This window comes from Spermophilus citellus, assembly GCF_964194105.1.
Source record: "Spermophilus citellus genome assembly, chromosome: 12".
Taxonomy (NCBI): domain Eukaryota; kingdom Metazoa; phylum Chordata; class Mammalia; order Rodentia; family Sciuridae; genus Spermophilus; species Spermophilus citellus.
The window spans coordinates 114,748,829-114,809,776 of NC_138198.1; the positions used below are offsets into that span (position 1 = coordinate 114,748,829).

At 44.5% G+C, this 60,948-nt stretch overlaps 2 protein-coding genes across 3 annotated transcripts; both read right to left on the reverse strand.

Annotated features, from left to right (window-relative positions):
• Window positions 1–15,737: 15,737 nt before the first annotated feature.
• Window positions 15,738–19,915, reverse strand: RAX (retina and anterior neural fold homeobox; the record flags this gene model as incomplete). The annotated part of the gene is made up of 3 exons (XM_081263231.1): window positions 15,738–16,350; window positions 19,091–19,344; window positions 19,627–19,915. 3 exons carry the CDS (start codon window positions 19,913–19,915, stop codon window positions 15,856–15,858), a joined length of 1,038 nt encoding a protein of 345 aa, XP_081119357.1. The 3' UTR covers window positions 15,738–15,855.
• A 17,730-nt stretch (window positions 19,916–37,645) lies between these two features.
• Window positions 37,646–57,684, reverse strand: CPLX4 (complexin 4). Of its 2 annotated transcripts, XM_081263218.1 has the most exons (3): window positions 57,455–57,684; window positions 52,409–52,496; window positions 37,646–37,985 (listed from the first exon to the last, which is right to left on the reverse strand). In XM_081263218.1, exons 1-3 carry the CDS (start codon window positions 57,619–57,621, stop codon window positions 37,758–37,760), a joined length of 483 nt encoding a protein of 160 aa, XP_081119344.1. In that variant the 5' UTR covers window positions 57,622–57,684; the 3' UTR covers window positions 37,646–37,757. The 2 variants fall into 2 exon arrangements, 1 of the variants encoding a protein (XP_081119344.1); XR_014018328.1 differs by lacking the exons at window positions 52,409–52,496; window positions 57,455–57,684 and adding an exon at window positions 47,973–48,275 and having other exon boundaries at window positions 37,856–37,985.
• Window positions 57,685–60,948: the final 3,264 nt, after the last annotated feature.

Consider the following 60,948-nt stretch of genomic DNA (forward strand, 5'->3'; position numbering starts at 1 on the left):
GGAAGAAAGGGACATCTCTTTTTAGGCTTCACACCATAGTGACCAAATCAGTTACATATTTTCCCTAAACCTATCACTAAAATGGGACCAGACCACTATGATTAGCCTCACCCAATGAGGATTTTTCCTGAGCAGTCCTATGGGAAGAGGGCAAGCATCTACAAAACTAAGGCTCTCAGTAAGGAAGGAGGGTGGCATAGATCTGGGTCGGACCCTTGACAGCATCAGCCGTTTGCATGAACTTCATTTCTGATGACCTCACACAACCCTGTTTCTATCACTAACAGCAACTTAAAAAATCAGTCACTGCAATTCAGTGCAAATAGTCTAGGTTTTATTTCACTCTCAGAGGCTCCCAGGAAATCCTTCTGGATGGTGTTTAAGACCTCAGGACTTTCAGAGCCAGCAGCAGCCGGTTCCCTGGCCCCAGGTGCTGACAGTGCACCCAGGGTGGACAGGCTCGGCTCTCTGCCTGGCTGTCTCTGCCCTGCTCCTCTTTTTCCCTGCAGGCACCGCAGACATCTACAGAGATGAAAAGGAAACACAGCTTCCAATTGGGCTTGCCTCCACCTGGCAGGGTCCCCAGATGCCTCCGTACCGACAGCCCGAGTGGACAGGCTGGGGTTGAACTCAAATTAAAAACAAAACCAAAAAGCAAGCCAGATTGCAGAAGGAACGGCTTTCTTCTCACTAACGCCTGGGGACGGAGGGGAGGGGAGGGTGGATAATGTGACACTGATTTCACTCAGGAGTCAGAAACTGGCAGCCTCCTGCTCGGATCTGCTCCTAGATATGCTGGTGGCCTGGACAGTGTCTTAAAAATTAGGATTAGCCACAGACAGTTTGAAATCAAGAGACGTCATATAAAAATCCACCTTTTGCCAAAGAAGACCTGCCATTGGGTCTTCTTTTCTAGGAGACCCCGTGCCTTAAATACATCTTCAGCACCCACAGGGAGGGTGCTCACTTTGCCACAGACCCCACCCACCCATCATGCCCCTGCTGATGTTCACATTGCCCACCTGCCCACTCTGGACCCTTGAATTTGTGATCCAAATTGAACCCCTGTATGTGGGGCAATGAGATGGCCCCGTGGTTTGTCCAAAAACCTGGTTTAAACTGTCCTTCCTGCTGCCCTCCTCCAGTGGTGTGCACCGTGTCTTAAGGAAGTTTGCTCCCCTTGCTGGTTTGGAAGATCCACTCCTTCCTTGGCAGGTCAGTCTCACCACAGAAAGAGGTGTGATTGCAGGACAATGCGACCCATCCCAGAATGCTGCTGGTGAGCAGCTCCCAGCCAGCAAGTGGACAGGGCCCTGACAGAGCCAGGGAGGGTTAGGGGTGGACCCTCTGCTTCTGGGGGTTCCTTTGCCAAGAGCACTCACTGGATCTCAAAAGGAACCAGGAAGCGGGACTTAGGTAGAAGCTTGCGCGTCTGAGGGTCTGCGTGGCCCAAGCCCCACTTGGCCCCTCTGCTTGGCTCCACCTGATCTTGTGGCACTACATGTGCTTGCGACGGGCTGATGGTGCTTTTCTCACGGAATAACCATCATTATTTAGAGATTTTTTAACTTTCCAAGTAGAAAATGTCACTGTTCTCTGGATATAGAGATGGAGAGAGAGAGAGATTGAATTTGATTTGGGTTTGACTTCAAGAGATTCCATGATTTTTCTTTTTTGTTCGGTGGGTGCTGGGATTGATCCCAGGGATGCTTGACCATGGAGCCACATCCCCAGCCCTTTTATTTATTTATTATTTATTCATTTTTAGACAGGGTCTAAGTTGTTTAGGACCTTGCTAAGTTGCCGAGGTTGGCCTCCAACTTTCAGTCCTCCTGCATCAGCCTCCTAAACCACTGGGATTACAGGTACGAGCCACACCCAGCTCTCCATGATTTTGATGGGTGATACATTTTAAGAAAAAGTGACATGAAGTGAGAAGCTCTCTGCCAAGTTTTGAAGGTGTCAATAAATGTCTGACTAACCCTGGCCCCCATGGGGCTAGGGCCTTTCCAGTAAGTATCTCTAACTCCTGTCTCCTAGCTGAGGGGACGGATCCAGCTTCCTGTGCACTAGAGGACTCACTTTCTTCATCTGGGGTTGGCCCAGAGCAAAAGATGTGACCCCAACCAGCTGCCACCTGAACCAGCAGCCAATGAGGGCTTCAAACTGAAACGACATTGTTACAGGCTTTCTAGCATCAGGAGATGTCCGCTGTACCCGGGGGGCTGTTAGGGTCACCCTGATTGATGCCCCCTCACTGTGGAACTGGTGGATAAGCACTGGTTCCAGAGGACCAAGGGAAGGAAACCCAAGGTGGCTACCTGGTTAGTGGGGTGATGTGGTTTTAGTGTCCGGTAGTTCCAACCAGGATTTCCCAGTTGGTTGATAGTTGCTGCTGAACCAGAAGGTGACATTCAGAACGAGCCCTTAGTTTGTGGGTAAGTCCAAGACTAAGATCTGAGATTTTTCTTTGATTGTTTCATAGAAACTATGTGAAAATACTGGTCATTTTTAAGTGCTTAATAGAATTCTTCTGGAAAACCACCTGGATCTGGGGCTTCCTTGGGGGAGGTGGAGGGTTAAACCTTGAATTCAGGTTCATGCACAGTCATGAGGCTATTTCAACTTGATGGAGGTGGGTAGTCTGTGGATTTCAAGAATTAGTTCCTCTCTTACAAGTTGTCAAATCAGCAGCACAAAGTTGTTTGTATTATTCCCTTATTACTTTAATATCTGCAGCATCCACAGCGATACCCATTTCATTCCTGATGCGGGTGACATGCATCTCCCCATCTTGTGCTTCTCGCTGGTTTTACTAGAGGTTTTGGAACTTCATTGAGGTGGTTGCTGTTGTTTTAAGGAAACAGCATCTGTCAGTCCATCCAGGCTCTAAAGCAAAATGCCTTAGCCTGGGGGATTATAAAGAAAGTTACAGCTCACAGTTCTGGAGGCTGGGAAGTCCAAGATCACGGTGCTGACAAATATGGTACCAGGAGCAGGTCCGCCTCTCCCAGAAGGCCCCTCTCTGCTGCCTCCTCACTAGCAAAAGGACAGCCACACTCCCGTCAGCCTGGTTGACAGGGACACTGGCTCTGGGGAGGGTGGAGCCCTCCAAAGCCCCCTCCTCTTACCATGACCACTGGGCAATAAGTTCTAACTTGGGACATTTGGGGGGTCACAACCAGACCACAGCAACCAGCATCTGGTTTCACTGATTTTCTGGATGGTTCCTTTGTTCTCAAGCCATTGATTTCTGCTCTTGTCTTTATCACTTCCTTCCTTCTCTCTGTATTTTGCACTTTATAGAAAGCCCGTGGCCTTCAGAGGCGCTTTCTGAGATGTGCTGCTATTATGGGTTTCTTTGTGGAACTTTCTCCCAGGTGGTTCCTGGGCACCTTTGCCCCACAGAGGTGATATACTTCCTGTTAAGAGGTGGGTTTTCACGGCACATTCTGAGGTCTACCTCCGTGGGCGTCTCTCTAGCTCCTTTCTCCCATGAAGCTTCCATGACAATCCTTTTTATTGTTGGCAGCTGTTTTAGTCAATTTATTTATTTATTTATTTTTGCTGCTGTGACCAAAAGACCTAACAAGAATAATAAGAGGAGGAAAAGTTTACCTGATGCTCACAGTTTCACAGGTCTCAGTCCATAAATGGCCAACTCCATTCCTTCAAGCTGGGGTGAGGCAGCCCATCATGGTGGAATGTGGCAGGGGAAAGCGCTCAGGACCTCACACAAGGAAGCAGGGCATGGATTCACTGATTAGCTGAAGGGTCTCAACCCAATTGCTTCACCTCTACACCTTTTTGCATTGCCTTGCACATGAACTTTTGGGGACACCTAATATCCAAACCATAACAGCAGCAATTGTCCATTTTCTCTTAATTTTTGAGTCACAGGTATCTTCTAGTTGCACCGACATTGGTGATCAAAGGTTTTGTTTCCTTTGAACGGCAGCTAAGGAAAGAAAAGAGGAGAGGGAAGATGCAGTCTCATAGAACTATGTTTTTACAGGAAGTCCACCTTCTGCGACTCTTTAAGAAAGAGCTTGTGAAGGATGTGTCTGTGGCTTCCCCAGGAGGAAGAGACCTTATTTTAGCCTGAACTGAAGTTGCACTTGGACCCTCCAAATTGATGATGCAGTTGAGGATTTCAGAACAACCCTGAAGGTAGATGACAGTATGCAAATTACAAGATTAGTAATCTGAGGTACTAATTTAAGAACCAGCATCAGGGCACCTTGGTTATGAGTTGGAAAACAGGAATAAAATCAATTTGTTTAACTCCAAGGCAAGTTCCAGTTTACTATACCAAGCAATCCTGCACTAATAGCCCAGAGTCAAAAACCATCTTGGGATGGTCCTAGAAGCTGTCTGTTATAGAAAGCAGGTAAATAGCGCCAGTTCCCACCTAGGATCCTCAAGAATCAACAATATCTCAGTCACACATATGCTGTGTGAGGGTGATTATAGAAGTTACTGAACAATGGAATGTTACTCAGCATTAAGAGAATAAAATCATGGCATTTGCAGGAAAATGGATGGAGTTGGAGAATATTATGCTAAGTGAAGTTAGTTAATCAAAAAAAATGCTGAATGTTTTCTCTGATAAATGGATACTGCTCTATAATGGGATGGTGGGGGGGAGCATGGGGAAGGGAGAGGGGAGGGAGGTAGGAAAGATGGTGGAATGAGATGGACATCATTACCTTAGGTACACGTGTGAAGACATGAATAGTGTGGCTCTACTTTGTACAACCAGAGACATGAAAAATTGTGCTCTATATGTATACTGTGAATTGAAATGCATTCTGCTGTCATATATAACAATTTTGCATAAGTAAATAAATGATAGAGAGTAAATTGACTTAAAATGTAGATATTTCTAGATGGGTGGTGTATTGGAATACTTAAGCCATAAATACCTCAATATTATCAAATATTAGAGACTAAACTGAGTAGAAATCCTGTAGTCTATATCAGCTGATATTGGAACTAAACTTACTACTTAATAAGTAGTAACCTTTGAAGGTTTCACAAAGGGCTACCATATATCAGGTATATATTTTTTACTTCTCAGGCATCTAAAATTCTACATTTTTGTAGAATTTTTTGAGTATATTATTGTCCTACTCCAGGGTACATTTTATTTTATACACATTTTTTAATGGTACATTATAGTTGGGCTTATCTTATTTTAAAAAAATGCAAACATTCTCTCACAAGATATTTAAGAGGCTAAGTCAATTACATTCTCAATAAATCAACTTAGAACCAATTCCTTCCTAGCCAGAATTGTGGAGCAGCATGAAAACACAAGAGCGTAGGTTTCCCTGCACTCCTGATTTCCCTTGGAGTGACCTTAAGAATTCCTGTGGTTGTGTTGACTGCCTGGGTGAGAATCCGAATGGAAAGTGAAGGAATCCACCCGAAGGGAGGCCTGAAGTCCAAGAATTGCAGGTGGGCTCCTAAAGGAAGGTCAGTATTTGGCTGAGGAAAGGCTGTTCCTGGTGCTGGTGACCCTGGGAAGTGGGCCTTTTATGAGAAAAGTCTAATGCACAGGAGGCAGGTGAAGTTCTCCAACTGGCCATCAGGTGGCACCCTTGGCCAGATGACTGAAGTGAGCTAGTCCCCAGATCCGAGTTTGAGGCTGGAGTTTGTTTCTGGTACAGGCTGGCAGCCCCAGGCAGGGTCTGCAGCCATCATGGAGCCACCTTGCCTAAAGCCACTTTATCAAGTCAGTAGGACTGGGCTCCTGCCACTGCCCAAGAAATAATAATGATAATCTCTAAATCATTTGAAGGGAATGTTCCCTCACCCAAATAAAAACATAGAGAAGGCAAAACAGGCTGTAATTTGAGTGCCCTGACAGCCACTGGAAATTGAGCACAAAGTGTCACCGGCTGAAACTTGAGCCTCCAGCAGAGTTCTGGTTAACTGTCAGGAGGTCACATTTACTGAGGGCCTGTCTGCTTTAAAAGAGAATGAGTGGGGGGCGAAGGGTGAGGCAGGGGAAAATCAGAGAGGCCCTAGGGGCGATGAGCTTTGAACCAAGAAGAGGAAAATTCAAGGCAAGAGAAAAGGCACCCCTCCAGCAGGACTGGTTCTGCAGTGGGAAGGAAGCTGAGCTTCCCTGGGCCTCGGGCCTCACACAGGGCCTCCACTCCACCACACCTCACTCAACTATCAGGGCTGAAGAGTCTGACATCATGGAGTGAATCTAAGTGCTGGTTCTTTTCCCCAGGAGACCTGGCATTCTGGGCTTGTCTCTTCCATTGGATAAAAAGGCACTGTCCACATTGAGTGACAGTACCAGGGAGGACCTGGGGAGGCCAAGCAGCTGGGCAGATCAGTGGTTTCCGAGCAGAGGGTCTCTAAGAAGATGACGGGGCCTGAGGTGGGTGAGTCCTGCAGATGAGCCTTGAAGCTGAGAGGGCAGTGGAATCGTGTCTGTATCATCACTGCAGCTAGGACAGTGGGCCCTCCATATGTGAGGTGAATTGATACATTTTTTGACTCTAGTAGACCCAGTGGGCACAGGAGCTACAAGATGAAGATGGTAATTATTCCAACCTGAGAGCCCAAAGTGTGTGGAAGCAGGGAGAGCCTTGGGGGAGGCCTAGTTTTGTCTTGAGCAGCTTTACTGAGGTCTAAATCACATACCATACATGTCACCCAGGTACAGCACCACCTGAGAGCTTTTAGATTCACAGGTACGTGCACCCAGTGGCACAATTGGGAATGTTTTGATTGCTTCAAGAAAGTGCATCTTTTACCTGTCATCCCTCCCTGTGTCCCCGTATGCTGGTATCCCAGCACTGAGCAAGCATAGATACTTTGTCCCCATTGATTCCCCTATTATGGACTTTCATTTCAATCTTCACTCATATAACATGTGGTCTTTTATGACTGGCCCCTTTCATTCGGCAAACTGTTGCCAAGGCCCGCCACCCTTGCTGGAGCATGTATCAGTACTCAGTCTTTTTATGGTAGAATAATGTTCCGTGATATGGATACGTGTTCTGCTTATAAATCATCTGCTGACGAACATTTGGACTGTTTCTGCCTTTTGGCTACCATGAATAATGCTATCATAAACATTCAAGAACAAACCTCTATGTGATCATGTGGGTTTAATTCCTCTTGGGTTTATAGTACCTGGGTCACATGGTAACTGTTTAATCATTTGGAGAACTGCCAGGACATTTTCTGAAGCAGCTGGTTCATTTCCCATTCCCACCAACAGCGTCTGGGGATCCTAATTTCTCCCTATTCCCATCAACACTTCCTACAACCTTTGTTAATTTTAATTATCCTAAGATGTGTGACACAGTATCTCATTGGGGGTTTTGTGTTTTCCTGATTTTTTTTTCATGTGCTCATTTGCCATTTGTATGTCTCCTTTGAGAAATGTCTATTCAGATCCTTTGCCCACTGTAAAATCGGATTGTCTTTTTACTATCAAGTTGCAAGTGTTACGGTCTAGATGCAGGTACCTGCTCAGATGTGATTTGCAAGTATTTTCTTTCATTCTGTTGTCTTTTTACCTTATCGATGGTGTCCTTTGAAACACACAGTGTGACACTTTGATGAACTCTAATTCATCATTTTGCTGTTGTTCATTCTTTTGGTATCATATCTCAGACTCTTTCATCGCATCCACCATCATGAAGGATTTCTTTGTTTTCTAAGAGTTTTGTGCTTTTTGCTGTTGCATTAATGTAGTTGATCCATTTTGAGTTAATTTTTGTGTATGGTCTGCTATGCTTTGGATTTCAAGTGTCTTCCAAAGACCATGTGTGAAAAGCTTAGTCTTCAGGGTAACACTACTGGGTGGTGGCAGAAACTTAAGAAGTAGTGTACAGTGGGAAGTCCTCATGTCCTTGGTATGTACTCTTGAAGGGGATAGTGGGACCTCAGCCCTCTCCTCAGTCTCTCTCTCCCTGGCCACAGGGAAGTGGTTTTTTGCTCTGTCACGTGCTTCTGCCACAGTGTACTCACTGCCTTGCCACAGGACCAAATACAACAAGGCCATCAGACTATGGGTGGATACCTCCAAAGCTGAGAGCCACAATAAATATTTTCTAAGTCACTGCCTCAAGTCTTTGTCACAATAATGGAAATCTGATTAACACGTGGTATAAGGATCCAACTTCCCCCCTCTGCATGTGAATATCCAGTTGTCCAAGCACCACTGTTGAAAAGACCATTCTTTCCCCCATTGAATGGGGGGAAAGAACCAGATGTCTAAGACTTCCCCTCCTTTCTCATCACCACCATAGGCACCTGCAATGCAGTTCCTCCTCCTAGAAGCAGTTTTCCTCTGCTTTGTTCTTGATAGAAAGTAGGTACTTTTATGTTGGTGGGTTCTGAGTGAATGACATACAAAGGTGTGCCCTATCCAAAGCTGTGAAAGGCTTTCCAGGTCTAATGGTGGCCTGTTAATATTTTTTGGCATCTTTGTCAAAAACCAGGTGAACACAGATGTACAGGTTTATTTCTGGACTCTGTTCTATTCACTTGATCTATATTTCTATCTTTAACCAATACCCCACTATTTAGATTATCGTTGCTTTGTGATAGCTTTCAAATCAGTTGGTGTGTATCTTTATTCTTTTATTCGGGATTGTTTTTGGTTATTCCTATTCTGGGTTTCTTTAAATTTCATATGGATTTTGGAATCAGCTCCTTAATCTGTACTAAAAAGTTAGTTGGGATTCTGATAGGGATGGTGTTGAATCTGCAGACCAGTTTAGAACTATTTCCCTCTCAACAATGATGCTAACATTGGATCCATGCATGTGGGATGTTTTTCTATATATTTAGATTTTCTTTCAACAATGTTTTATATGGTTTAGAGTATAAGTTTTGCATTTTGGGTTAAATTTATTCCTAAGTATTTTATTTATTTATTTGGTGCTATGGTGAATTAAATTGTTTCCTTAATTTCATTTTTTTTAATTGTTCATTGCAAATATTTTGAAATCCAACTAATTTTTTGTATATTGACCTTGTATCTTACACCCTTGCCAAACTCACTTATTAGTTCTGAAGTTCAAAGTCACAAAGTGAAAAGGCACAGGATGGATCAGTGAAGTGCAGAGTGCCTTGGTGTCACCTGAACAGAGAGCCAGGAGAGAGAGAGGGCTGCGGGGGTCAAGCCTGAAGGACAGGTGGGCTCGGATTCAGTCTCAGGAGACTGCTGCATGGAGTTGTTTTTAAGCACAGGAATTGTTGGAGATGTTTGATTCTGGAGATTGCATGAAAGGTAAATTGAAAGGACCGAGAACAAGGACACCAATATGGAGGCCGTATCTGCACGGCTCCAGGGATCAGGGGGAGAAAAAGGACCCAGTGAATGTTTCTAAATGAATCAATGATGGAATGACTACTGTATGAAATGGGACCAAATAGTAAGTGACATAACAAGCACTGCATGTCACAGATGAGTGATGATAAAGTCTTGAATTAGCAAACAGGCAGGGAGGGGGGAAATAGGGGTAGGTAGAGCAAAGTCAATGTTTGGTTTTGGTTTTTGTTTCTTACTAAGTCAAGTCATTTAAGCTGAAGTAAACAACTGTACATAGGGGTTGAAGGAAAGGAATGATGAATTAGGTTTAGGTTTGGCTGATAATGACCAAAAAAAATTAGATTTAAAACAGAGTCCAGGGGCCAGGTGTGGTGGCACACACTTTTATAATCCTAGTAGCGTAGGAGGCCGAGGCAGGAGGATCACAGGTTCAAAGCCAGCCTCAGCATTAGTGAGGTGCTAAGCAACTCACTGAGACTCCGTCTCTAAATAAAATACAAAATTGGGCTGAGATGTGGCTCAGTGGTCAAGTGCCCCTGAGTTCAATTCCCAGTACCACCCCCCCCCAAAAAAAAAAAAAAATAAATCCAGGCAGCAACCCAGAGCTAGTACAATACAGAGTCAGGACTGGGGTTCTTTTTATCCTGTGGCTGAACATCCTCAACATACTGTCTCATGACACAGACCAACAGAGCTGCTGCAGTACCCACAACACATCTCTATCACAGCAAAGGGATTGCAGGAGGGGGCAAGGGAAGGGCATGTTCTCAGCTGTAAAAGAACTGGTTCCTCCAAGTGTTTTCTTTTATACACTCTCATCATTATTCGAGAACATCTTCTGGGAAAGGGAGGATAGGAGTGTCTTTATTCTGGCAACCAAGCGATCAGCTAAAATGTGGAAGATGTATGGCTGAGAAATAAGGTAGAAAAGAAAATGGAATGTAACTTGACTTCAGGGGTCAGAATGATTCTCATAATATCTTTGGTGAATATGAATGCAGAAAGGGGAAGGACAGTTTTAAGGAGGTTTTATGAGCCATACGAATGATACTTTGATTTGAACACATTTGTTTTGGGTGGCCTATGGGATGTTTGTTGGAGAAAACCAACAGGTATTTGGAAACATGCACAGAGGAATCCTTATTCCTCTCCCTTGGCCATGTGTGGAGACTACCATTACACACCCACCATGCCTTAAAGGTCTCCAGATTGGGCAAAGATAGAAAGTGGAAAAAAAAAACTACCCAGGGACAAATTAAAAAAAAAAATACTAACAGGCCACTGTTAGACCTGGAGAGTCTTTCACAGCTTTGGACAGGGCACACCCTTGTATGACATTCACTCAGGACCCACCAACATAAAGGTACCTACTTTCTATCAAGAACAAATCAGAGGAAAACTGCTTCTAGGAGGAGCTGCATTGCAGGCGCCTATGGTGGTGATGAGGAAGGAGGGGAAGTCTTAGACATCTGGGAGAAGTATGTACCTTGTTTAAAGTCACAGGACCAGGCATGTCAAAGTCATGACCTGACCCCAGATCAGGGTTGCCAGGCTGAGGGGGGTCGCCACTGCACCTGCCAGTAAGAAGCTGACCTGCTCAAGGTGGCAGGGAATAGCAGTCTCTCCGAGCCTTCCAGAGGCATAGCCAAGGATGTAGATGATTTAATCCATTGTTATGAAAGGGGTTTTACAGTGAGCAATTAAGATGCGGTTAAAGCATTAATCACTAATGAATCATTAACTCTGCCCACTATTGCACAGTTAACAAGCTGAGACCAAATTATTAGAGCCAATCCCCAATTAAGAGGAAGACACTGGCTACAAAACACACCGCGAGCCTCTGGCAGGGTGGGGCGCGTCCCTAGGCGCTGCGGGGCCTGGCCTTTCCCAGGCGGGTTAGAACGCACCTAGGGCTGGTGCGGAGCAAACAGGAACCGCGACTTTTGATGAATATCTCACCTGAAAGTCTTTCCCAGTCCACCTCTTGGAGGTCTGGATTCCATTCCAGTAGTAAGAATCTGTTGGTGAAAAGGAGCACTTGGAATGGAGCCAGATAAACGGGCGGGGCCAGGGTGCAGGAGGGGAGGCGCTAGTGTGGGCTGGACCGCGAAAGCTTGACATCAAAAGCTAAGCCCCGGGGACTCTGGGGTTCTACTCTGGACGTCCTTACTGTACACCGCCTGTTGGAGGGACGCGGGCTCTCGGGAGGCTGAGTCAGGAATCGCGTGCTGTCCCGCCTACTTCTAGTGGGCTCCGGCAGTTTCCCCAGAAATTGTCAATTCACCGATTCATTTGAGTAAGCGAGGGAGGGACTGGCATTCCCTCCTTCCGCCAGAGGGGTTGGGGACCGGCGGAGATTCTCTCTCCAGTTTGACATTTCCCATCTCCCTAAACATTAAACACATGTTTAAAATAAAGATAGCCGGGCTGTCCCAGTTCGGTTGCTGATCTCCAACCGACGCCCGCCCCACTGGTTTCTCAGTGCAGGCGCACCGTGCCTCCCACCCAGCCCAGCCGGGATCGCATCGCCCCGCGCCTCCCGGTTCCCAGGTGGCTCAGGTGGGAGCTCAGACATACCGAGCAGAGCCGGGCTGGGAGAGGTGGAAACCGACGAGTGACCAGCAACCCGGACCCGCAGCACAGAACCCTAGGACACCGCGCTAGGGGGCCTCCGTAGTTCGGCGGCTGCTCTCCGGACCCCACGGAGCCAAAAATCAACTACCGTGTGAGACGGTGCCTCGGTCCCCGGCGTTTTGACAGGTGAGAAATGGGAGGGCGAGCTTCTCCAACCGAAATCGACAGCCACTGAACGCTGCGTGGACACATCGCCCTAGAGTGCAGGAAGAGGCTTCTTCAGAAAGGGAAAAACTCCAAAGTTGGAATGCTCCCACCCGCAAGGGTGGCTGAGGGCCGCGGGGGCTTGAGTGGCCCATTCCACGCGGGCTCGGGCTCTGCGAGTCAGCCCAGCAAGCCCCGCAGCTGCGGCACCCCGTCTGACTCCGCCCTCCTCAGGTTGCGGTCTAATCCAATGTGTAGTAGCCCCGCCCCGTGCTCCGAGAGCCCCGCCCTGGGCCCCACCCAACCTTGGTTCCCCGCAGTTCTGTTTCTCCTGATTGCCAGCCAAAGTGGACTTTGGCTGGGCGGCGGCGAGAGTTGGGAAGGGCGTGTCTCCAAGGCTCTTGGAGCAAGATGGTCCAAATTAAGGCCTCTCTCCTGTGCTTGAAACCGCACTGGAGCTTTCCTCCCTGCACCATTTACGACCATTCCCAACTGATTCACGCTTCCCTTTGGTGGATACTAATGGCATAATCTGAGCCAAACCTGCAGTATCTTTATGGAAGATTCAAGAACTAGTAGATGTGAATTTTAGAAAAGTGAATGTAGGCTTGCAGAACAGTGAGGGGTGGGAGAGGTCTTACCCTTGAGATTCCTGAAAGACTTGTATCCGTCCCAAGCCAGAGCTAGCAGTCGGGTTTTGGAAGCCTTGCCACACGTTGGCCAGAACCTCTGCGTATTCAGTGGCCATGATGCTCAGCAGCGGGACCACGGGACCACGAGCTTCAGGGTCACCCAGAGCTTTAATGCCTTTTAGCAAGCGGTTCTCACATCCAGACTAAGTAATGGATTCCAGCCCCACTACTGGCCTGACAGTGAATCTCCCACCTTAGAACTGCTTGGCCAGACAAGGGAAGAAGGTTATCTAAATCTCCCCCAGAAAAGCTCTTACAGCTAGCGCCCACTCTTCAGGATCTCAGTTCCCAATATAGCCTAATAAGTTCTTCTTAGGAATCGAAATAAGGAGAACCCAGGGCCTCACATTGTTTTTCTATTCATCTTTCCATATGCAGTTTTTCTATTACTTCCCTTCCCTCTTCTATAATTTAGTTACATCTGAGAATGGATGCTCTTCTAAATCATCGCTCTAGCCACATTCGGATTGCAGAGCCAAATCCTTGGGAAATAATCATAAAAACACTAATAGCTAATGACCATTGAAGCCTTGCTATGTTCTAGCACTTTTCCAAGAAGTTTACATCTACTCAGATAAGCCCACAACAACCTTATCTGGAAGACACAATTGACCTCAGAGGCACAGAGAGATTGCCTGGGATAACAGGAAGTGCCAGCCAGTTCATGATCATACTGCATGTTCAGAAGACATTGCTGAATAAACTCTTCTTATTTCAGAGGGAGAGCAAAAGGATAGAAAAAGAAGGAGGAGAAGATGGGGGGGGGGAGAAGATGAAGGGAGGAGCAGTGGAGAGGAGACAAAATGGATAATCACATAAATGATCTAAAGAAAGTGATGCTGGGGAGCTGGGGTTGTGGCTCAGTGACAGAGCGCTTGCCTTGAATATGTGAAGCACTGGGTTTGATCCTCAGCACCACATAAAAATAAACAAAATAAAGATATTGTGCCCATGTACAACTAAAATTAAAATCTTTAAAAAAAAAGTGATGTTGATGGGATGGGCAAAGTCACAGTCACAGGTACCCAGAACTGTGGAAAGGAGGAGGACAGAGCAAATATATTTACCTGGGACCAGTGAAGTTGGGAGTTCTCAAAATAAATCATCAGATCACCCCTATTAAAAGCAGGGATTAAAGGATGAAGTAGAAGGTAGGCCAAACTGAAAGAACTTTACATACTCATGCATAGTGTTGTGCTTTTTTTTTCCTTGCTAAGAACTAATATCACTTGGTCGACCCCATCCATTTCCCCCACACAGATCCTTGTAAAGGAAAAGTGCAGGTATTACTTCCTGCCTCTTGAGGGAATTATTGTATTCAAATTCTTACTGACAAGCCTACTATATACAAGGCAATAGATGAAGGTCCAGGTTACCCATCCCTGGCTATGTAATAGCCTCTCATAACCCGCCCGAACAGGGACTGGGTCCTGCTGTGACACTCCCATTATACCGAGCCCCAGGATACTCATCCGTCTCCTAACTCGTTTCAGGAACCGGTGAGCAGTACAGAAATATTGTGAAGCCGTGAGAACCTCTATCACCCCATGTATTATTGCCTTATGTCGGGCACTTGGTTGAAGTCTTCACGGGGGATACTTATTCCATCTTTTTCAACCCCCCCCCCCGCTGAGTTAGTGCCCATATAAAGGGGAAAAAGGGGGGCGCCACAGCCTTTTTGCTGAGGACCTACAGGTAGTAGTTGGTTTGCAGCAAAGGCACTGGCCACATTGTCCTGGGTGCTCAAACCAGGAGGGAGAAGGACTCCTGCAGCAGGAATCCAAGTTAGCGCAGGCAGTGGCCCAGCTTCGGAGGTTAACCGCGGATATAGCGGCAGCTTGGGTCAGAGTCCTGGCCGCTCTTCGCCCTGAACTCCAAGAGATTTCGGGAACTTCTCAAGACCGCGGGGACTCTGAGATTTCTTCCCTGCCCCTGAGTCTGGTGCCAAAGAATTAAGATTACTGCTCCCTACGCTCTCTGAGGTAGAGTCCACCGAGCAGCGGCACAGAGCGCTCCAGGACACTCTCCACTCTCGGAGCGCAGCAATTAATCCCACTCGCGGTTAACAACTCTGGGTTGGGCGGTGTTGGGCAGACAAGAGAGGCGTGGGGCTCAAAAAGAGTCTCTCTACTTCAATCCTCGGAGAATTAATTTCATTAACTCTTGGTGGCAAGGACGGCACCAGCCCTGAGATCAGCACAGTGATCTGAGAACGGCCTTCCCCGCGACGCAGACCGGAAAGGGGGCGGGAAAGGACAGGGACCTCTGGAGCTACAGGACGCTTAGATTTCGCCCCGGAAGGTGTGGTAGGCGCTGCTTATTGGGTTGGAAGTAGCACCCCGCGATCAGCTATTGGACTATGGAGGAACTGGGGACACGTAGCATCAGAGTCTTAGGCCCCTACACCTGCAACCCACCGCACGCACGCACGCGTGCACGCACCGGGGAAGAGCGTCTCTGGTCGAGAGCCGCAGCACACAGGATGGCGAAGATTCTGCGTTGTAGTAAAGTATGCCCAAATTTGCACCGAAAGAACCCCGAGCTCCAGCGCACTCCTCTGCGTTCTCTGACCCACCTAGTCCATCACCGTTCACTCCTCAGGTACCCCCAAATTCACTCCCCCTGTCTCAGCGCGTTCAATCAGAATCAAATCCAAACAAGCAAATCTTTAATTCTCTTTCCAAACACCTTGAAACTACTCATACAGTTTCTCAAACTATATTTTTCTGACTTATTCCTTCCCCTTCCGGAAACCAAGGTTAGGAGCAGTGGACCCTTGAATATCGAGGATCCGGCGCTGGCAGGGAAAAGAGCAGGGTGCCCAGCGGAGCCACCCTCCAGCATCAGAACCTGGGGACGGAGGTTGTTAATGGAAGTGCCCAGAGGGCCACCTCCGGCCTGACGGCTGGTCCTTCCCTATGAGTCGGGAGCAGGCGCGCGACCCTAACCCACGCCCGGCAGGCGGCTTGCAGGAGGGACGGGGAAAGAGTGGCCCAATGAGGGGTCCAGGAGAGAAAGGGTTCGGGACCGTGCACTCGGTTCGCAGTCAACACGCAGCAGGCTCCTCAGTCCCCCTTAGAGGGTCTGCCACGGCTTCCCGATGGCCTGGATGTGCTCCTTGGCTTTCAGACGCAGCGCAGCGATGCTGCTGTTGCGCGGGTCCGCCTCGTCCAGCGGAAACTTGTCCCCGAAGCCGGGCCCGCATGGGTAGGCGGGCGGCGGCGGCCCGAGCGGCTGTAGGCCGGGACCCAGCGGCGGGGAGTTCAGGAAGGGCGGCGGCGGCGGTGGAGTGTAGCTGGCGGGCAAGCTCTGGGCCGGCGGCCCGAAGCCGGGCAAGCTCTGCAGCGCTGTGGCGCCCCCTCCGGGCAGCGGCGGCCCGAGCCACGACTCCAGTGGCAGGGCGCCCCCTGGTGGCCCGCCGCCGCTGCCCGGGCCGGCCCCGAGGGGCGCCAGACCTGCCGAGGGCGGGGAGCGGCTGAAAGAGAGGAGGGGCGAGTCCTGCAGCTTCATGGAGGACACTTCCAGCTTCTCCTGCCGTCGCCACTTGGCCCGTCGGTTCTGGAACCACACCTGCAAGAGAAAGCACAGCGGACGTCGAGGTCGTAGGCTGCAACTCATGCCCGACACCTGCGCCAAAGGCAAACTGGCTAGTTTGACCCCCCAGCTCCAAACAAAATTAGTACTGACTATTTTGCACCTGCGGAGAGGGCCTTGGGCCTTCTTTTCTTTCATCCCCTACGACTCCCTTCATCCCCACCTTTCCTTCCATCCAATGTCTTTATTTTCTTTTTTATTGTTTTTTTTCCTTTTTGTCTCTTCCCTGCGGTGAATCTCTTTGTCCCATCTTAGTCCTCTGAGGCATCCACACCCTTCCCCTGTTGACCGCACCGTAGCTCTGATTGTGACTGCATCTGATTCTAATTCCTGACATGGAGCAGATGCTCAGAAAGAAAAAAAAAAGTGAGTTTCACTTTGCTCTGGACCATAGGCCCTTGAAACCAGATCTCTGTGACCTGCTAGATGGCAGCTCCTCTTGACACTTGAGTTAAGATTTTGCTTTTTCCCAGTATGATATAATTCTCAATTGCTATGTGTTTGACTCATACCTTGTTATATCTGCCTTTTGTCTCTATTATAAACGTGGGTATACATAAATACTGGCAACATCAGAGTTGAATACAGCTATTTCCATGGATTATTAGTTATCATATAGATAGAAGCAAATGGGCTTATTTTACCATATGCACATTTCAATTATTGCTTTAATAAGGTTTTCATTTTATTTCATTGATAGTTGTTTAGTGTTTCTGAAGTTTCTTATGGATTACTTTCACAGGTTACAATGTTCACATTTATTGTATCTACTTTTACTTTATGGTTGACATTATCCTAAGATATTAGCTCAGTAAGTACTCAAGTTTTTTTTCCTTCTTGCTGTTCATATAGTCCTGGCCAAGCTTTCACTGGTTTCTTGCAGTGAATCCTCCACTACTAACAAAAGCACCAGAATGGAATGTAATTAACGTTTCACCACCAAGTTCCACTCTCGAAAACAGAACAGAGAGAATTGGTTTAGTTTAGGGGAGAATACGGAAGAAATTTGGCCAAACAGGTGGCTTCAGTATTGTGCTTATGAAGAGAACGGAGCGAATAGTTGCAATCTAGAAGGGGGAAAGCAGATTTATGTTGGACAGGAAGGTGAGGGCAACCTAGGAGAGCTAAGAAAACAATAGTCCAGCACTGAGTAGGGCATGGCAAATGTGTGCAAGGCTGGAAGTTGGGAGAAAAGAGGAAAGAAGAAAAATGTAAGCATCCCTGTCCCCTTCCCATAAAGATTTATCTGCATACCCAAGGCCCTGAACCACCAGGAAATATTAGATGTTTGGCTACATTAGAGAAATGGGGTGAGGGTTCCCTTCCCACTACCACTTGGACTTCCCTTATTGCCAGAAACTGCAGCTCTAGCTCTCTGATACAGTATCCAAGTTCATATAGCTGAAGCCTGGGAGAGTTGGCTATCCTACTGCTCTCCTAATGCCTCCAATGCCAAATACACCACACGCAGATATTAAGAACCGCTATATGCTGAGCACTGTGCTGGCCCTATAGTCACAGAGAAGTCACGCTGTTTTCAAGATTCTCACAACTCAGAGAAGCCAAAACCCCTGAACAAGTAAAAGTGGGACAACCAGAAAAAAGGTGGGGTCAGGTGCAAAGAGTAGTGTAAAGGTGGGCTTCAAGCTGCCTTACCTGCATGATGTAGGGCACTGAAAGCCTGGGCCTCTCCTCTTTCTTCATCTTTGGCTTGTCCTCCCTACCAAACCCTCCCTCTAATGGAAAGCAGGTGCTAAAATTTCCATCCCTTCAATGAAATGATTGCCGCTTTACTGCCCCAAATTAGGAGAAATTGAACTGTCCTTGCTAGTTAATCCTGAGTCACATTAGTGAACTTTTTAAAAACAACGACTTTTTACTCATTACTTTAAACTCCTAACCTAAGCAAAAAGAGACAAAAGGCAAGAGCTTGTTCCCTTTTACTTTTAAAACACAGCTAAAAAAGCACCAGACACCTGAGTATCCTTACTTCCTGGAAATCTAATTTCATAGACACACACAAGAATCCCATCTCAGTTCCACTGCCTTTCAGATGCACTGAAATTTGTTCCCAGTGTCTCTCTTTCAGGCCTCTCTAAACTCTCCCAATTTGGAACTCCTCCCAGATTTTTCACAGATGACTAGCAAATATTTAAGGCTTTCAAATATTTTAATGATCGGGGATTAAAGATAATTCAGCTTTAATTAAAGCGAAAACCCCTTTACAATAAAAAGAAAAGGCCTCTGCAGCGCTAAATTTCGGTTGGACGTGCACCAGAGAAGGAAAAGTCACTTTCTAAAATCCACTTTCTTAAGTTTCAACTGCGGTCCGGCGCAAGGAGACAGTGTTTTCCTTTTCATCAAGATGTGCGCTGCAAGGGTGGTATTTGGGATCTCAATCCAGTGACCCTATGGTCTCTGCCTACATTCCCTTTCCGCGCAGCATCGTCTCCCCAACCCCATCCCGGCTTTTATCTCAAAAGTCATTCTCAATTCCTCCTTTTAGTTTAGAAGAGGGAGATCCACCCCAAAAGGGGGATCGTCCTATAAACTCGGACATTCTGCCAGAAGACGGGTGCGTGAGGGAACCTCTGGGCCTGCCAAGCCGAAGAAACACGATAATAAATGCGTGGATGCCCGGGAACCCAGAGAAGCACTGGCTGCAGTTTAGGCCTGGGCCCTCTCGGATCCCAATCCCTTAATTCGGGCGTTTTACCTGGACCCGGACCTCGGGTAGGTTGACCTTGCCCGCCAGCTCCTCCCGGCTGTACACGTCAGGGTAGTGGGACTTTTCGAACGCGCGCTCCAGCTCGTGCAGCTGGTACGTGGTGAAAGTCGTGCGGTTCCGCCGGTGCTTCTTTTTGGGCTGCTCCTCCTCCGACAGCTTCGCGTCGCCAGCGGCTGGCCCGACAGGCAACCCTGGACTCGGCCGGGCCTCCCCCGGCTCCTTGGGACAGTAGGGGCGAGAGGCTGGGGCGACGAGGCCCCTGAGGGTCAGAGACACTCCCGGGAGCATCCCTGGGCCTACCAAGCCTCCAGCCCAGCTACCGCAAAGAGTTGGCCTCGAGAGGTCGTGGGTGGGTGGAAACTGCAAGGGGTTCCTAAGCATCCTCTGGACGCAAGTTGGAAGCTCCCGTCGTGGACAGTACCCCCACCCCCGCGCCCAGTCGCCTCAATAAAAGTTAACGAAGGGACGCTCTCCTCTTGCAGAGCGCCTCAAGGGCCCCGCAGCAGCCTGCAGTTGACACTCACCTTCGTACTCTGGGACCGGCGCGGGTGCTGGCGGCGGGGAGGGCTCCGCGCCTCCCCCAGGCGCCTTGGGACAGGCGGGCCGCGCGCCCAGCCTTCGCTCCCGCTCCTTCGCTACCTGGGCGCCCCGTTCCGCCGGAAAGGTACCGAGGATCCCGTCATCCTTGGTAAAGCCCAGGATGGCTTCGATGCTGTGCAACCGCGAGGTGCTCCCGCCTGGACTGCGGAGCAGGTGACCCGCGAGCGAAAAGCTCCCGTTGGCCATGGCGGGCGCGCAGCCCGGCAGGTGCATGGGGAGCGCCTGGAGGAAGGCTGGCCGCTTTGGAGATAGAAGAGGTTCCAAGCGGACTCTTTCCAACTGTACAGGTCAGGGGAGTGCGACTTCTGGAAAGCGCGCAACCGCGCGGGTTCTACCCACGGTCAAGCTCGGCTTGCAACCCCGCCCAGGCCGCCTGCGCTAGAGGTGGGCGAGCGCTCGACCCTCCGCCGCCTGAGTCGCTGCAGAAGTTGGAAGTTCGGCGGCGGAGCAACTGGGGCTCCGGAAGCTAAAGCTGGGAGCGGGCTAGTCCGGGGCTCCTCCTCTCACGCCCGGACCGGGCCCCTTCTCTCAGCCCCTCCCCCCTCAGAGGGGCGGGTCCTTCTCCTGCCCAGCCTCGGGGTCCTAGCCCTGCCACTCCAAGGCCAGCACTAGGAACGTCCCCTCGACTCCCCTCCACCTCTTGATCATCCTTTTTCAAATACCACCAACACTCTCCGGGGTGTAGAGGTGGGATGTTTGACAGGCCTGGGGGCTCCCGTCGGCTAGCCTGATTTCCCCTGCTTCCCTGCCCCAGTCCTGCCTCAAAGGCGCTGACCTCCTTGGGTTCCCCTCTTCCGCTCGCTTGCTTTCACCTCCCCACTGCGGCTCACCTCCCCTGTAGGGCTGCACACCCAGGCTTGGCGACCGGGCGCCGCTAGAAAGAGCCCAGATCCCAGCCGAAGGCTTTGCAGCTCCGAGGGCTAGGGAGGTCAGTGCACACTCCCAGTTTGAATCATCTCTCGTCCTGTTTTGTAACCCCACCCGCACTCCTCTTTCAGCCCAGTGGTCCGAAGTCCCAGACATCGGGTTTCTTTAGTCTTTGTCTGTTTTAACTACCCCCTAAGACGTGCGCGAGGGCAGCCTCTCTCACTCTCTTGCCCGCTAAAGCAGCGGGTGGGGCCATCTGCAGGTCCGGTGACCTCAAGAGCTGGGAGGCCGAGAGAGCCACAAGCTGCTGAGCTGATACCGGGCAGCACACCCGCAAGGAGTTCCTCGCTATCTCTGCCCTGGGGGAAGGACAGGGCCCTTTACTGACAGGCACCTTCCTTCTAGCTCCCAACACTTCTCCAGGCCAAGGAGAAGACCCAAAGCTGAAGGGGAAGAATCTTCGCCCACAGAGACAGCCCGCGCTTCCCTGAGGTTTACCGGCATAATCCGCTTGCGTTTCTTCCCCTATGGGGCCCCTTGACCCCGAGCTACTCAAAGGCTAAGCAGAAGGATGATTTGTGAGGGCGAGTGTGTTTTCACGTCCCGCGGTGCTGATGGACAATGGCACTGGGAACATTGCAACCTTCCAAGTGGAGCAGGAGCCCAGCCTTCCTGGACTATTAACTGGGAGCATGAATTAAAATACTCCCCCCCAAAGCTAAAGATCTAGGGAACCACATTCCTCAATTATTTTGGTAGGTCCTCTGATCTCCATCTCAGCGGTCTCTTCCCTACCCCGCTTTCCTTTCTTCCTGCTTGCATCCAGACACTCCTTTGTTGCGTTGGTTCTGCTGGCCCAGTACTGCCCTTGGCGAGGTCGTGGGCCTTGTAGGTCGTGGGCAGTACCCCTGGCCTTGAGGAGTTTATAGCGTCCAGTCTGAGACAATGCAAAGGAGAAAACATCCGCCCTCGGAGATTGGCGTTAGAAGACCATTTGCGAAGGAAAACTGAATACCTTAAGGATTGTTAAATGATTACTTCTCCCTGGTAGGCATATGGGGAGGGGGTCATTAGTAGCTGTATTTTAAATAAAATTACAAAAAGGTAATTTAAAATAGCAAGCACGCTTGCATTTGCAGTGGATTGAAATTATTTTCTGTTTTAAGAAAAAAAGCTAAATGAAAATTAATAGCACTTCATGTTTTATAGTTTTAGTTTTAAGAAGACTTTACATTTTTTTCATATCATCTGATCCTCACAATGCTGTAAAATGGCCCCCACTTTACAGATAAGGAAACTGAGGATCAAAGTGAGACAGCTATGAAGTGGAGGGGTCAGGACCAGAGTTCAGGCCAACTGACTCCTTGTCTTGGATTTTCTGGCTGCAGCACCTTGGTAATTATTATTTAGAGGGTTTTAAAGTTTTATTTTATTTATTTATTTTAAGAAAGCACATCTTTGCTGCAATCTGCAATTCTTCCCTGAAGAGTCCCTGGATTATGCATCTAAGAGGCTGAAGTGGACACATTGCCAGCACTTGGAAGAAATAAAGTCAAGAATCCATTGAGAATGGCCATGGGCATCAATGTCCAGAGAGATTTACAAACCCACAGCAGGTTCCACTGTAGACCAGGTGAAACATATCTCCAGCCCCTCATCAGACATCTAGGCAGTTCAAGTTTCTGCCCAAGACATTGCCCCTTCTTAGGTGCCAGTTACATAGACCAAGTGGTCCAGGGACTGAAGTGACCGGAGGGCAGATGTAGATATCATTAATCAGTGTTGGTTGCTTCCCTTCTGAGAATGCTTTTTATATAAACTTCCTCAATATTTAATTGATCTTTATAATCACCGCCAAATGAAGATTGGCAGCCATTTCTTAAGCTCCTGCCCACACAGTGTTAAGGGGTTTATGGCCTTGTTTTCCAAAGTTAATACCTTCTAGAACTGCCCAGCTCTTCCTAATAGGTCCAGGTGAGGTGAGCTTTTATTTACTATTTATTTCGAAGTCTCAGGAGAAAAGCAGAAAGACTTCAACAGCCGCTGGTGAGGGCCTGCAGGGCCGGGCTGAGCTGGACAGGGGAGCTCGATGCCTTTGTGTGGGACATAAAGAGCCAGTCAATACCATTGTGGGCACGGTGGAGGGTACTCCAAGCAATCAGCCGGGGGTCATTGTTAGGGGCTAATCTACATGTGTATTTCCCAAGAACTCGATTAGGGAAGATGAATGGACTCCGCCATGTCCCTAATTCTTCTAGCTCAAAGCTGCATTTTTCCAGCAGTTATGCTAGTTCATAATCAGCCCTGCTTCAGGGAAAGTAGGGAGCCTGGCTTCTGAACTCCACCTCTGTTTAATTCATTAATTCATTAGATGGATCAAAGGAAGCTCCCTCCTCCCAGCCCCCACCTGCGGCTGACCTTAGACACAGATAGAGCCCCATTAAACTTGGCATGGTTCAGGCACACATTTTCAGAAGTGTGGAAGTTCTAGTATAAAGTGGCTCTGTTTTCTTGGCTGTGTGCAGGGATGCTGATTTCTGCACTTACAGTAGATGCACTGTTTTACCTGCCACATTCTTTAAGAGAGATGGACCTCTACAGAGTCCCCAGACTTGGAGCAGGAAGAGGGGATGTCTATGAATCAATGCCAGTTGGCTACAGGATATAGTTTTGCTTCTCAGTGCTTTTTGATGTTTGGGTGAAAAATGTCTATTTCAGGGTATGGGACATCCCTTCACAGAGTGCACAAAACCAACTTGATCATCTCCATGGGGATTATCCTTTGAGTAGTATTTTAATCCTGGAACATCCCTACCTGTGGCATTCCACGCTTGGGGACCACCTCCTTCCACTGCTGATACGTGTTCAGGGAAGGCAAATTAAGTTTAGTTTTAGAAAAACCCAACTTATATATCATTAAGTGCACACACAAATCCCTGCACTGAAGTTCCACAAAATTCAATTAAAGAGTTAAATACATACATAGTTTATTTACTGAACTCTAACTATCTCTGCTAGCAAGTATATTCCACACTCTTTTGAGTAATTTACATGGATTATCTAATTTAGTCTTTACAATTTCCCTATGAGGTAGATACTACTGTTACCTACCTTACATTAAAGAAACATCGTTACCCACTTTACAGTTAAGGAAACAGGCAAGTCACACAGCTGACTTCACCTGGAGGCAGGATTTGAACCCAGGTGTTTTGTTCAGTTATACAACTTTCTAGCCACTATGTGTACCACCTTGCAATGTGGTGTGTGTGTGTGTGTGTGTGTGTGTGTGTGTATGTGTGTGTGTGTACCTTTTAATTCTCCTGTGGTTATAAGAGAAGCAGTGAATAAAATAAGAAATTTGGGGAGTTCAAGGAAATGGGAAAAATATAGTTCAAAGTCAAGAGGGAGTGAGGAAGGTAGGAAGTGTCATCTATAATTTATTTTCAGTTGAAATGATGGCAGACCTGCTAAAAAACAAGTTACCATTCAACTTTCCAAGGCGGTCTCATGAAGTTTGGGGAACTCTCTCTGTTCCCAGAGTTTCAAATTACTCTCAGTGATTTCTGGTAATATAGTTTTAAGCATTTGAAGTATATTTTGAAGTATTTGCCTTTGAGGTTGTGATTTCTCCTCCACATAGGGTGAATGTCCCTTATCCAAAAAATGCTTGAAACAAGAAATGTTTTAGATTTGGGTGTTTTCTCAATTTTAGAATATTTGCATATGCATACTGAATTATCTTCAGGATGGTTCCCAAAATCTAAACACGAAATTCAATTATACTTCATATATACTTTATACACAGTCCTAGATAACTTTATACAATTCTTTTAGGTCTCCTGTCTTTTGACTGCAACTTGTCATGTGAGGTCAGGTGTGGAACTTTCTGCTTGTGGCATCACATTGACATGCAAAAAGTTTCAGAGTTTGGAGCATTTCAGATTTTTAAATTAGGGATGCTTAACCTGAATTATATATTGGACATCATGGGCATAATACGCAAGTTGCTGGCAAAGTTGGAAAAAACTCTGAAGCTAATCTTTCTCTTTAATATTGACAAATTGAATCCAGAGATGAAGACAGTATTCTTGTTCATCTCTCACTGCCAGGTCCTCCTAATTGATGAACTATTTTCCTTCTTGAAGCACCAGAGAAGGTATATCAGACAAACATTCTGAGAGGTGTTTATCAGAAACTTCATTTTTAATCTGTGGATAACTAATAATGAATACTCTTGGCCACTTTTGTAAGAACAGGACTTTGGCACAGATGATAAACATCACACACCTCATATGCACCAGTTTACTACTCAACAGTAAATGTTAATTATTTATATATTGTTATTGTTAGGAGTAAGAACCCCATCGCATAGTTGTAGCACATATACCATCAGAGAATGAAAAGAGGCATTTGTGGCTAGTGGGGTGCCCTCCCTGGTCTTATGGCAGCAAACATTTCATCTGGTCAGAGGTGGAAACAGGGCAGTTAGGAGCTGATGTGTTTCCCAGAGGTAACTGTCCTTGTACATCAGAACGGGGACCACAGCTCTTTACAGAACATCCAGCAAAAAGCGGAAGTCCATCCTCCTTTGCCATGCCCATGGCTTCCCAGTTAGGTTATTTTCAGAAACAGGATCCCTTAAAACTAGTTCCCTGCTGAGCGTGGTGGTGGCTTATGCTTTATAATCCATCCACTCAGGAGGCTGAGGCAGGGTGATCACAAGTTCAAGGCCAGCCTCAGCAATTTAGTGAGACCTTGTCTCAAAATGAAAAATAAAAACAAAGGCCAGAGATGTAGCGTAGTGGCCGAGTGCTTGACTAGCACGTGCAAAGACCTGGGTTGCATCCCCAGCACCACAAACAAAACAACCACCACAACAAAAAGAACACAAAAAACTAGGGCTGGGGGCGCTGGGGTTGTGGCTCAGAGGAAAAGTGCTCACCTAGCATGTGTGAGGCACTGAGTTCGATCCCCAGCACCACATAAAAATGAAATAAAGCTATTGTGTCCACCTATAACTAAAGAATATTAAAAAAACCCACTAGGGCTGGGTTTGTGGCTCAGTGGTAGAATGCTCACCTGACACACGTGAGGCACGGGGTTCCATCCTCAGTACCACATAAAAGCAAAATAAAAATATTGTGTATCCATCGACAACTAAAAAATAAAATATTAAAAAAATCACAAAATCTAGTTTCCCATTAGTTTCCTGTTGTCTCAGAGCCTCCTATGTGGTAGACCCATAAGGGGATCTTTGATGATTATCTTGTTCTATCCTCTCATGTCTACCTCCTACCTTTCCTTCTTACTCGTGGGTCCAGGGAAATTAAGGATTTGCCAACATGAGAACATCTGTGGTCGAGCTTGGACTACAGCCCTGTGCCAGCCCTCCCTGGCTCTCCAGGAGGCCATTGGGCCTACCACCTGCTTGCTGAGCTCTCAGGTTCTCCCACTCAGGTGCCATACTTGTGTAGGCCAGTCTGTGTGCAAGCACAATGAAGTTGTTCTTCACCCCACACCCCCGTCATTTACCAATCCAACTGTTTGGGGTCCCCAGATTGCTTTTATAACTGATGCAAGTCCAAGTAACCTCTATGCAATTTTTAAAAAGCTCCCTGACAATATATTTACTCCTTCCTGTCCATTGGTGTGTTTAAACCAGATCCCTGGTTTGTGAGAGCAGATGGGTAGCATCTTGTCCCAGATCTAAATTCAGTGATTCACATTAGGAGCTTGACACTAGCCATAGTAGGAGTGTTTGTATCACAGAAATTGGCAAACACTAAAAACCAGTATGTCTCCCAGTTAATGCTTTTAAAACAGGTTGATATCATATCGCTGCTCCTATCTCCCCAAAGAGTGAAGGAATCAGGAAGTGTTTATTAATAATATTATTAAAACAAAACAAAACATGATCTATTGAGCCAAAGAATGTTCATCTTTTTGTTTAAAAATGACAATTTGCATCACCATCTCAGAGTACATAAATAAAAGAGGGCAATTGGATTTCGTTCCCCCCCCCCCCCAAAATGGACTTTTTTAACTTGTTAGGAGCAAAGCTATATTAAGATAATGCCTCTTTACTTGTTTTCTAATTAAACTAATTGAATTCAGAGTGTCTAGGGAGAAGCACTAGAGACATTTATCTCAAGGGGATGATAGTCTTGAAGCTCATCAATCCTCTTAGAGTGCTAAGAAGGTAAATCAGAGGACGCCATTTGCAGCAGCCTCCACAAGCCCCCACCCCTGGGGCTGGGGCTGCAGCTCCTGGGGCCTCTTCTTTCTGCAAGAAGAGTTCCTGGGAGCCAGTTCACAAGCACTTACTGATCATGGACATGCAAAGTTAACACACACATTCTTTATCCCCTCCTCCCAAAGGTGGTGGGCTTCTAAAAATAGGAATTTAACAGATTCGACTTTGTAAGTTTTCATTTGGAGAGCGAGAGTTTCTGCTTTCAATTCTTTTCAATGTATACCAGAAGTGAGATTGCTAGATCATGTGGTCTTTCTCTTCAATTTTTTGAGGAACTGCCCTATCATTTTCCACAGGAGCTGCACCAGTTTACATTCCTATCAGCAAATATGTACAAGGGTTCCAATTTCTCCCCCTCCTTGATAATGCTTTTTCTTTTCTTAAAAAAAAAAAAAGTCTTCCTAATAGGTGTAAAATGGTGATCTTATTAGGATTTTGCTTTGCATTTTCCTAATGATTAGTGACATTGAACACTTTTTATATATCCATTGGCTATTTGTATGCCTTCTTAGGAAAAAAATATCTCTTTGGGTTCTTGTCTTATTTTTTAAAAATCAGGTTATAAGTTTGTTTATTTTAACTATTGACCTATATGCATCCTGGTACATTTTGGTTGTTGATACCTTATCTGATATATGATTTGCAAATATTTTCTTCCACTCGGTAGGTTGCCTTTTAATTTTGTTAAATGTTTCCTTTGCTGTGAAGATATAGGCCCAGTGTTTATTTTTGCTTTCATCACCTGTGCTTTTTGGTGTTGTGCCCAGAAATTCATATCTGAGAACAACATCAAGAAGCTTTTCCCTATGTTTTCTTCTCAGAGTTTTAGTTCCAGGTCTTAAGTCTTTAGCCCATTTCTAATTGATTTTTTTTGTATGTGGTGTGAGATAATGGTCCAATTTCATCCTTTTGCATGTGGATATCCAGTTTCCCATCACCATTTATTAAAGAAGCTATCCTTTCCCTGTTGAGCAGTCATGGTATCCTTAGAGAGAGAGAGAGAGAGAGAGAGAGAGAGGTAGTTGGCCATATATGTGTGGGTACATTTCAGGGCTCTCTATTTTGCTCCATGGCTTGTTTCTTTGTGCCAGTACTATAGTGTTTTGATAACTATAACTTTGTAGTATAGTTTGAAATTAGGAAGTGTGATTTCTCCAGCTTTGTTCTTTTTGAAGATTGCTTTGACTATTTTGTTCCAGATAAATTTTAGGATTGTTTGTCCACTTTCTGTAAAAAAAAAAAAAAAAAAAAAAATTGATAGGGATTACATTGTATCTGTACATCACTTTGAGTGGTGTGAACATTTTAATAATATTAATCCTTCTGATCCAAGAACTCAGGATATCTTTCCATTTATTTGTGTCTTCTTCAGTTTCTTTCACCAGTGTCTTACAGTTTTCAGTGTACAGCTTTTTCACCTCCTCAGTGAAATTTACTTTCATAACTACTTTTTTATTCTAATGTCATTATACACAGAATTGTTTTCTTAACTTTTTTCAAATAGTTCATTGTTTCTGAAATGCACCTAATATTTATATTGACATCCTGAAATTTTTCTGAACTCATGTTTTAAGTTTCTTTGAAGGAGTTTTCAGGAATTTTTATCAATAAAAACATCTGTCATTTGCAAACAGAGACAGTTTAACTTCTTCCTTTCCAGTGTGAATATTTTTAAATTCTTTTTCTTGCTTGATTGCTCAGGGAAGGACTTGCAGTATTATGTTGAATAAAAGTGCGGGATTGTCTTGTTCCTAACCTTAAGAGGAAAACTCTCAGCTTTTCATTATTGGGTATGATATTAGCTATGGGTTTATCATATATGGTCTTTTTAATGTTAAGGTAAATTCTTTTATAGCCAAGTTGCTGAGAGTTTTTATTGTAAATATTAGAGCATAAATGAGTGAAATATATCCTAGAAATACAATAGAAAAGAAAAATAAAATTGAGTTGATTTTTAAAAAGATAAACAAAAATCAACAAACTATTATCTAGCTTAGCCAAGAAAAAAAGAAAGAACTCAAATAAATAAAATTATAAATGAAAGAGGAGATATTCTAGTTGGAATTCAAAGGATGCTAAGAGACCACTATAAACAATTACATGCCAACAAATTGGATAACCTAGAAGAAATGGATAAATTTATAGAAACATCCAACCTACCAAGACAGAGTCCTAAAGAAATTGAAAATCTGAGCAGACCAACAATGAATAAGGAGATGAATAAGTAATAATAATGATTTTAAAACCCTTCTCAACAAAGAAAAGCCTAAGAGATGGTTTCACACACCAGTGATTTCTAGGAAGCATTTAAAGAAGAATTACTATCAATGCATTAATTTAAAAAAAAAATTGAAGAGGAAGGAACATTTCAAACTGATTTTATGAGGCCACCATTACTCTCACATCAAAGCCAGAAAAGAACACTATAAGACAAGATGATCATAGGACAACAGCCTGGATAACTTGGGTGAAAAATCTTAAACAAAATCTTAGCAAACAGAATTTAATAGCACACTAAAAAGCTCATTACCATGATTTGAGTGGGATTTATCTCTGGAATGCAAGGATGGCTCAACATGCACAAATCTCTAATGATGATGAGCTGCATTAATAGAGTGAAGGGGTAAAAGCATACGATCAGATCCGTAAATGCAGAAAAAGTAGTTAACAAACGCCAACATTCCATTATTCTTCATTATCTAATTTACTGTAGAGGTTGCCTGTTTTCTGGAATTTTGTCTAACTCCTGCCATTCTGAAGGCAAGCCAAGTGGTCCACGGTTTTGCCCTTGGCTCTACAGGAAAGTGCAAGCTACAATGTCTTCCTTCTGCTCTTTGCTTTAGTCATTGTTGATACTGTGGTGATAAGTCTACTGAGGCAGGCAGCATGTGTTACCTTTACATATGCTTATTTCTCTTTCATAGCTCCTCATCAGGTCGGTAGTATTATAATCATTTCTCTACCTGCACCCCAGATTCAATCCCTCCTGGAGCCCATTTCTCTCTAGTTCACCATAGTATAGGTACCAACATCCCTACTTGGGATGGAGTACAGAATTAGCCTCTCTCTGGTCTCCCTTCTACTCTTAGGTCTCTCCACTTTCCACTCAGCAATCAGACCACCTTTCAAAAATGTGAATCAAACCATCACACTCCCTCCATAAATGCAACCAAACTCACTGCTGTGCTTAGGATAAAATCTAAACTACTCTATATCACTTACCCTTCTCCACATCTGAAACGTCCTCATTTAACACATAGGACCTCTCTTCTGTCCTTCCCACCTTGCTTACCAAGCGATAGTCACATTGGCCTATTTTCCTTGTTGAAATCCTCTAAACTCTTTCCTGCTTCAGGACCTTTCTCTCACTTGTCTCTTTCCCAGAAATCCCCTCCCACAAATTGTCACAAGCTCTTGATTGTCATTTTATGTTTCCCAAAGCACCTACCACTCTCTAAACCTATATTCTTTACTACGTACTACCTGTCTCTCATTAGAATTCAAGCTACCTGGAAACAAGGACCTTGTCTGCTGGCTCCCCAGCTCTCAGAACCTGTGTTTCCAATAGCAGTGGTTGATTTAATGAATAACTACAAGGGACTCTTATTTCACACATGAGGAAACAGTTCAGTAACTTGTCTCATTTCACATAGCCATTAATTGGTGCAAATATACATTTTTTCACATTCTTATACTCGAGTCATCCATCTGGGGTTTTCTAAGATATTAATTATTTCCCATGTGTTTGGAAACTGTCAGACGGCTTTGCTTTCCTTCTCAAATAGCCCACAGAAATCATTTGATCACTTTCAAAAGGCATTTCAGTCCACTCCACTCTTGTTAGCATCAGCATTGGCCGGGTTTCCTCCACCGCCTTTGATGTGAGCGTTCATTAAAAGAGGAGACAGGCGTTCCCAGGCAGGGCCACTGCCATCTTGGTCAGAGCCCACAGTATCTGAGGGACTGTCATTCTTGTTCCAGAGTCGTTCCTGCAGCTGTGCTGCAGACTATTAGCTTTGGTTTACTTTTATATTTTATTGTCATTTTAGGGACAATTTTTTTTGGTTCATTTTTACTGTGCTTTCTCCTTTGACCCGTTAAGCCCTAAATATGCTGATCCTATACATCCTGACGAATCTAATTAACCCCATATGCTTTCAGTAGGGGTTTCAGATGCTCCCAGAAATGTCTTCCTTCATTCAACTGTCAGGAGCTTAGTGCTTACTGCAAGACATGTGCATCGTTAAATGAATCATCCTCAATAGGAAACAACTTGAAATCTTTAAGGGATTCTGAAACAACTCAAGAAAACAAGCAAATATCACTTTGTATATGTATGCTATCTTTTTATAGCTCAGAAATTTGACACCAAGAGTGATGTCTTCAGTTTGCAGATGGAATTGTAAAAATATGTAGTTTTCCAAGGATAGCTAGCAGCACTTAGAGCTGGGCAAAGAGTCAAACTCTGGTACTTGTGTATTTGTTATGCTAGTCTTTCTGCTTTTGTTTAGAAGATAATTTTTCCGTAAAAAGTTTTTGTTTGTTTGTTTGTTTTGTTTTTGGTACTGGAGATTGAACCTAGGGGCACTTGGCCACTGAGCCACATCCCCAGCCCTATTTTGTATTTTATTTAGAGACAGGGTCTCACTGAGTTGCTTAGTGCCTCGCTGTTGCTGAGGCTGGCTTTGAATTCATGATCCTCCTGTCTCAGCCTTCCAAGCCATTGGGATTATAGGCGTGTGGCACCAAACTGGCAGAAAGGTTTAAAAAAAATACAAGATTTCTGAATCTGAGTTTAGTCTGTATGTTTCTAAATCTTATATTCTCAATCATAATTCTGTGGCTCTCAAAACTGCTATTTCTAATGTAGAGAAAAATCAAGGGTGATCCAGCAGTTCTATTTGGATATATGTGAAAAGAATTGAAAGCAAGGATTCAAACAGGCACTTGTACACCCATGTTCTTAGCAACATTATTCACAACTACCAAAAAGTGGAAAGTAAATCAGTTACAAAAAGACAAATAATGTGTGATGGCACTCACACAAGGAACCTAAAGTAATCGGATTCCCAGAGACAGAAAGTGGAAGGGTGGTTGCCGGGGGCTGGGTGGGATCTTGAACTTGTGATCCTCCTGCCTCAGCCTTCCAAGTCACTGGAATTGTGCATGTGCCACTGTGCTGGGGTCAGCCTCTCTTCTAATTAGACCTTTTTCATTAGAGCTGATAACAAGTGGTGAAGTTCATTCATTTTACCCTCAACACTTAACTAAATAGAAAATATTTATTAAGAAAAAATGTTTAATATATGAAGTTGAAAGAATTATAAACATCACGTGCCTGCAACTTGGATTCTAAAATCAATATTTTATATACTGTTTTATTACATCTGTTTACTCATCTGTCTATTTCTGTATCTCTCCATCAATATCTTGTAACTTTTATGCTTTTAAAAGTAAGTACAGTTCACTCCCAGATATGTCAGGATACATATCATTATCTAGAGTTCAATATAATAAACTAGTATCTTAGTATATTAGTTTTACATTCACTTGCCAGAACTTTTTCCAAGTAGTTGTATCATTCTATGTCCTCTCTAGCAATATACAAGACTTTTGATTGCTTTCCATCTTCACCAACACTTGGTGTTTTAACCATTTGAGTGGGTCATTGGTGATATTTTGCTTTGTGATAGATTTCAACTTTGATTTCCTTTAGGTTTAATTGAGCACTTTTTCATATTTGATCATTAGTATATATTTCTTTGTTAAGTGATTGCTTAGTTTCTTGGCCTGTTTAATTTTTTTTAAATTAAATTTAAAAAAAAGTTTGTGAAGTTTTAAGTGATATATATATATATATATATATATATATATATAATTTCAAAATTTAAGACTTCTGCTCATCAAAAGACACTGTGTGTGTGTGTGTGTATACACATATATATGTAAAAAGATTTTCTGTGCTCCAAGAAGGCTTTCCTTATGCCAAGATTATAAATATTTTCTCCTAGGTTTTGTTCTAAAACTTTTATAGTCTTATGATAAACACTGGATTAACTTTTTTGATATGGTGTGAGGTAAGGGTCTGGGTTTGATATATTTCAGCACGTACACTGGTACCTTTATTCAGAATCATCTGGCCAGGGGATGGAGAAGTTAATAGTTGCCCAAGGTTAAGAATGGGAAGAGGGAGATGGATATGATGGTGTAAACACCAAGAAGATTTTGTGATTGGAATAATCCTGAACCTTGATTATGATGGTGGTTACACAAATATACAACTGTAATAAAATAGCACAAAACTAAATGCACACATTGTACCAATGTCACTTTCCTGGTTCGAATACTGTACTGTAATTATACAACATGCAACCATTCAGGGAGAGTGGGGAAAGGTCTGTGAAGCCTCTTGGTACTACTTTTGCAATTTCCCATGATCCAATAACTATTTCCAAATACAAAGTTTAGAAAATCAGTTGACACATCAGTGTGTGTTTGTTTCTGGGCTCCCTGTTCTGTCTCCACGCTCTGTCTCTGAGAGTCGGTTCTCCATCCTTGCTTTCCAAGATTTGTTCTATGTATCCTACTATGTTTGCCTTTCTACTTAATTCTAGAAGCAGCTCATTGCTTTCTATAGGTGGGCTTATAGCTGGGATCCACTCGAGTCTACAGATCATTTTAGAGGGTATTGATGTCATAACATTAAGTCTTCTGATCCACAGACGTTCATTTGAGTGCTCATAAATTTTCCATCAGGAATGTGTTCCAGCTTTCAGTGTATAGGACTTTCACATCCTTTGTTTCATTTATTACTAAGAATTTTAGCTTCTTAATGCTATTGCAAATAAAATTGTCTCACATTTAATTTTTGAATTGTTTGTAGATAGTATTATAAAATATAATTGGTTATTATATCTCAACCTTGTTCCCTACAACCTTCCTAAATTAACTGACCAATTTTGGTGGCTGTTTTATAAATTCCTTAGAATAATTATGTCTTTTCATTTTTTTTGGTACCAGGTATTAAATCCAGGAGCTTTTTACATCTGAGTAATATCCTCAGACAATTTTATTTTCTATTTTTGAAACAGGGTCTCACTAAGTTGCTTGGAACTTCTCTGAGTTGCCAAGGCTGGCCTCAAACTTGTGATCCTCCTGCCTCAGCCTCCTGAGTTGCAGGAATTACAGGTGTGTGCCACTGTACCCAGTTGAGGCTGTGGGTTTTCTCTATGAATTTTAGTTGCCATCAACCAGGGCCAGCCCTCAAATGAAAACTGTAAACAAATGAAAACTCACCAGTATGTCCTTCTTCCAGGTGTAGATTTGATTCCCCTCCAGTGGAGGCCTAATTTTTACTGCTCACAGTGCCTTTGGGCAGCCATTTCTTTGTATTTTGCCCAGCATATAGTTGTTACCTGCAGGGTGGTTCATATAATAGGAGCTAATCCTATCTCATTACCAGAAGCTGGAAGCCCAGGTTTGTTCATTATTTATATCACTCCTTTCCCTGTCTCTGATGGTTCTGTTTGTTAGTGGTGACTTGGCCAATTTCTCATGCCAGGAGCAAACCCAAAGGGCTTATATAACTCACAAACTGGATTAGTGGGCCTCTGAATAACTACGAGCTTACTGTGTCAATATGCTTTCAGAAGTAGAACTCCCGATTCATTGTGCTGCCCGTCCACATAATTGGGACTAGACCGACTCTAGGCAAAATTGGATAGCCCATTTAATCTGCCTTCCCGGGGCCTGTTCTTCAGCCCTCTGCCCAGTGTCTTCATGGTTCTTCCTGCCTGGGTGGAAACGCTCCCCGGATTCCCAAGTTTCCTTTTTCCAGACAATCCTCCAGGACCCCTCTCTCCTCTAGTACCTATCAAAACTCTCTCTCCTGGGGCCTGCTGTCTCTTTGCTCAGCTGGTGTTGGTAAAAGTCTAGTTCTGTGACAGTGACAATAGCTAATGTGTTCTCTTCCACACACTAAATCTGTCTTGAGATTGGCCATCCTGAAACCATAGAATGAATCAGAATGTAAAGGAAAGCCACTCCTTCATTTTTCCTGTTCAGAAAACCCATTGTCAGAGAGGGTAAAGGTCTTGTCTGGGGTCATTGCCGGGTGCAATGAGCACGAAGTCCTAATTCCAGACTGAGTGGACCCAGCAATGGCCTCAAGCACCAAGTCCAGTGGCAGTGTGTGGAAGGCGATAGCACTTCAGTTTTCTTTCTGGCTGGCATCCCTCCTAGATGGTGACAGAGTGGACAATGACAGTCTGCATGGTCACCTAGTGAGTTCACGGTATTAGTAGTGTAGGATGGGAATGGAGTAAAAGAATTTAGGATGTCTTACCCGGAAGAGAGAAAACTGAGTGGGAACATCAAAGACCCGACTGGGAATTTAGGCCTATTCAATGGTGCCGAATACAACAGAACTGTGATAAATGGGTCAAGCAAACAGTCAACTTCAGTTTGGGATAAGAAAGGTTTCCTAACAATTAGAGATGTCTACAGTTAGAAGGGCTGGATTCCCTCACCTGCACTTCATCTCAACAACCAAAATGCACCAGGTGGGCTGGGGATGTGGCTCAAGCGGTATCGCGCTCACCTGGCATGCATGCGGCCGGGTTCAATCCTCAGCACCACATACAAACAAAGATGTTGTGTCCACCGAAAACTAAAAAATAAATAAATATTAAAAAAAATGCACCAGGTGGTGAATTCTGTACCACTGGAAGCTTGTGGAAAGGCTCAACTGAGACATCTTAGAAGGAGTTCTTTTAATATATGGGAGTTTGGAATAGATTTCCTCCTGGTCCATATCCAATTGTTGATGATGGGAGACCTTTTGGTGCTCATTAAGATCAAAAGGCATAGACACCTATCTACCCTGTAGAGAGAAGGGGGCCTCTGAGTACCCTAACACACACACCCTCCCTGCCCCAACCTAATACCCATGGGGATTGCTATGGGTTGGAGTGGTGTGGTCGGGTGTGATGCACTGTGGTGTAGTGAGGGGTGGATTGGCATGGGGTGTGTGTTATGGTGTGACGTGATGTGGTAGGCTGTGGCATGGTGTCATGTGAAATGGTGTATTGTTGTATGGGGTGTCATGTTTGATGCACTACACATGTGGCTGTGTGGTGTGGTGTCGTTATGGTGTGCAGCTCCACTGGATAGTGACCAAGTGGAACTGGAGTCGTTTGGGTTGTTGAGATGAAGTGCCAATCTAGTGATTTCCTTGGCATCGTTGGCTGCATCTTTTATAAGAAAGCAAGTCTCCTGTGTCATCCTGCACTGGTCTGTGGAATAGTCTGGCAGTATTACATATCACAACAGAATGTGTGCCATAGAGTCCCATGAAGGGCCTTTCACCCACCTCTCCTGCCCATCAACTGGAGGGCAGAGTCAGCATCAAACTGAAAATAAATCTTATGTATTATTTTGTAGTTGGATAAACTATATATTAAAAAATTTCAACCTTAAAACCAAAGAAACTCACATGTCAGTTCTGACAGAGGACAATGTGGTTTTATAATGTGCCCATGGTATCTGGGGTTTGTGAACTACGAGGCTCAATAACCTCAACACCGCTCCAGGGTTCTCCCAAGGCCTTTCAGGAGAGGCTAACTTTTGCCAAGGACCATAGATTCTGGAACTCTCTTTATATGCATATTTTTAAACATGAAACTGCTTCTTAAGCAATGCATCTGGAATCTATGGATATAGAATAAGGTAGACTCTGCTTTTTGGTCTTAACCTCCTTTTCCTCTAATATAGCAATTCTTCTTAATAAAATTTGTCATTGGGTATTTCTAATGCTATGAAGAAGATGTTCACTGAAAAACTAGTAGTTAGTTTTGGTTTGGTTGGTGTTGGTTTAATAGCTCTAAATGTTTCAGAGGCAAATCTATTTGAATGATTACGAGAGAGAGAGAGAGAGAGAGAGAGAGAGAGAGAGAGAGAGAGAGAGAATGAATGAATATGAATCCAGATATAGCCAAAGACATCAGTGTCTACCCTGGAACACTGAGGCACAGAATGCCAGTGTGATTTCTTGTAAGGTGGCAGGATGGTGACGGGTGGGAGAGGGAGGAGGAGGAGAAGTAAGGGGAGGAGCAAGATGGGGACAGGAGAATGACAAAAAAGCAGGGAAGGGTCAGAGAGAGGCCAAGACCGAGAGCTGACTTAACTGCTTGACACTGTATTTTTCTGCCCGCTTTGTTCCTTTCCTGTCACCAGTGCAGACAGGAGGAGTTGTTCTCGCCCAGCAGTAGCAGTCAGCTTTCTGTTGTCCTTCTGCCTCTAATTCTGCACCCCTCAAGCCCCATCTTCACGTGGCCCTTAAATAATAATCTCCAGTGCAAACGGCTGGCAAAACATATTCTCTGCCTCCATTTCTCATCTTTGACCACAACCCTGCTTCCGCCACTTGGCTGAGAAGGGTTAAAGTGCCAAACTTGATGTAAAGTCTCACTGGTGTCCTGGAGCCTCTGTGGCTCCCAGTGAGCACCCTGACCCTAGGTGTCTTTCTCTGAAGGACCTGACTTCATGCTAATGGTTGGAGGGGTGAGGCACTGCCCTCTAAGGAAGAGAGTTAGAGAGGAAATGCCATTTGCTTGTGTTTGTTGCTTCTTGGTTGTCCTAAAGACCTTTAATGATGAGGTGTTTGGCCCCATCATTCACAGCCAAAATTTCACACTCACATTTATAACTCACAGGGAAGTATGTCATCTTCTGCAAGGGCTCTCTAGGTACTCTGCCAGGCACAATGAGCACAGCCAAATCATTGTCTATATGCTTGTAGACAGATTTATTTCATGGGTTTCTTATCTGTGTTCAATGTTAAAATTCATGCTGCTGGAAAGGCCCACAGGCGAGTGCCCTTCCTGCTGGTGACCTCTTGATGTCTCCTCCCCACTTCTTTCTCATTCTTCTGTCCCCTCACATCATAGAACACTTCTGTTCAGCCGACTGCTTGATTTCCATGAAGGTGGCCTGGGCCTTTTCTTTTATGGTGTCCAAGTCCATGTTCTGGAGGTTCTGCAACTGCCCAAGAACAGAATCCTTATCTTCTTCCTCTTCTTGATCCTCATTTACCATCTTCCGGAGATCTTCAGGCAAATCCACATCCTCTCCGGCCATCTGGATTTGATTCTCATCCATTTCACTCTAGGTGAAAACATAAACACAGAAAGAAATATTCTAAAATTAACCACCTGGATAAATAATAAATAAATAAATGTAAGAGCATACAGGTCTGCAGGGAGAAGCGGTCTGCATGGCTGTCTCACAGCACAGGATGGTCCCAGTGGGAACCATTCTGCAGCAGGCAGGTTGGAAGGTCCCACCCTCATGTACCTTGGCCTGACCAGAAACTTTTAGCCTGGTGGTTCTCAGACTGTGCTCTCTGGACAAGCAGCATTTGCATTATTTAGGAGCCTGTGAGAAACACAGTCCTCGGGCCACCACAGACCTGCTAGATCAGAAGTTCCTGCAGTGGGGCCCAGCAATCTGGGTGGTAAGAAGCCCTCTCCTCAATGCTGATACCCACCAAAGCCTGAATACTCGCTCTGACTCCTCCACTGGGTAGTTTTGCAAGTTCTGCTGAGAGTATAATCTAAAGTAAAATGTCCTCTGAGAAAGGGTCACACAGCCCATGTTCCCAGATGGTGGCTCTCAGATAATTTTTGGAAGCCAGGTTGTAAGAGGAGGCAAGCTGGGTTTCAGGGGCACAGAAAATTAAAAGGTATCAGAAGAGCTAATGATAGAAAAGATTTATGTTAGGGTCCACCCCCATAGCTTGTGACCAGCCTTGCATCTGTTACCAAAGTTCATGTGATCACATAAAGATGAAATGATCATCTTGGTCCTAATCAGACCACAGTGATTTAAGAACGATTTCAGCACTGTGTTAGTCAGCTTTTCGTCACTGTGACCAAAATACCCCAAAAGAACAACTTAAAAGAGGAAAAGCTTATTTTGGCTCATGGTTCCAGAGGTTTAGTCCAGATTGGCCCAAGGGGAGGCAGAACATCATGGCAGAAGGGCATCGTGGAGAAAAGCAGCTCTGTTCATGGCAGCCAGGAAGCAGAGAGAGAAAGGGAAGAGGCCACAGGGAAGATGCACCCTGTCAGGGCACAACCTGGTGACCCACCTCCTGTGGCCACACTGTACCTGCCTATAGTTACCACTTGGTCAGTCCATTCAAACTAGGATGGACTGATTAGGTTCCAGCTTTCACAATCTAATCATTCGCCTCCATTAATTTCTGCATGAACACAGGAGCTTTGTGGGGACATCGCATATCCAAGCCATAATAAGCACCTACTAAATTCCTGGGAAAAGTTCAAGCCAACTCCTAAGAGATGGGGACACCCCTTATCTGGGTGCTGAGGAGAAATGATCAGAAAGATCATTTCTTTGTCTCTAGGTCCAAGTGGCATTCCTCATCAGTAAAGTGAGCTGAGATCTTTTCCTTATCTGACACTCTATGGCTCTGAACTTCTCCAGACGATCCTTGGAGAAGTGGAGCCCAGCAGCCTTTCCCCAGAACTTCTTTTATTTGGTTCCCCAGCAGAGTGACAGCCATGCCTGACTCCAAAATGAGCTTGGAAGACAGATTCTTTTTTTTTTTTTTTTTAAAGAGAGATTGAGAGAGGAGAGAGAGAGAGAGAGAGAGAGAGAGAGAGAGAGAGAGAGAGAGAGAGAGAGAGAGAATTTATTTATTTTTTAGTTTTCGGTGGACTCAACATCTTTGTTTGTATGTGGTGCTGAGGATCGAACCCAGGCCGCATGCATGCCAGGCGAGTGGGCTACCGCTTGAGCCACATCCCCAGCCCAAGACAGATTCTTGACACAGAGGAGAAGAGTACCCTTGGAGAGATGGTCCTCACGCAGGCCCTCCCTGAAGTCCTCAGAGGAGAGCCACACCTTGCCTCAGCCTCTTGAACTTGGCTGGGGCCTCAGTCCCTCCAGCATTTAGAGGATTAATTAGTTTCTCATCAAACTGCTGTGGGATTAATTAGTTAATCCCCAGGGGCTCTCAGCCAATCTTGCATTTCTATTTACTTCTTATTTACCCACTCGTGGCTGCTTTCCTCATTGATCATCCTCTGGGCATTTCCGCAGGAGGAGTTAAAAATGCACATTTTACTCAGCCCTGAATTAGTTCATGCAGATGCAGGACATCTGCCTTGCACCCAAATCAAATGTAAATGATTTGAAAAAACATTCTCAGGAATTCTGGCTCCACTCCTCAGGTTGGAAGCAAGATCCATGCATTTGTCACCAGGCTCCACCCTGGCTGACTAATAGCTGTGGTCTGAAGTTCAGGCAGCTAGAGGCCAGGGGGAAGGAAGTGCGCCAGCCCACCCAGTGCCACGAAGACCCAGCCCGCTCTGCTCACAGGGGATGGGGCTCTCCTGCTCCCACTCCCAGAGTGATCCTGCAGCCTCCAGAGAAGCCTCAGGATGGTTTCTTCCTCCACGGGGGACTTTGAAGTTTATTTTATCCTCGCGCCCAGGGAAGGTTGAGCATTGGGATCCTGCTTTATTTCATAACTCAGAGAAGGGTTCTTGATCACCCCAACTTCTACCAAATGGTTCTCAGAGTAGGGTCTGGACCAGCAGCAGCAGCAGCACTGCCTGAGACCTTGCTAGAAATGCCCGTTCATAAGCCCTACCCAGACTTGCTGATTCAGAGACCAGGTGGGTGGAGCCTGACCCAGCAAGCCCTCCTGTGGTTCTGGTGCTGTTCTAGGGTTACATCTGCTGCTCTACAGTCCTTGAGGATGGGCTGCAGCAAATGCATCTTTCTGTCTCAGAGCCCAGCAGAGTTTTTGGCCTGGAGATACTGTCAGTACATATATATGGAATGGATTAGTCAGCCTATTGTTGGGGGGGGGGCTATAACAGTCTCAATACCATGCAAAGACACCTCCCATTAAGGTGGTGCTCTCTAGAGTTAAGGACATCGGCTTGACCGATTGCCTGAGTGACAATGATAACTCCACTACTTCCCAGGCCACATGGCCTGGGCACCTTACCCAAACTCTCTGAGCTTCATTTCCTTATCTATAAATTGGGGACTGTATTATATGCAGTTGAGTTGTGAAGGATCAATTAGATGATAATTGTGTTATTTAGAATCTTCATTGAACCCCCAACTAGTGGTGGCTATTCATAAAAATGATAAACCTCAGAGATAGGTGGATTTTGCTCTGGGTTGTCCTGCATGGGGAGGTTAGACCCACATGAAGGCCTTGCTCTCTGCATCTGAGCTCCAGCCTCTCCCACCTTGGATCCCAAGCTTAATTCTCCTAGTAAGCCAGAAATCCATTCCCCTTCCAGCACTCCGTCTCCAACTCCAGGAGGCAGGTAGTACCTGGCCCCAGCTCTGTTTTCCTCTGGTCAGGCCCACCCTGATATCCAAGGGTGGCAGCGCATGAGTACTGACAGAAGTCCCTTCTGGCAGATGACCTTTCCTCACTTTGCGAGGTCCCCAGCTCCATTCTTTACTGAGAAGGTCCTGAGAACACTGGTCCACAGCCTCTGCCTCACTCTGGCCAGCCTCTCAGTGCACACAGGAGCATGGGCCCCCAAGGAGGTCTGGGGTGCACTTAGGCAGGGCACATGGGGTTCTGAGCAGCCAGAATAGGCATGCCCCTTTGGCTTTAAGATTCCCCACTTTTGTGTGAAGGAGTATGGCCAATGGGGGAGAGAGGGAGCCTATAAAGTGCGCCCCGAGATGTCCAGGTCTGAAGGCAGTGCTGGGTGCCTTCAGAGTTCTACGGTCTCTGTTGTTTTAGAAGCACCATGCTCCTGGCCCTCCATCTGCAGCATGGTTGTTCTAGGTGGTGATTCTAATTCACCTGGTCCTGCTTAGGTCATAACCTTTGCCATGGACACCTTTGGCTAAGGGTGAGACAACCAGATTGGGCCAGTGAGTGGCTAGAGAACCAAATGAAGGCTCCTGGCACCAAACCCAGGCCTATGGCCTCATTAGCACTGGGTTCTAACTAACGGAGCTGGCCAGGGATCTAGGACTGACCAAGCATGTCTCATTTGTAAAAGTGGCATCCTCCCCAGTCTCTTTCCCTGAAGGTGGCCTACAACAGGGGAAAGATCATGAGATTTGACGTCAGAAAACCTGGGTTCCAGTACAAATCACTCACTCACTGTGTGACCTTGGGCAAGCCACCTTACATGCCTGATGTCTAGTGGGAGGGCCACTTGGCACATTGTTGAGCAGATTGAATAAGGCATGCTGTGAAATGGCCCACAAGCCTCCAACCCTGTTCAAACTGTAGCTGTGCTTATTAATATTTCAGAGGGAAGGGAACAGCTCCATGTCCAGGTCCCTGCAGAAAAGATGTCTGGGATAGAGGAGGCCCGGACAGTGAACCAGAGAGTAAGAGAGCGTGGGCCTTTTCCAGAGAGCTGGGACAGAGCAAGCAATTAAGGAGCACAAACAGGGTTTATCGAGTGGGCACTGTGCAGCCTTGCTTCCGCCTTTCCTAATGAACCGCCCTGCTGGCAGGACCCTGTCTACCACTCACACAATGAATGCCTTGTCTAGACTTTCTGCTGCCCATTGACAAATCTTAGGTGGGGGAGACCAGGAATATTTCAACACAGTCCACACTTCAAACACAAGCACAGCTACAGCCAATGTCAATCAGCATCACTGGAAGCAGCTCCAGGGAGGGAGTAAGCAGGCCTGTGAGTGACAGCCACATGGTCAGGGCACCACGGATGATAGGCCAAATTATTTTCTTAGAGGTTCTAGAGGGTCTCTTTGGAAGTCTTCTCACTTCTACAAATCCTACCAACTTGGGATACTGTTTAATACAGTTCAGAGCTAATTATTTTTATGCCAACTGCCAGAATCAATCTCAATTTCTCTCTTTCTCTCTCTCTCTCCTGGTACTGGGATTGAACTCAGACATGCTCTACCACTGAGTTACATCCCAAGTCCTTTTTATAAATTTTTTGAGACAGGGTCTTACTAAGTTGCCCAGACTGGCCTCAAACTTTTGATCCTTCTGCCTCAGCCTCCTGAGTCACTGGGATTATAGGTGTGTACCATTATACCTGGCCTTATTCACTCATTTTAGCCAGATATCATCTTTTGTTTGTTTGTACCAGGGATGGAACCCAGGGTTGCTTAACCACTGAGCCACATCCCCAGCTCTTTTTAAATATTTTATTTAGAGATAGGGTCTCACTGAGTTGCTTAGAGCCTCACTATATTGCTGAAGCTTGGCTTTGAACTTGGGATCCTCCTGTCTCAACCTCCTGAGTTGCTGGGATTACAGGCATGTGCCATTGAGCCTAACCAGACTTATTATTTTGATTTCCAGGGCTGAATACCCCATGATTTAAATAGCCTGTATTCTACTGTCCTTCCCCATGGCTGATCCCTGACCTTTAACCTTAGGGTAAACTTGACCCTGGTTTTCAGAATTATTATTCCCTAGGTCTTGCTAAACTGACCTTCATCTTTTATCAGATATGAGATGTGGTGATAAATTATCTTAGATAGTTAAATCTTCAAAAATTTGCATGTTCACTGCTTGATAGTCTAGTCAACCGGTGTATAAGCAAATACCAGTGTGGTTGGTATTTGTGGTTAGATTTTGATTTCCGTTTGCTCAATTATTTTTGGTGCACGGCACAGCAAGCAGCCGAGTGGGAGTGGAGCTGATGTTCCATGCTTCTGGATTTGTGAGCTCAGTGCCTTCAGCAGTCACTTGTCATCACAAGTCACTTCTCCATGTCTGGTGCTGCCCAGGTGACTGCACTGTGTGCTTGGCCCAGGGCTGGACCTTGCTGGCTGCTCCTTCTGCTACCCCCTCCCTCCCCACTGCTGTTCTTTCTTCTAGCTTTTTAGAGAGCCCTGGGCACACCAGAGTAGGACAGATGTGGGTTTGTCTTTTCAAATAGTGGGTGTCATTTTTTCATGTTGATTTCAAGGTGCATGTACAAGGCCCTACATAGAACGACAATTTCTAGATACCAGCTCTGTACTCCTTGCAAGAGCTTCTTTCACTATCAGGACTCAAGAAGTTCCTAGAGGTCACTTTTTACAGCAACTCTCATTTACAGGCCTCTCATTTACAGATGAGATACTTATAAAAATGTCATTCCCCTTGCTAGAAATGTCATTTCCCTTGTTAACCCAGCATGGCTGCCAGGATGTCCTTGCAGGAAAATGTGGCCTGTGGGGGCAGGCTGACTTGGGGTGAATCCTGCTCTGCCCCTTAGAGGCTGTATAATCTTGAGAAAATGCTTTCCCTCTCTGAGCTGGCGTTCTCATTTGTGAAGGGGAAGTGATCTCTACCTACCTTACAGGGTGACCAGGGAACATGCATCAAAACCTGCATTACTAGTGTCACACGCCTTTATCTGTCCCCATGTCCCTCTGCTCTTTCAAGGGCCTGAGTAGGAGGAGCAAACAGATCTGGGGCAGGGTGAGGAGGGGAAGGAAGAGAAGGGGGACCTCTGATGGCCTCCCTGCCATCAGAAACAGCAGTGGGAAGCAGGAGGGCTCAGAGTCTCAGAACCTGCTGGGCAGGGCCAAGAGTGCCTAATCCAAAGGAGTCAGGCAAAGATGGTCCAAGAGTCATCTTTACTAATTTTTTAAGAGGCAAATTTTAAATTCAATTCTAATGGAGATTTCAATGTGACACTTTTAAAGACAGCTCTACTGAGAGAGTTCCTTGTACATTTATCTTGGTAATGAACGGATGCTCTTGGTACAGCAGACAAACACCAGGTGTAACAAATCATATGGCTCCACAGGGGCACAACATTGTTCTTCAGGGACTGACCTAGATTGACAATTCTGTTAATAGGATTAGGGTTCATTGTGGAAATGTTTTCTCTTATTAATTTGGCTTGACTTACATATACATTTTGAATTGGCTGGGGACAGGGCCCATTTGCTTTTAGAGAAAATCTTGTGGCTTTGTTTAAAACATATGACTTCCTGCTTTTGAAGAAATATGACATTTTAATTATGATATAAACTTAGTGTTTTATACAAAATTGTAATGTCCAATCCAGACTTGTTCTTTAACTCTTAAGGCAGATTAATTCTTTCTGCTGTTTTTGATATGTCATTCTTTGGTTATGTTTTCTGTTTTCCTTTCCTTTCCCCAAATAACATTTATTCATTCAGCAAACTCTGTGTGTGTGTGTGTGTGTGTGTGTGTGTGTGTGCACGTGCGCACGTGGGCACCTAAGCTTCTATACACCAGGTCCCATGATAGGCACCGAGGACAAGTGTGTCAAGGAGCACATAGTGGGTGACTATTCAGGGTCATAAGATAAAGGAGGCATGCCCAAAGGTGTTATGGGGATTCAGGGAAGGGTGACCCAGTCCAGTGTTAGGTGGGGGAAGGGAGGTCATGGAAGGTTCTGGAAGAAGTGGCACTAAATCAAAATCTTATAAAAAGAAAAGGACCCGAGGAGCAGAGTAGAGGGTCAGGCAGGGAGGGGCATGAGGTGAGGCTGGGGAGATCAGAGCTGCATCATGGTGTGCAGGTCAGAGTGTGGGTTTAAAAAGTCACAGCAAGCCTTCCCCACCCCGCAAATAATACACAAAAACCAGGGAGGGAACAAGATCAGATCTGCATTTTGGGACATTCATCCAGCAGTTCTGCAGTTCTGAGGCTCAAAGTAGAAATTCTACACAGAGTTGCTGCTGTCACAGAGGTGAGAAATGACAAGGCTCGCAACTTGGGGGTGAACCAAGAGCTGTCTAGGAGGTCACTGAGGGTGACTTGGTGATTTCCTGGGTGTGAGGCTGGAGCAGAGTGGGAAGAGCTGAGGTGACTTCCAGTTACCAGCTTGAGGCTGGGTGACTGAGAAGCCATCAATGGAGGTGGAGCCTACAGTAGGTGCCATTGGAGGGAGATGATGAACCACTGTGTTTTGGATGAAGTGTCCAGGTAAGGCTAGATGCAGCAATGACAGGGAGAAGATATGGGCTGGAGATACAAATTTGAGAGCCATCAACATGCAGGTGTAGCAGATGACAGAAGCCAGATGCAGCTGTCCAGGGAGAATGTGAAGACCTGAGTGAGCTCACCAAGGGAGCACCCTGGGACATTCCAAAATTTGGGGGTATACTGGGTAACCCACAAAGAAGGCAAAGAAGGAAGAGTTGAGGGAGTATGAGAAGCAGAAGAATAAGCCCAGAACAGAGGGCTTCAAGGAGAAAGGGACCATGGATGCTAGACAAAGCAAAGAGACTAAGAGAAAATGAGAGAACATCAACTATGTTTAGACAAAAGGAAGAAAGCTCCTGCAGAGGGGGAACGGGCTTCAAGGAAAGATACTGAGAAAGGCAAGTTCACTGAGAAAGTGCTGCTTGTTTGCTTCAGCTGGGAGAGGTGTGCCCTCCTTTATAAAGCAGAGGCCAGTAGAGAAGAAGCTGGAGGTGGGCTGGGATCTCAAACTAACTAATGGGGAATCTTGGGTTACCTTAGTCCTCTTAAGTCCTCCAATGGCCTAACATTAAAAACTAGAGAAAACTGATATGGGCTGGGTGTGTGTATATGAACATCATAATAGATGATACAGATGTGTAAATATACATACATACTGCAGATTACTGCAGCTTGATTACAGTGCCTATTTAGTTACTTATCTGATTACTGCAATTAACAGAGGCCATCAACAGACATGGTACAGTCATCAACAATTAACAAAAAGCCCGGGACTACAGACCTTTCACTGTCTAGGCCCCCATTGCTCCTTTTTGAAGAGTTCAAGTTTGCTTTCCCCAGTTAGCAGTAGAGTGAAACTCTCTTACATAGGAAACACCAGCCAAATAATTTCTTTAGAAAATACTGTTCTAATTCCAAAATGTGACATAGTTATCCTCATTAGACCTGACAGCTCCTGGGACGACAGATTCTCAAATCTGCTCCCCGTTGGGCCTTGGTAAAGGGAAGGGTCCAGAACTGACTCCTGTTGTTATGTAACCACTGTGGAGGTGACCCTGGGGAATTGTAAATGAGGTGCCCAGGGTCATCCCTCATTAGCTGACGACCTGTTGAATTTATCCAGTTCACTGTGAACTGTTACTAGTACTGCTATCACTGCTTACCCAGTATGGATTTTGTAACATGCCACAGGGCTATGGATTCTGCAAACCTCTCATGGAGGGGAAAGTTATTAGGTGCCTGCTAGAATCCTGGTGACCATTACACCATTTTCTTTATTAGACTGTGTTCAGTTCTAAGGTCTGCCACCAGGTGTGAGACACTGCAGAGGGGCTGTGGGAATAGGGACAAAAAAAAAAAATGCTGGACAAGGATTAAGGAGGCTTGAGTCCCTGTTGTCCCAGTAAGTCTTGTGACCTTCAGCAAGGGTCTGAATTTACATGATATGTTTATGCATTGAATATGCTCCTGTGGCACGTGCTTTCCTGAATATAAGAAACAGATCTAATAAAAAAGAGAGATAATCAGACATTGGTGTCAAGGAGTCAAATACTGTGGATATCCAGAAACCCAAATCTGTTCTAGGAAAAGGATTTACAGAGCCAGGGAGAAGTAATGGATGGCATGTCCCTGAGATGTCCCCAGAGGGGATCCATGTAATGGCTCAGGATTCTGTTGTCCTGTTTTCAACCTAATAGTTTCTTCCTGGTCCAGACCTGCATCACCCTCCCTGGGCTGCAGCAGACCTTCTTCCCATCCTCCCTCTAATTCCTTAGGTTTGGAGGAGCCTGAACTTGCTCCCTCACAGCCACAGTGAGCAGACAGACACCTCGCAGTCCAGGGCCTGTGGCTTCTGTATGGACCATCTACAGATCTCCGATTACTGATTCTCACTACCATTTTCTGGGGGACATCCCAAAGGTCCCCCTGGAAGGGGCCTTTGCAGTGCAATACCTAGCATGGCCTTCCAGGCCTGGGAGGTGACTGTGTCCTCAGAGTCTTCACTTCCCCAGTTTTCTCCACTCAAAGCTAAATATTCCAATCCAATTCATTTCAAAACCTCACCATCCTAGTTTCTGGGGAGATAGTTAGTTACACCCTGTTTTCTTTCTAGGGCTCTCTCCCGGTATACCATGGGAGGATCCAAAAGTCAGGGTATAGTCCTTAATTACGAAAAAATAGAAATTGAAAAGAAGAAAACTCGCCTCCAGAGATTCGATTCTGCTCCTCCCTGGTCCTGTTGTGACCCCCGCAGTCTGGGTTCCGCCAGCGCGTCCTCCTGCTGACTTGGGTGTCCGCAGTGCCGGAGACCACCAGGGGGCGCCGGGCGCCAGGAACTGGTCCCCACGCAGGCGACCTGGGTAGCGTCCTCCACGCTCACGCCAGGATGCAGCTCACCCCCCCCCCCCACGCAATGTTCTGCGCAGACAGGGAGCCGCGGCCCTGGCGCTGATCTCGGCCAGAGAAACGCTGACCCCACAGCCTCTTCCTCCCGAGATGGGCTACTGAAGGCCAGCGGCGCCCAGAGACTCCTCAGTGGGTGGGGATGCGAGCGTGTGGGAAGGGAGCACACGACAGGCGACAGCGGGAGAGGCAGAGAAGGATCTCAAGGATGGGGCAGAACTGCATGCGCAGGGTGGTGCGTGGAGGAAGCTAGCCAGATACGGTGATGACTGAGCGGAATATAATCTGTTGTTTTTTTTTTTTTTTAATTGTTTAGTTTCTATGAAGTATTGTTTTTACAGATAACTAGGTTGGATTAGAATTCCCACGTACTTTATGAAAAGCAGGCCACTGTAATATTAGAATTTTCTGAACGTTTCACACCATAGGTGAATTCTTGAAACATTGTGTATAGAATGGAGTTTACAAAATGCAACATAATATCAGGATGCCTAAGGGGGCCCCCAACTGAAAGGAAACTTGGCAGTGAAGAATGAGGTGTATGTAGATGCTAGTGAGTAAAATTCTGATTGGAATTTAGGCAGCCACATTGTGGGTCTCTGGGAAGGGCATCAGACAAGGAGCAGAAGGAAAAGGCTGCTTCCCTGGCTGCTAGGGGTAGACTCGGTGACATTTCCCTGAAGCAGGGGGTACAGGTGGCCCCTGGTGGTCCCCGGCCAAAGACAAGTATCTTAGGCTATTTTACACCAAATAGACTGCAAAACTGCCCCAAAATGTTGGGGACAACTCAAAATTTAAGAGCAGGACACCTTGGGAGCCATTTCCCTAAAATATACTGATAATGGTAATAAAATTTATTCTGGCAAGAATTGTGCAATTTGCTGAGATAGATAAGATAATGGAATTTTTAATAGCAATTTTACTTTTAATACATTTCAAATGCAGGAGGCAGATTTTCTTTCATGGTTGAAATAAGGCTTCATGGTTCCCAACACGTGTGCTGTACTTCTCATATGGAAACCAGGCTGAGTCAGATATATGAAAAGGAATGACAATTTAGGGCCAAACCATGGTCTCATATTGAAAAAAAGTCTCCATTATTAGGTTCTTCTCTTGAGACTCCAAGTAGAACAGGGATTTACTAAATCTGGAGAGGAGAGAGAAGCAACTCCTACTATGAACAGGATTTCACCTTATGAATTACCTCTCTGGCAAATAACTGTGGCAAGAAAAGACACAGTCAGTTAAATGAAAGTAAATAAATGAAATCCATTGGGTGGAAATGATGCTTCCTAAGGTCCTATCACCCATCAGGGTACAGATGAGACATATGTCCTCTTGTATATATAGTGTGCAACTACTACCATTATCCACTGGGTTCAATCTTCCTGTCTCAGTGCCAGGGTTCCAAAAGCAAAGATTCCATGGCCTGGAACTTGTGACCCTCTTGCCTCAGCCTCCTGAGCATCTGGGATTACAGGTGTGTGTCATAGTGCCCAAAGACTTGGATTCTTGAGGTTTGGGGGTCTCAAATGATTGCATCAATTATACACAAAAGTGTGCTTACCTCAGCTCCTCAAGACCCCTGACTGTTACCATCAAGAAAAGAGAACTTTTTGTGCACAGAGATCATAACAGCAATAGTAGAGCTGTCATCTCCTTGGTATTTATCCAAAAGACCTAAAATCAGCATACTATATAGGGCTACAGGAACAACAGTGTTGATAGCAGCACAATTCACAATAACCAAGTTATGGAATCAGCCCAGGTACCCATAACAGATGAATGGATAAAGAAAATGTGGTGTGTGAATATATATGCCAATGGAGTTTTATTCGGTCATAAAGAAGAATAGAATTATGGCATTTGCTGGATGATGGTACTGAAGAACATCATGCTTAGTGAAATGAACCAGACTCAGAAATTCAAAGGTTAATGTTTTCTCTCATATGTGAAAGCTAGTGCAAAATAAAGGGGGGAAAATGGATGGGGGGGCATGTCCCATGAAAATAGAAGGGAGATGAAGAGGGTAGAATGGAAGAGAGGAGAGATGGGAAAAGGGAGGAACTAAATAATGAAATTGACCAAATTATGCTATGCACATATATGAATATACCACAGTGAATCCCACCCTCATGCATATCTATAAAGCACCAGTTTAAAAAGAATACAATACGGAGAAGGAAGAGTAGAAAAGGGGAACAGGAGAGTGGGGAGGGGAGTGAAAGAGAAAGTGCTGGGGAGTGAAATGGAGCAAATTATATTCCATGCACCTATGATTAGGTTGAAGTGGACCCCAACACTATGTACAACTATAATTTACTAATGAAAACCTTAAGAAAAAAGAGCCCTTGTTGGATGCGGTGGCATACACTTGTAATTTCAGATACTTGGAAGACTGTGGAGAAGGATCACAAGTTCAAAGACAGCTTCAGCAACATAGCAAGGCCCTGTCTCAAAATAAGAGCCAGGTGTGGTGCACACACCTGTAATCCTAGCAGCTCAGGAGCCTGAGGCAGGAGGATTTCGAGTTCAAAGCCAGCATCAGGAACTTAGTAGGGTCCTATCTCTAAGTAAAATATAAAAAAGGGCTGAGGATGTGGTTCAGTGGTTAAGCACCCCGGGGTTCAATCCCTTGTACCAAAAAAAAAAAAAAAAAAAAAAAAAAGAATAAAATAAAAAATTTAAAAAGTAAAAAAAGGAGGTTAGGAACCTCTGAGTCTGATCCCTGACAATAAATACATAAATTAATTAATAAGAGCCCTTTATATTATCTCAAAGAAAGCTTTACCTATGAGGTTAGGTATTATTGCCCTCACTCTACAGATGAGAAAACTGAATAAAATTATGGCATTTGCCGGATGATTATGTCATTTGATGGCTTTTTAAAAAAGCTGTCTGAAGTTTCACCATGTCCCAGTGGCAGAGCCAGAGTTGAAACTCATTTTCCTTAGATCTGCACAGAAGGGTCACAGGACATTTGTCACAGTTGTCAAAAACAAAGTCTCAAAAAGCCCAATCTTAGTGAAAGATGCAAGCCTGGCTGATCTAGTGAGCGTGTGTGTGTGTGTGTGTGTGTGTGTGTGTGTGTGTGTGTGAGTGAGAGAGAGAGAGAGAGAGAGAGAGAGAGAGAGAGAGAGAGAATTTTCATTGATTCCTGCTTTATCCTAAACAAGACGTGTGCTTTAAACAGAAGGAGCCAAGTGGAAGGTAGGGTTCTTGGTTCAGCAGCATGAATCTGACTCAGGCTTCTTCTTAGGGCAGGTCACATTGCCAGCCAGTGATATCACAGGGATTTCCGGAAATACACTGGGCAATGAGAATGGAAAGAGCACTGTTGAGCAGTACTTCCTTCTTCCAAAATTCACGCACAGTGGGAAAAGTAGCAAAGCTGTATGGAGGAAGGGAGGGAAAAGCAAGCCTTCTTCCCAAATTATTGGTTGCTTGTGGAAATGAGTTTATATCGGAAGTGAGTTTCCCTTGTCCCACCAAGAGCACAAGCTGTGTTCCTTAGGGTCTTAGGGACCAACCTATCTCCCAGGAGGAGATCTATCTGAGCCATATCCCATCCATGTCAGTGCAACCTCTTCCCACCAGTATTCCACCTGCACACTCCACCAGAGCTTCCGGACAGTCGTCCTTCCAGCCAGCACTGAGATGGAGAAGATGGTGCTAGGTGACAATTGTCACTACTGTGTCATCTCCACCAATAAGCAACTGATTGTCTCTCTAAAGTAGAGGCAGAATATTATGGAAATAAGACCCTGGGCCCTGGACTCTGCCTTTCCCTGCTGGCTGACATATGGCAGGCGACACTTCCTTGCTTTGTGCCTGTTATAGTAAGATGGAGATGCTAATGGGACCTAAATGAATTACTTAGTGCCTGGCACCCAGAAAGAGATCAACAATGTCAGCTATGGCTGCTATCCCCATGTGTATTTCTGTTTACAATTTCTGTATTCTTCAGATACATTCATAAAAAATGTCATCCACAGGTACCGATTTCATTTTTCTTTAGTGGAAATGAAATTTTATAGAGGTTAAATAACTGGAGTCCTGTTTTGATGAACTTGTAGTTAAATGCTGCTTTTACTATATCAAGCTTGTAAATTAAGATATATATATATATATATATATTTTTTTTTTTCATGAATTCATGCTGATATTCACACCTTTGCTGATAATCGGAGATTCCTAATTAAGAGATGTCGAGGTGTCCCTGTGCTGAGTGTCTTACCTTTGGGAGCCTGTACTTTTCCCTGAGGTGAACTCTCAGGCACGCCCTCTCTGCCTTTTTTTGTGTAAACGCCGCATCTCTTTCCATCCTAAAAGTTAAAGAATAGGTAAAGGATCATAAGGACACAAGAGCCCAGGACATTTTAGCCATTGCTCAGAGGAGCTGGACCCTGAGACCCCGGAGTCCCCACTGCTGGCAGACTCCAGGAAACGTGGGGTTTCCCCCCTGTACCCCCTAATGTCTACTCCTCTTACTCTACTGTCATCACTTAGTACAGCCCCCTAAGTCCCCAAGACAGCTATAAACCCAGAGAGGGGCAGGTGACAATTTTTAATGTGTGATTGCTCAGGGCCTTCATGGCCCAGACCCAGGAGCCTTAGACTGGCCTGTCAAGAAGGTAGCTATTTGGGTCTGATCCTAGTCCTGTGTGTGTGTGAGACTCTCTGAAGTCTGGAGAAGCTACATTTCTAATAAGCCCCCTGAGTGATTCTAAGGTAAGCCAAAACAGGGGTGTCCTACTAGGATGAGGACATCCTTTAGAGGCCCATGGCCTTTGGAGATGTAATATAAAACTATTTCCCATCACTAATACCCACTCTAGGCCCCAACTGTTAGAAAGAGATATCCCCAAATAAAATAGGTTAGATTTCCGTAATGTCAGACTGGTATACTGCCCTACAGATGACCTAATTGGACCCTTTCTTATGGTTAGAAATGGACTCCCTTGCTTATGATGAGCCAGTCAAAAAGCAGAGACCTTTGGGGACATGTGCAAAACTTGCAAGAACCCTGCCTTCCTGGTGGCTCACAGAAGTGCATTTTTGGTGGCCAAATTTATACATCTGACGCTGCTCTCTGGCTGCATTGGGTTGGACCAACTTGGGTAAATGAAATCTCTTTGAGAATTTGGGTTTGGGACTGAGAAAGACAGAGACTTGAAGAGTGGCTAGAACTGTAACAGGTGAACTTAAAGGCCATTAGCTGCCATTTTCCTTGTGGTGTGGGTGCTAGAGGGAGCACTGGAAAGGGAGATGACTGCTGAGAAAAAAAAAATGGCAATGTGGTGGTAGAAGCAAAAGCAAGAGATGGAAAGAGTGGCCCTGGCTTCTCAGCAGCCTCTGGTTCCTGGTTGAGGTCAAGTGAGGCCTGGAGGGATTTCTGTTCCTGGGCTTGGTGAAGGACATCAGTAACTAAAATTACATATTTATTTACAGTTTCCTCTTCTTTATTTTGAAGTGAAATTTGCATACGATTCCATGCACAAATCTTAAGCATACCATGGAATGATGCTGCTACACCTGTGCATCCTCAGGCCCTTACCAAGATCTAAAACGTTACTCCTTTAAATGATAAAAAATCTCATTTTTTTCTCTTCTAGAACTTCATATAAACAGAACCACATACTTCATGTCCTTCTGTGTAGTGTTTCCATCCCTCAGCATAAAGAGCTTCCAGATTCATCCATGTCTATTTATTAGTAGCATGTCCCCTTTTATTGCTGAGTAGTATAGTATTCTGTGTACAAATACCATGGTTTATTCATTTCTCCTGTTGTATATACTAGACTTATTTCCCATTTTGGTGAATGAAGCTGCTATGAACATGTTTGAACAAGTATTTTTGTAGACATGTATTTTCATTTCTCCTACACATGGAATTGTTGGGTTGATGGGTAAAATTTAGTTGAGGATGTTTAATCTTATAAGAAATAAACCTTTTTCCAAAGTGGTAATACTGTTTTATATCTCTTTAAGCAGAATAAAAGTTCTGGTGGTTTCACATTTTGGCCAATATTTTATATTTCAGGTCTTTTTAATTTTAGTCATTATGGTGTATATGTACTGGTGATCTCCTGTGATTTTAATTTTTTGAATTTCCATGATGACTAATGATATTAAGGAGCTTATTCCCCATTACTAATTGGTGATGTGTATATATATTTGTAAAGAACTGTTCTTTTAGGCATTTTTTCCTTTTATTATTAAGTTGTTAAGAGTTCTTCATACATCCTAGATCCTAGTTCTTTGTTAGGCATATGTTTTGTAAATATTTTCTCTTAGTCTGTGATTTGGCTATTTTTTCCTTTTCTTTTCTTTTTTCTGGGTACCAGGGATTGAACTCAAGGGTGCTTAACCACAGAGCCACATCCCCAGCCCTTTTTATGTTTTATTTTGAGACAGGGTATCACTAAGTTGCTTAGAGCCTCACTAAATTGCTGAGGCTGACTTTAAACTTGTGATCCTCCTGCCTCAGCCTTCCCAGCCACAGGGATTACAAGTATGTGCCACCATGCCCAGCCCTATTTATTTTCTTAATGTCTTCTCATGTGCAAATACTTAATTTTAAGAGGGCCTAATGTATCATTTAAGAATTTTGTGGTTATTGCTTTCTGGGTCATGAGAAAGAAACCTTCGCCTACTTCCAAGTCTCAAAAATATTCACATTTGTTTTCTCTAAAAGCTTTATAATTTCAGCTTCTATGTTTAAGTGATAATGCAAATCAGACTAATTTGTGTACAGTGTGAAGTAAGGGTCCAAGCTAAATGTTTTTTAGTTGTTTCAGCACCATTTATTGAAATGACTTTCCTTTCTTCTTTATTATTTTGGCATCTTTGTCGAAAATCAAATAACTATATAGGTTTAATGTCTATCTGAGTACCATACAGACTGGGATTCTAGTCTCTGAGTCACTGAGAAAAGCTGCATTCTGTTTATAGTCTCATGGAGCTCATCTTCCCAAACAGAGTATAAATTTCTGCAGAAGAAAACCCACATCTTCCATTTTGGTATCCTTCTCACAGTGCCCAGTCCGGAGTGGAGGCTCCAAATGATAACTAAAGAAACCTAAGTTCAGGGTCAAGTTGCAAATGGTACCGGAGCAAGTATTGAACCATTGCTAAGTATAGGAACACTCCTGCCTAGCTGAGAAAAGTGGAGGGATAAACAGACTCTCGTTTTCCTTTTCAAGTATTTCTTTTCTAAATCTTCTCTTTAAGTATTGACTGCTTTGGGGACCAATGTTACCAGTTGTTGGGGAAGACACACAGGAAAAGAAAACCAAAGGTGCTGTATTATTAAGCAGTTTTTTGTTTACAATTAATAGAAGTCGACCCCACCTTTCTAAAACAATGAGGACAGGTTAGGAGGCCTTCATTTCCTAACTTTCATTAGGCTTATGATAGACCACACTGTCTATAAGCTCTCTCCCCATTTAACTTGTGGCTAGTAGGCATTTTGGAAGGCTACTTCTTCCTATCATATTCTAGGTGGCGAAGCTCTTAAACGCTCAGGCCAATGGTGGGCGGGAGGTCCTCCCTCTTGCCACAGGGAAGCAGCTGCCCTGCTGTCTTACCACCATTCCTTAAATTGGGTGACTACATAAATGTTTAATCTTCTCATGCACACACAAAAATCTAAGCCGTTGACAAATAAGCAGGTCTACTGACTGCTGCCCATACCATTTGGCAACTTTGAGCTTTGATCTATTCATATGTCAAGTTAAGGAAAACTAGGGCATTCGTTAATCAAATGGATGCCATCTCTGTGGCCAGATGTATTGCTGGGGCATATTAAATGATACTTTGTGTAATCAGATAGACAGTCTAAATTACTGGCCATTTTCATTAGCCCATTTGAACTGAGACTGAGTGATTTTATTATTCAATTTCTTCATTATACTTGATTTTCTTTTACACATTTTATACGCAAAGCTGGCCACTACTCAAAGAACGTTGCTTCTTTTGCCCAACTGGTGCCACCAACACCAGTTTTGCTGTTGCAACTACTTTTTCTTTTTTTTTTTTTTAACTGATTTTAATTTATTGCAGAGCAATGATGCATTCTAGAGAGCCTTTATAAGCTTTCAGAATAAACAATAGATGAGGTTTCCATTAGCTGTAGGCTTTGTACTTTCTTAGTTTTCTCCAGGTCGTTAACCTTTTCACCTATAATCATCTTAGCAATAGGACTTAGGCAACTATTATGTAATTGGTCATCCTCCTCCTACCAAGTAAAAAGTTTTCAAATTGTGAGAATTCAGACTTTATCCCTAGAATAGGACCTTAAAGATTGCTAGCAATATATCCACGGTAGCAAAAAAAAGAAATGCTTTTCTTCTGTAACATATGATGAACATTTAACTTCCACAGTGATACTTTGATTTTTAGCTGATTATTAAAAGACTCTTAAATTTATTCCATTTTAAACAAATCACACATAGATTATACTTATTTAAGGATGTTTTCATCCTTAAACTATAGGTGACATTCCCAATCCATAATACCCAACCAAAATGTTACTGTTATTTTATATTTTACTCTCATTGCATTTATATAGCCAGGAGAATGCTCTCATTGTTAGAGGTATAGAGCTAAAATACTTGGTGACAAAGTTATCATGATATCTGTAATTTACTTTAGAATATTTATTTAATCTATAAGCAAACATGGCAAAATATTAACTATTGCCTTATATTATTGATATATGTGAGTATTCATCATACTATTCTACTTTTCTGTACATTCAGAATCTTCCTAATAATATAATAATATAATCCACAAATATATTCATAGTCTTTGATAAGTCACATCTTATGATGTAATCATCATGTTGTGCTTTCTGGGCCTTTTAATGCAAGATCAAGAAAGCTGCTCTGGATGTTCTTTAAGGGATAAAGTCTGAATTCTCACTATTTGAAAACTTTGTACTTGGTAGGAGGATGAATTTCAGAAAGATCACAAAGATAGACTCATCAGTGTATATTTGAAGAATTAAACTAAGGCCAATAAAACATGCCTGGACCATACAATTTTAAGATGCATTAGGAATGGCATATTGTTCATTTCATATTTTTCACTGCACAGTAGTGGCTGCACACAGTAGTTGCTGATGCTAAGGGCTAAGGAATGGTCCATTTTGTGGATCAAACATTCCCCAGGTTAGAGGTCAATGGTCAAAGGAGAAGCATCCTAAAAAGCATGGAGCAATGCATGGGGGGACCAGGATGTATCTGCTGGCTTTGTAGGGAAAATGGAGCTGGGTACTCACTTCTCCTCAATCACTTGCTTCTGATATTCCTCATACTCCTCTCTGGTCATCCCATGAGCTGCTGCTGGGTCCGATGCGCCTCCTTCTTCTTTCTGTTCTTCAGACCCACCACCAAATCCTAAATTCTTTACCTGGCTACTTATCATACTTTTCACCATGAAAGCCATTGTCTCTGTCCTAGAAAAAGAAAGCTAAACCTCAGACAAAGCTCAAAAAAACAAAACCGACAAAATGAACCCAAACCCAAACCTCTAGATATCCTCAGCGACAGCAACACGTTTAGGAGCACAGGATTTTGCACAGCCTCCTCTGCTCAAGGGCATCAGGCGGGGAAGAGTGGTTTACCAGACGTAAGCTGGATTAGAGTGGGGACCGCCTTAGTGTACAGGCAGATGGCTCCGATTACTAAAGCCACAGTTAGGGTCAGATGCGACCGACTCCCTTCTGATTGATACACTCAGCTCATTTCATGAGGAAGAAACCTGCACTTCTCAGCCTCTCTCTCCCCATTTAAAAATTTTACATTATTATTATTATTACCATTATTATTTTTGCAGTCCTGAGATTGAACCTAGGTTCTTGTTTATGCTAGGCAAGTGCTCTACCACTCAGCTATATCCCGGCCCTGGAACTTTAAATTATAAATGCCGCAGGGTTCCATTGAGAGTCCTGTCTTGATTACATTAATCAGAGCTGATTATATAGCTGTTGTGGGATTTCCAAATTCTAGCCCTTAAACACAACATTGCCATTGAAACCTGAGTCCATTGAGGCTCAAATCCTGAATACTTCATTAAGAAAAATAATTGTTTTGGTCCATATTTTATCTCGCTGAACTCTATGCAAAGGTTTGCTTTTTGGTTTCCTTGAGTTTTGCATTGTTTCAGTGGTGACTGTGTCCCACACATAAATACACTACCGAGGCAAATGATCTAAAGGACCAACCGTGGTCCTTAGTCTACACTGGACAATTGCTTAGTCTTCTGCATGGGAGCTATTCCCACCTGGAAAGGTCATGTTTGATACCTCCAAGACTCTAATCTGGAGGGAAGAACACATGTGAGCTGAGCCACCAATATGCTCAGGGTCACTTTCCCCCCTAGTGTAGAGTCCACCTTCTGGGAGCTCTAGCCAAGCTCACCAATGTACCTCGGTACAACCTTAACATGTCCCAGATTCTCTCTGGCTGTGGTTTTCTTCAGGTCAAGGTAAGAATTAAGGATGGCTAAGACTTCAGTCACGTTTCTAGTTAAAGCATTCCAGGAGGGACAGTGGAGGGAGGGAAGAACTATAACCTGTTTGTAAGCTCTACTCATTATTTCTCAGAAGCCACAGCCCTTCCAAAGAGATGACCATCCCTCAGGTTGTATGGTATCATTTAATTTGGATTTTTGCCTAAAATGTCTGCTTTGTATTTTTAAGGTCTGCTTTCTCTTTGACTCATCTTTTACTAATCTGTTTTGAAATGCTGCTAAAATGCCTCAATATGAAAAATGAGCAAGAATAATCTATGGTGAAATAAAGACTTCTCATTTTCATTGATTTCATTGCTTGCTCTCCACCCATTCCATTAGAATGAAAGCTCCATGAGATGCAGATAGTTTTGTTCACTTTTATGTACCCATCCCTGAGAATCATGCTCTGCATGTAATAAAGTGGTTGATATGAATCTTGGGGGGGGAATTAATGAATAATGTGATTAGGTCTAATGACTTATTTTTAAGCAATTCACTTTTTTTTTTTTTTTTGGCGCGGGCGGGTGGGCGGTACTGGGGATTGAACTCAGGGCACTCAACCACTGTGCCACATCCTCAGCCCTATTTTGTATTTTATTTAGAGACAGGATCTCACTGTTCTGAGTTACTTAGCTCCTTGCCTTTGCTGAGGTTGGCTTTGCCTGCCTCAGCCTCCAGAGCTGCTGGGATTACAGGCATGCACCACAGTGCCCAACAGCAATTCGCTTTTAACGGCAGTACTCAAGATACTACCTGGCAGAGTAGGGGGCACCTGGAGTGTTACTTTTAGTAGGTATATACCCTTGGTACTTTACAAGTCAAGCCACAGGGGTCACTGCCTTCTTTGCTGGCTGCCAGAATAAGACTGCTAGCTACAGTTTAAAAAAATCATTTCTCATCCTGATTTAATGGATCACCTTTGTAAACAGTGATTAGTTGTGACTTAATGCATCTGGGAAAATGTGATAGTATCTGACCCAGAGAATTTACTAGAGAAGCAATAATCCCATTAGTGGAACAGAATTTTAGAAAGATATCACATTCAAACATCACAAATCCACTTAGGTCCTTCTGTTATGATTTTTCTTTTCACATTTAAGCTTAATTCTGTTTCTGTAATTAAGGTTGGTTTGTGGTCTCATTTCGTTTTTGATCTTCTCTGAGGAAATCATGGCCAGTAGATTGTCCTGGCTCAGTTGCCACACCCTCTTAGTGGATGGCACAAGAGCACCTCAGGTGAAACCATGCAGCTAACCTTCATAAAAAGTCAGCAGAACTGGCAGGGAAAAAAGGTCACCAAGTGCTGAGTGTAGAGGTGAATTAAAGATGCGACCACTGGGATAGATTCTTGATCTCTGTTCTAACTGGGACAAGAGGTAATATTAGGAATTACAAGAACCATGATGAAAACCAAGAGCAAATTAAACATGGAGTCCTAATGAGAATGACTGCCAACTGGAGAAATGTTAGTTGTTCTTGTTTTATATTATAGATACTTTATACATAATTAATGAGCTATATTGAAATGACAGGCCAAATAGCATGGGTCTTTTCATTTCTATAGAACTAGTCAATATTTTTGTAGACACAAACCCACAGTTATACACCAGCTACGCAAAGAGATTTCTCAATCACTACAGGAAAATTTTTTAATTGAATTACAGGACTTAAAGATCCTTTTATGAACCATCCTGAACAGCTGTAATCAGATAGGTTGTAAGACCATTTGGAATGCTATGGGTGCCCAGCACATCTTAACTATCTCTCTCTCAAAATGACCATTTTTAGGAAATGCATCTCAAGTTGACCCTTTCAATCTTCTAGTAATATTCATTAATATTACACTGACACTGTTTTGAGATCCCTAAAGCATTTATCTGGTCGATACTTTTGTGACTAGTCTATTTTAGCTCATACTATCACTTCTTGTTGGGGTAATAATTGTATTCTATTCTGTATCCTGTCACAGAACTTCCATGCAGGTAGAGAGTGGTAAGCTGGTATAAAGTGGGTGGTTGTTATTCTCAGCAGGACAGGCTGGTCTCCAGGATCTGGTTAAACTTCCATATTGGTACCACATGGAAGGGAAGATGGGCTGGGAACCAAAGACTAATTTCCTAACTTATTGTTGACATAGTGGGTCGACCAGTTTGACCTGAGCTATGCCCATGCTAGGAGTGCAGGTATACTTGGCAAATTGTAGCAACTGTGGGGTGCCTTGCTTAGACTGTTTGCAGAGAAGCACTAAGGAGGCCCTTA

Bases quoted from the DNA above. Each gene is read 5' to 3' on its own strand.
- CPLX4 (XM_081263218.1), bottom strand. From the start codon at position 57,621: ATGGCTTTCATGGTGAAAAGTATGATAAGTAGCCAGGTAAAGAATTTA. The intron at 52,497-57,454 runs GTGAGTACCCAG...TTTAACTTTTAG, and splicing joins AAGCAAGTGATTGAGGAGAA to GATGGAAAGAGATGCGGCGT. The intron at 37,986-52,408 runs GTAAGACACTCA...GTTTTCACCTAG, and splicing joins AAAAGTACAGGCTCCCAAAG to AGTGAAATGGATGAGAATCA.